We start from the raw sequence: 72089 nt of genomic DNA, 5'->3' as shown, positions 1-72089 counted from the left end.
AATTATGTCTCTGCCACTAATTGATAATGAATGTTATTGCTCACTAAAGATTAGGCATCCTGCTTTTACAGCTGATATACATGAATATACAAGTTCTAGCAAGCTTCAGTGCTTAAACATTTACTGCACACATCTATAATACTATATGAAGATGCACAAGCTTCCTACAAATTTATATGTCCATATTTAATTCATCCTGTCTGGGAGGAAAAGAAGACGAGAAATTTTTTAAACAAGAAGATTTTGAAAAAAGATGAAATATGTAATTATGAAAACAATGGACAAGCAGACCCCAGAGAAACAAAAATGTCATCCAAGAATTTGAATATAGACAATAGATTAGTCAGCCAAAACCAGAAAAGCCCATGATCAATGTGGCCACACTACCTAATACAGCCTCAAATTTCAATTGCCCCGAATGATAGTTGAGCTAGGCATGTCACAAAACCAACTTTTCCCATAAAAATATCTGCAGCACCTTGATTGTCGCCTTCCTAAATGACAATCAGCCCACGAAACCTTCTACAAGGAGCTAAAATTACATTATCTTGCAAGAACATGTTCTTTCATTCCCACTCTCAAACTCATCATCTGATTCACCATCATCGCTGCAATCACAAGTACATGAAAGTAAGCAAAAAAGACTTGCATGCTTGGAACAACGAAAGAATCAGTATAAAGGGTCACTTGGCTGATGACTGATGTAAAATGTATAATGCAAAATTAAGAAGCTGGCAACCTAAATATAAGAAAGCAAGTGACTTTTCACCAGACAAGGGATCAACATATAACACACAATATTTCAGGGAAAATTACACAGGCGCATGCCTGTACAAAGATGTAGAAGTGTTTGTTATGAAAATTACAGGCCTCAGACCAAAGTTTCTACTCTAAGAATTTGTAGGTACAATGAACACATTGAATATGTGCAAATTCAGATGATCCCCATATTTATAGACTAATATTCTATTTAGCTTTACCATGTCTTGAAAATTTATAAACTAATATTCTCTTTAGCTTTACCTTGTCTTGAAAATTTGCAAGCAACTGTACTAATCAAAAGAAGAAGAAAAAAGTTGAAATCAATTCAGATGTCCTAAAGAGATTCAAGATGCTAGGGGAGAATCAAACAATATTCTAATTCACGAAATATTTTTGTCAAACTGATAATACTATATGCTCCCCCTAATATGTTTGGGCTATTTACACACCACTTTTGAATTTTGACATGTAATTGGAACACTACGAGTCAAGCCCGTTGGAGTTGTTTCACACTGCATATTTGAGGGCATCAGCATAGTTCTTAATGGAACAAAAACACCAGATAGTTAACCCAAAACTGTGAGGATAAGGAGGAAAAGTAGTCTTCACCCCCAACCAAATAAGATATAAAATACCTAAAAATCTGACAAACCCAGACACTTGGAGTCTGGAGATACTACAATATATAGTAGTACAAATGAATAACTCTGATCTTATGCTTCAAATGAAGAAACCGGCTTGAAACTCCTTTTCTAACCACCTCACCTTCTGTTGAATACATCCTAACTTTTTTACTGTTCCAACTGAAAACTACATGTTTACCTCTTTCAGTATCTCCCCTTAATCTCAGGTTTTTCACATAGTTGACGACTAGATACAATTTTTTATTTCTCTTGCCAAAATCTCTTCTGTTCCATCACTTTGCTTTCAGAGGAATTTGAGTATCCATGGAAATAACAGAAACCAAGTCGATATCATGAAGGAATCTGTTCTCTTCTCTAGAAAGTTTCTCGCATATGTGAAATCTTAGATGATTAAAGGCAGCTTCATAACCCAATCAATCAACAACACCTCAATCTCAAATGAGGAACTCCAACTAATAATAAATTACATAACAAAATACTTACAAAAATGTCTTGCAAAAAAAAAAAGACAATTCAGGTGCTATCCTAAGCATTGATATGGTTACACCCTAAGGAAACATTGTTTTTCAGATGGAACACTCCTTAAGACTTTTAAGATACTAGCTTGAAAAGATGCAATAATCATAATTAGCAAAGGATATGGAAATTGCAGAAAAGCAATTTCGAGTTGCTAAACTGCAAATATGGCATCTAGATATTTAAGGGCATATACTCTGCATGTTCACATAAAAATTATTATCTCTAGCACCTCATGTTTCTACCACAAACTGTTTAGAGAAATTTTAAGTATGGAAATAGATAATGTAAGGGAAAGAAGAAGACTTCTGGGAAATGATAAGCAGTTTGCAGCATTATGGGCTATTATACTTCATAAAGCAACAAATGGAAGGACCTACAACAGTCTTATCAAATGTATCTTGTGCCTTGAAGCAGTGGTTCACAAGAACAATACAAAGACATGTTGCCACCTGCGGAAGATGTCAGAGACATTAACGAAAACCTTTGATTCTACCATCAAAATACATGCCTATCAGTCAAGGCACACAACATTAAGTTGAAAAACCATGGAACTAAGCATGCAAGCCTTAATCAAGACATTTCGAGAATTTTTAAGGGAGCTATTTGTTTCAGGATATGACTAAATCCCCATCTAACATGAATAGTCTAGTTCTTTTAACAGACACAACGATATTATTTTGAACTGAAATCACTAAAACCATTTAAGTTGGATGTAATTAGTAATTGGTAAAAAAGTTTACAATGCCTAGAATGCGAAACAGCAAGAAACAAACACCAGATTAAAGATGAAGAAATGGAGCTCATACCTAGGCTCAAATTCCCGTATCTCAAAAAGTTCTCCTCCGGTTGTGTCGGTCCACTGCACTTTCCTTTTCTCCACAGGGTTGGGGGCATCATCAACCTTTTCAGAAATTGTATCATGTTCATTACCACCAGAAATGGAAACACTATTTACTGGTTTTTTTAGGCTACTCTTAAGAGCAAGCTTTGGTGAAATATAACTGTCTTCAACAATATTAACACATTGCGGCTGATTGTTGCCCTTGTCTGAAGCGGGACAGCTGGGCAAGACTTCTGGCAGTTGGGTAGGACCGACTTTAAGGGGAGCTGGGCTCTCAAGTCCAGCGGCAGCGCGACCAAAGCATACAAAGGAGCCGCACCCGCGGACAAGCCTGTTCTTCCCGGAAGCCAGCTGGAGATCAGAATCAGTTTCTTGGTCCACCAACTGGTACTGGTTCCACGGTGCAACTCTCATGGGCTTCTCTTCGTTCTTCTGACCCAAGAGTAGAAGGGTCAGGCCCTTGCTATATCCAGAAGCTGAAGACGAGAAGAAACCTCCTCCTTCTACTGCAAATAACATCAGTTCTGCTCATCTGGTCGACATGCAAATGCTTTTGTCTAGAGCTACTTCGACCTTTAGGGGGAACTTCAAGCACCTGCCTCACATTGCCGATAACTGCTTGTCAGACTAGCAGCATATGAAATATTACAAACATGGAAAAAAAGGAAAACAGAGAACACAATTATTTTATTACAAAAACTCATTTCTGTAACACATATAAGGATCTAGTACTCCTTTTTCAGTTCATTTCACACTAGTTCCATTTTTGCAATGACTCAAAATGTTTGACGTCATACCATTTCTATACAACTTCTATAGCCATCAAGAATTCGTTTAGACCAAGAAATATGTCCACAGCCAACCCTTACCAATTACAGCCTTCGAAACTCGGACAAAAGGGTACATCCTTCTCCACTTAAATACCAGCCTTAGATCACATGATGCAGAGCTAGAATGTGCAAACTAATAGCATGTTTAGCCAAGCTTCTAAAATCGACTTATTTTTTAACAGAGTTTATTTTAAATGTGCTTTTCAAAAAAATACTTTTGGTGAGAAGCATTTTGTGTTTGACCAATAAATTTAAAAAGCACTTTTGAGCAACAATTAGTATTTGACGAAACTTTTTAAAAGTGCTTCTTGAGTGCATTTTTCAAAAAAAGTGTTTTTGGGGAAAAACTACTTTCTAGCTAGCTTCTGAAAAACAGCTTGTGCTACTCCTCAGAAACACTTATTTTCTCCTGAAAGTTTGGCCAAACACCTTACTTTTAAAAAATAAACACTTTTGACAAAAAAATAAGCTTGGCCAAACAGGTGACAACTCATAAGTCCCTCAGCCTCTGCTACTTGAACTAAGCCCTGAGCAAGAATTCATGTCCATACTATTTTATACTTTGAGGTGATATTTGACTTTTAAACTATCTTTCTTAACAATTACTTTATTTCTTCAAGATTCACTAATACAACACATGAGTCAAATTAACTTCTTAAGCCCCCTACTCGGTCAAATAGAATCATATAAAAGAAACAGGGCAGTAATTTTTTACTGCCAAATCGCCAAAGAAAAAATATATGCACAATAGACAAAAGGCTCTAGAGACTAGAATGAGTGCTCCTGGTTGTACGTACTACTTTTTTCTTTGACTAGTTTCCTTAATTAATTATTCCAGCCCCTATTCCACGCAGTAAGAATGCAGAATACTAGATACCTGTCAAAAGGATTATAATTAACTATTTTCAATCAAGTTAATTAATTTACATATGCTACAACCCATGTCAAATCGAAGTCAAAATAGGCGGACTCTATAGTCAACACTGCATTGAACACTATAGATCACTGGCAGAACACTCTAAAAAAGATCAACAATTAAAAAAAAAGTAAAAGGATTAACAAAAACATGAAACTAAACTCTGACCAAATGAAAACAGATTCAAACCGTCAATGAACCACCTATTTTGTGCTTCAATATGAATTAAAAAAAAAAACAAGTAAAAATAAAATTACACCAGTTATGCTTTAACAAAAATCTTCAATGCAAAACAAATCTATACAAAAACAAGTAACATTAAAGACTATCACTGTAAACCTCTCAGTCACATACTCAAAGATCTAAAAAAAAAAAAACTCTGAAATCACCACAGAGCAAAGCAAATACAACATTAACACTAATAAGTAAGAAATCAACTAAACGAAATCCAAAACCGAATACAAAAATCGCTCCGCAGCAGCATAGGAAAAGGTAGAAATACTCACAGATCTGAGAGCGATAACAAGGCAACGACAAGTTCACCGGACAGGCGAATGCATCGACGATCACTACTGATAGATTATACAAGAGTGTAAAACAGTACGGGAAGAGGAGAACGTCGGAATCGTGTGGCTGAGCAGAAAATCGCCGAGAAAATGAAGAGCTGAAAGAAGAAGAAACGGATTTATGCGGATATATATATATATATTGGGAGTACTTTTTGTATTGAAGATTAGTGAATAGTACTGGATTTATATTAGGAAAATAAAATTGTTACTAATATAGTATTTTAAGTAAAAAAAATTAATGGTAAATAAAAAAACAAATGGAGATTGGGGATAGTGACTCTGTGGCGCATGATAGCGATGGGTCCCTTTTTGATTGCCTTCTATTTGTTTATTTTTTATTATTTTATTTTACTTCTTTTTGTTGACAAAGGAATTTGTGGCCACGCCATTATCCTTTTTGATAAATCTAGTTTTTTTAATGTAATAGTCGCAAATTCTAAAAGTAAAATAAGAATAAAATTGGTATATATTTTATTCTTTTCATTAAATTGTTATTGTTGTTAATAATTAAATGGGTAGATAATATAAATTTCATTAGTTTAGGATTTAATTATATGTTTTTTCTTGAGTTTTTTGAAATTAACTTGAATTTTTAGGATCAAAATTAGTTATAATTTATTTCAAATATATTATATCAAAATGAATTCGCATGTGGCTACCGTGGCTCTCCTCTCTCCTCTCTTACTCACTCACCTATATTTCAAAATGTATTTGATTTCCTAATTAATGTGTTATACCACTTAATATGACTTACTTTCCTATATCTACTATGAAATTCATTTTCCTCGATTTTACAACTAAAAAAATATTTTCAAAATTTACCAACCAAAAAATTGGAAAACATTTTTTTTCCTCCTTAGTAAAAGGAAATGAAATCCCATAATTTGGAATATAATTTTTTCTCTCTATTAATTTTTACTTGTTAATTTTGAATCTTACGTCCCCCTTAAAAAATTATGATTGATATTTTATTATAATACTTATATTAATTAGTATTTAACTTTTGATCTTTAAAAATTATTTAATTAATACTAAAAAAAATCATTAATATACTAAAATTGGCAAGTAAAATAAATGGAAATATTTTCTTTTTGAATGGAAGAGGACTTAAAGAACTTAACTAGAATATGTCAAATAAGTAGTGCCATCTCCCATTAATGAGGAATTAATTTTCACATTGACCTAACTCCCAATTGAGACTAACTTGCCCTTGTTTTGATCAAATGGCATACCAAAAAAAAATAAAAAAATTGGTGTGCACAAAATATACGACCAAAAAAATGGCATACTTTATATTGATTGACCATAAAAATCAATCAAATAAACTATATAATAAAATCAATTTGTTAGTGAAATTTCACGAATTTGATTAGTTTAAGCTCCTGTTCGTCTATTAAAAAGACTGTGATTTTTTAAATTTGAAATTGAGTTTGTTTAAGCATTTTTTTTATTGAGTAGGTAATTAAGAATTCAAGAGGTTTTTACGAGTAATATTAATTTTATTAATAAATAAACTAGATAAATCAATTAGTTAATTCAATTGAAGAATACAGATTGAATGGCAGATAACCCATCGCCCTCTAAATCGATTTCAATCTTATTAATCTGTTTTTTTCTTGGTAAAGTTCCTTTATTTATTTTCTTTTCATTTTAATAATTAGTTTATAATTATTATAACTTTGCATTTTATTTCTTATCTAGATAGTTAGGATAGTTAAATTTTATTAATGATTAATACAAGTCTTTATGTATTCCGACAAAGTTTAAATCTTATCATTTTTTTTATTATTTGTACAACCATATATATTTGTGTATGCGTGGAAGAAAATAGAATGTATTCAAAAACTATATTATATATGAGATGAATTATTTCAGTGGTGTTTTAATTATTTAGAGGGAGGGGGTGGGGGTGGGGGGGAGTACCTTATACTTAAAAGTTGGAAGGGGATAATTTTAACTCATTAATCTACATTAACAATAATATCTCCAAGTAACAACTTGAAATATAATAAATTTATGTTATAATATAGTATGAACATGTAACTAAAACAGAATATATACTTGTTGACTCTAAATATAAACTGTATTTGTATATAAGCAACTTCTAATTTTCTTTAAAATTATTACCTAAACTAAGTTATTTTAATCCGTTGTTTTTTTTATTTTTAAATTTAGTTACTTAAAGCCATTGACTTTTAAAAGTACTCTCGTCATTCACTTTTACTTGTTCATTATTTCAAAAATAAATTCTCATTTGACTTATCACTTTTAACATATTTTTTCTTACTTTACCCTCAAGATGAATTAATATTCTCCAAATCATTTTTTCAAGACCTAAGATTATATATTATAATTAATATCAATTTTGAGAAAATATTTATATTAATTATTATTTCTTAAATGTTTTGTAAAATTTTAAATGGAATGACTTTCTTATTCGGTGTCCAATATTTACATTGAAGTTCGATCATTTTGAATTCACACAACGTAAGGTCTCATTCGAGAAAAATATTTTTTCATATTCAAAACTCAAATTCGAAACTTCTATCCAAGAGACAACAACCATATGCACCACATTGTTTTGGTGGTTGGTATTGCTGACTAGGTCACTAGGATATGTAGAAAGTAAGCTCAATGACAAAGACAAGAGAAGGTTAATACTATGGGTGGAGTTGGGAAGGTGGATATTATCTACCATTTCCTTTAGAATTAATTCATATGTACTTAAAAGATTAAAAAAATATTTTAATTAGAAAAAATATGATTCATTAGAATTCAGAAGACCCTATCATAATTAAAGGGGGAAATGAGTTATAACTTTATGTACTTTTAAGTTACAATGTATATAGCTTTTTCACATCATTATGTCAATGAAGTCTTTTAATCAAAATTACTAATTTTCAATGGGTTTACAATCAATAGTAAGTAAAATTTAATAACTTATAATAATAACAATAAACTACGTGTAATCTCGAAATTTAAAAAGAATAGTGAAATTTACTATGATACATTCAAGAGCCATCGTAATAGCAATATCTAAATCTATTGAGAGCAATAATTTTTATCATTAGAGTATATATGTAGTGTAGTAGATGAGATTATTCTTCTCTTAATCAGAGATTTCGATTTTAAGCTCTGGATATAGAAAAATCTTTGATAGAGAGTGTTACCTCTCCAAATAGGGTCCTATCTGACGCAAATCCAAATTAATTGAACTCCAATATAAGAATCGAATATGGGGCGAAAACCCAAAAAAGGAAAACAATATCTTTTGCCTCTTCTTTTGTGGTTTTGCCTTTGTCAAAGTCAACATTATCTTTTCCTTTTTCTCCTAATAAATATGAGAAAATCAACTGTACCATAAGTTATTCTAGTAGTCTAGTACAAAAGTACCAAACCTAATGGAGTATTAATTAAAATATACTAAAGCATTAGATCTAATTAATTATTATTCTAGTAGTCTATGGTTGCCTTTCCTTCTCTTTTTTTTTTTCTTTTTCTTCTTGAGTCATCTTTAATTAAAGTCCCTTTTATTGCGGGCTATATTATATTAATTATTCATCGATTAGGAATATTTAAAGGTGTTCAAAATTTACATAAAGTAATATTCTTATATATATAATATAATTTACTAATATTTACTCCCTTCATCCACTTCTAATTGTTATGCTACAATTTTCAAAAGTCAATTTGACTAATTTTCAAAGTTAAATTAGATTACATTAATTTGATATTTTAAACAAAATATTTAGATATTCAAAAACTATACAAAAAGTACTACAAATTGTAATTTTTTACATATTAATAAATAATCGTAAAATGCTAGTCAAAATTCTTATAATTTGACTCTAAAAAAAGAAATCATGACAATTAAAAATAGCCGAATGTAGTAATAATTTGTAGATTGTAGCTCTATATCCCTTGTTATTTTTCTGGCCAGAATTCATTTCTCTCGTGTTATAAATTTTACTTGCTAATCGGCAGGACCTTTTTATGTGTTTTTTTAGTAAGAAAATATTTTATAAAATCGTATTAGTTTTTTTTTTTTTAACCCAGGATAACTCGCATCTGCTATAACTCTGCAACAGCCTTTGCCTTTCAAGTGAGCACTTTCTTTGTTATAGTAGGTAGTCTAAACAAAAGAATCATGTATTTGGCTATGTCAGACTCATGAGGCTAAATTAAAAGTGTTTTCTAATATAAATTTTCGTCAGTTATCTCTGAAATAATTATTTATATGTGTTGATCTTTTTATTTCTCTGAAAAATTATAGACCTCTTAGACTATGATCTAAAAAATTTATTTGAGCAGACTAAAAATCTCAAGATAGTAGATAACGATCTAAGTTACTATAAACGTGAAACAACAATTCAATATGATCTTCTTCTTTTTTTTTTTGCAATTTTATTATTTGTTGTTTGTTATTTGTGCCGATTCTAATATGGTCTCATTGAATGTCCTAAAAAGACATTACATATCCTTAATTGTAGATTGCATGCAGTACTCCAAGGGCTCTAACTTATAAAAAGATTTAATACACTTAACTTTACTATTATTAATTCACTAAGACATGCTTGTATCATTACGTGCAGCCCAAAAGTGGGTCAACTAAATTTATTTATCTTATACTAAAGTAATATAAAAGGATAATCAAACACAAACATAATTTTATTCCAAAATTGCACTTTAATGAATAAAAGTAGTAACTAATATAAAGTCTCAATTTAGAATTATTGTCCCTACCCTACTTGAGCCTACTACCTACTTTAGGCTTCAAATAATACCTCTTTTTTTTAATTACGAGACACGATATTCAATTGAAAAATATTTTTATAATACTAAACGGGACTTATTTTTAAGTCACACGATAGAGAGAAGAAACTTTATTTCCTTGGTACATTTTTTTAGATTATCAAATCATCTTTATATTTGTGATCTTCATTCGCTAAAAAATATTCGTATATTGGCTTGCCCTGTCCAAAATATGTTTGATAATGACATATTTACTTCCCACAAATATTTACAATATTCTAGAAGAGAGTGATATACATTATGTCCTCTTATTTGATAAATTTGACAATAAATAAAAGTAATTTATTTTCATTATTAATTTATGCGTCCCAATTTTTTTGTGCTAATTTAGCCTTTATTAAATGTTTCACAATTCCATAGCTATGCTTATCAGTTACTGAATATTCTAACATTCATTTTTCTTAATCATCTCTAATTCCCCAAAATTATTACAAGAATAATTGTAAAAAAAAAAAAAAATTAAAAAACTTTGGATCCTAAAAAGCTTGTTGGCCCACCCCCATTATAAATCACATGTAAGACACTGGTGAGTTCAGATAGTTTTGTATTGTAGTATATTTAGATTGGGTTTCTTTAGATGTGTTTTATTCTTAGTTTGTGGATATAATTAAGGGAATTTTACATAAATCACGTATTGTTAGGAGCTAATTATATTTTATTTTTATTCTTTTTCATATTATAAAAATCTCTTAAAATTGGTGAAATCCAAATACATCTCAAAACGTCGATACATTGCGTCCCGGTTTTGGATACATCGTTCAACATTCTGATAAATTGCATCTCGATTTCGGATACATCACTCAACGTTTTGATACATCTTGATACATCGCGTACGTCCCGATACATCAAGTAAAAGTGATGTATCAAACCGATATATCGCGTAAAGTGATGTATTCGAGAGAATAGGAGAGAGTAGAGGTTTTTATAATTTTTTCAAATGACAAAGAATATTAGAGAATATGATCAATTATAAGTCTTTGTATTTTAATATTTTTTTCTTATAATTAACTATCTTTTTATAGTAGTTTAACAAATTTTAACGTTGGATCTTGAAAGTTTGTCCGTAAAATAAATAAACCCAAAAAATCAAAATTAATCATTTTTAACATCTAAGGTCATTGGATATTGTTATTTCCTGCATTATCAAAAAAAAAAAAGATTAATACGCTTTTGGCCTATGAAAAAGAAATCGACATGTGAAAAATCATGTTGAAGATGTAATTAAATAAATAAAAATATATTTTCTAATAATTACATAAATATTAAGTTTTAAGATAAAAGGTCATATAACCAATATGATTGAACTCTATTTGTCACCATTTGAGCATAGTAGGGGGAGTAGAGTTGGATCTACTATTTGAACTTTATGGATGCTAGATCCAAATTCTACTTGATTTACTTGGTTCAAATCAATTTTTATTTCTTTTGGCTAAGTTTTTGATAAATATATAAGATTTAAGCTAAAACTGCTATATTCAAATGAATCCATAACTTGCAAAATACATCCATCTTAGAGGGGAGGTCGGGATGAGAGTTGCTGAAGGAAAAACTTACGGATAAGTATTAATTTACATAAAACTAATAAATATTTAGCATGTGTAGATACAAATTAATTTTATAATCGTGATCAAATATATTAACTAAAATATAGTTTATTGTAGACAGTGGCGGAGCCAGGATTTAGATTGAGGGGTGTCAAAATATAAAGTAGTATGCACACAAGTTGTCTAAAAAGTTAAAAACAAAAACGCTGAAAGCCTTTAAAAAAAAATTGGCTTCAGCAAGGTTCGAACTCCCAACGCCTAGGTCAATGACAAGGCGGAACTTTGTAGCTCCTGAACCGCTGAACCAACACTTCAACTTGGTTCAGGAGTGTCAATTCTAATATATATAGGTATAAAATCAGAATTTGACTTACCTATACAACGTAATTTTCTGATGAAGGGGTGTCGCTTGACCCCCCTGGGGCAAGGGTAGCTCCGCCCCTGATTGTAGACACAAATGTGGCGCCTGTTAAAATATAGGCTTAAGTCATCGACAATTTTTAAAGTTTTTCGTATAATTCACTTAGACACTTTAACTTAAACATCTTAACTTGAACTTGTACCTATTGAACACCTAAATTATTCAAAACATGTACCTATTAAACACAAAACATACTATATTTTTAATTGAAATGTTTAAGTAAATTATGCGAATAATTTTAATAAATCGTCGATGACTTAAGCCTAAAAATATATGTTTCAAAGTGATACTAACATAATGGACACGTAGTAGTAATAATTATGACAGTATTATAGGGAAAATAGAAAGGATAAGGTGAGTTTGAATGAGAGGAACATATTAAATGAGATTGAGTAGGAAGTACGTATAGAAAAACAATTCTTGGATGAAGCAATCAATGTATATATCGTGTGAGTTTTCCCACACACAACCTCTTATGCTTCCTTATAGCTATAGCAACTATACTTCCAAAATATTTGTCGTTTTTATATAAAAATAAAAAAAATTAAAATAATTATTTTTTATCTAGAAAAAATATTATTTGTGGTAGAGGAAGAGAAAATCGGAGAGAGAATTACAAGATGGAGTATTAAATCCTCCACCAATAAGAAAATTTCAAAGAGTCCTATTAAGATTTGTATTTTAGAAGTTGACAGATTAAATTTATTGTATTTTTTCATTTTACCCGTAGAGTAATTGTTTTTGAAGAGTACAACCATCTCAATTATCACTTATAAATGAAGTCAATATTCAATGAAAAAAGATTACTTTTTTGTTTAATATTAGATAAACATCTTACCAAAAATATTTGTCTCATATAACTTGATTACTTATTAAATTGGGATAAAATAAATTATTTTTTCTCATTTTTACCCCTACAATTAACATGACCTTTGAAGATTCATTTTAAAGATCCAAAATTTATTTTTTCAAGAGGATAATTAATACTCTATCCATTCACTTTTATTTGTCACTTATTCTCAAAATAAATTTTTATTTTTACTTGTCTCTTTTGACATATCTAGAAAAAAAACTATTATTTTTTTCATGTTTTACCTTCAACATTAAAAACTTATTCTCCAAATCATTTCATAAGACATAATACTCCCTCTATCCCTAATTACTTGTCCATTTTTGAAATGACATCCCTATTACCTCATAATTGATAGGGGTAAAATGACACACCAATTAAGAAAACAATGAATGACATAGTGAGTTTACCATTTTACCCCTATCAATTATGAAGTTGGTGAATTAAAAACTTAAGATTTTCAAGAAGTTCTACCTTTTTCCAAGTAATTAATTGAGGGTATAATAGGCAAAAATATTTTGTCATTTTTTGTTTTGTCAAAATGGATAAGTAATTAGGGACAATTAAAAAAAAAAAGTGGATAAGTAATTAAGGACATAGGGAGTACTAAACATCATTTAATAGGGATGAACAAGTAAAAATGAATGGGGGAGAATGAACAAAGGACCAAATAGTAAAGTTGATTAATCTATTTATGATTTCTTAATCACCATGTAAAATAGAAAGTGTCCATCTAATATAAGACAAACAAAGAATAAAATACTCATTAAATACCCCATAAATTTTTAAGGGCATATAAATAAAAAATACGATAAGTATTTTGAGACTTAGAAATTAGTTATATGTTGAAGTGCACGTCTGGGAAATCTCAACAGTAGATTGAGAACAACGTTTTATATGCTTTGAAGTAAACTTGCAGAGAGCAAAAAAGAAAGGTTCAAACCATTGTAGTCCCTCTGTCCAATAATAGTTGTCTACTGATTTGACATATTTTTTAAGAAAATTATAAATAGAATGATAATTTTACTATATCATTCTTGAATATAATAAATATAATGTTTTAAAAAATGTAATAAAAAAAATAACTATAATTAATAATAAGGGTAAATTAAAAATTAAGTGTAAAATTATTCATTGATTTTTAAAGTGGACAGATATTAATGGACAACTATTACTCCCTATATCCCTAATTACTTGTCCATTTTTCCTTTTATAGTTGTCCCTAATTACTAGGGGTGCGCATCGGTCGGTTTGGTTCGATTTTATGTGTTATTGGTTCGGTTTATCGATTTGTAAATACGTCAAACCGATAACCAAACAAATAACATATTTATTATCGGTCTTTGGTTAATCGGTTTATGGTACTTAATGGTTCGGTTTTCGGTTTAACCAATAAAAAAATACTCATATATATTATATACACGATAATTTTTTTTTCATATAAACCATATGATTTTTTCAACATTTGGCATGAAAGTAATAATCATAAAGTAACAATAATTTTTCTTGCAAGTTTAGACACTAGACACATTCAAAGGAAAAAGTGTGAAAGTAACAATCGTTTAACCATTAACAAAAAATGTGAAAGTAACAATCGTTTAATCATTAACAATAAGACTAGTAAATTTAGTATAGTCTTATTGGGTTATCGGTTTAACCATTAACAAAAATCATAAAATCGGAAACTGAACCAATAACGCAATAAATTTTTTTGCAAAACCGTTTGCCCAATAACCCAATATCAATAAATCAATAGTGTTTTTTCTATTCGGTTTATTGGTTAAATCGGTTTTTGCACACCCCTACTAATTACTTGTCCATTTTGACAAATCAAGAAAGGACAAATTCTTTTTACCTATTATATCCTCAATTAAATGGCTAATTATTTTGAAAAATGTAGAACTTTTCTTCCACTTCATAATTAATAGGGGTAAAATAATAAACTTACTATGTCATTAATTATTTTTTTAATAGATATATTAATTTAAAAGTGGACAAATAATTAGGGACAAAAGGAGTATTAAACAGAGAAAATAGTTTTGCAGTAGATTTTGAGGACATTTGGAAAACGAAACAGGAAAAAAGGAATAATTGTGGGGAAAACTTAACCAGTAGGCAACAAGCAAATTGTAGCAAACCTTGAGCATTAAATGTTCTTTTATCGGAACAAGCAAATTGTAGCAAACCTTGAGCATTAAATGTTCTTTTATCGGACAAAATATACAATTCAAAAGGTTTAACTTTAAAAATAAAGCAAATCCTATTAAAGACGATTAGCAATTTTGGGTCATTAATGCAGTGGAGAATTTCTGTAGTGTTTTATGTTGGTTGAAAAGAGTAATTCATGTATTAAAAAAATAGCATAACTTTATAATATAAATGTAATTTTAGAATTTAATCAGGTAAAATAATTTATGAGGTTCTCTAAATATTAGAGATCTTATTGGAAATTAAAGTCAAAGTATGAGTCTCGAGAACTAAGCTTTGACCAAAGCTGACTTCTTGACAACATCAATTCTCCAACTTGCAAAATTCAATGCATCACACAAGAATCACTAAATTTTCAAAAGCAATTATTTCCTCCGCTTATTTTTACTTGTTTATTATATTAAAAATAAATTTATTTTTAAGTTTAAAAGATTAAGAGGTAACTAATTATTGAGTTTCTAAATTTAGAGCCCTTTTAGATTGATTTTAAAAAAATAGCTTTAAATAGGAAAAATATTATAATTTATGTATTGATTTTATGAAATGACAAATATTATGGATCAACTATTTATTGTAAGGATGACATATAAAAATGAACGAAGGGAGTATTGTTGGACATCCCAAAACAGTATTGTGGACAACTATTGTTGGACGGAGGGAGTAGTAATTATCTCTTGATTTTTTAATCTGGACAAGTAAAAATTGTCATTATTTTAATATTTATAGTGAATAAGTAAAAGTGAACAATAGAGGGAGTATTTTCAATCCGTATTTCAATGAGTAAAATAACTTAGTATATTATTTAGGGGTGATATAATAATTTTTTTTTATTACTTAGAGTGTGTCAAGTCAAGTAGAAGTAATCCTCAATAATCATGCAACAACCATATGAAAAAATTATATATACTCCCTCCAATCTATTTTAAATGTCTTTCTAAGGTGTGTGACACATCATTTAAAAATTTGATTAATTACATTAATTAAAGTGGCCATTTTGAGTATATATATCATCCTTTTGTCTTTGTTTTCGAGAAGTGTAGTTGAAAGGCTTTTTCATGAAGTTGCTCACACAATTTATTATAGCAAATTTCAAAACGAGAAAAGAAACATTTTAATTTTAAAAAATGACATAGGAGTATTATTTTGAATTATTTTAAACAGACTACAAAATCATTTAAAAAAGGGAGGAGGGAGCAATATTTTTTTTTATTATCTTAGAGTAGTTGGTAAGGATGGATGAAGTCCTAGGAAAAAGTTGAAAACAATTTTGGATCAATCAAATCATTAATAATATTGACCATCTAATTAGTAATTTAGATTTTTTTATCAATAACCTAGTACTTGTAGATATTTTTTCTTCTTCTTCTTGACTAATTTGGCAATTAGTAGTACAAAGTTTATTAATTAATGAATAACATGAAGTACATGATACTGTTAACTTTTAGGAGACAAATGTTGTACTCCCTCCGTTTCACAAAGAGTGACCTGGTTTGACTTGACACAAAGTTTTAGAAAATAAAGAAGACTTTTGAATCTTGTTGTTCTAAATTAAAGTTATGTCAAATGCACTAAGTTGCCCTTCAATCTTGTGGCTTTAAACATGCTATGTGGAAAACTGAAATTAAAATATTACCAAAAAAGGAATTCTTTTTGAAATTGACTAAAAAAGAAAGGAGATCATTAGTTTTTAAACGAAGGAAGTATATCAATAGGTCAAAAGCTAGATAAAGCCCTACTCTTTGTTTAATTGACAGCTAAATGGGGACACATAAATTCCATATACTAAAGTTGTAAAACATATTTTGTAAAAAATAGAAAAACCATATATATATTGTGGTGCTATCCTTAAGAGGAGGTATTGAGTTTTATTTTTGGATATGGAATCGTTTTTGTTAAGGAGTGTTAACACCCTAAAGTGGAATTTCTCTGCAACAAATCTAAATTAGTCGGACTTCAAAGCGAATATCAAACACTGAATGAAAGTAGAAGAAAAAAAAGTTTTTGTAATTTGCCATAGACGAGACAATCTATTTAATTACTAACCAGAAATCTAGCACGCATGTTACTCAAAATCCATTTTCACAGAATTATCAAACATTATTTGAAATCACATTTGTTTAAACTTATATAAATAGTTGATTGATCAAGCCCACCTTTTCTTCCGTCTCTTAAGATCCGCTATCGTTATTTAATTCGTATATCTACTTCATATTTCTTTGATCTCCCTTTCTCATAACGTAACAAATAAGTTTCCATAAATTTGATGGTCAAGTTCTCTATTAATTACGTCGTAAATACGTCTTGAATAATTCTAATAATTGTATACTTGGAAGCACTTTATTTTCAATCATCAGATGGTAAAAGAAGGTGGCATCCCTACTTTCTCTCTCCATCACAAATCACAATAGTCATACAATCAAATAATTGAGTTAGACGAGAGATAATGGACAAACTATCAAAGAGGTCGGCATGACAAATAATTAGGAGTTAATTATAACATTCATAAAAGAAAGAAAAAATCAATATAGAAACTTCAACTAAGAAATAATAAGAATTTGGTGGAGTGTGGGTGTCTTCGTCTCTTTACCTAATCATGAGCTAGTTTTTGTGGTTGAATTGAAATCATAGTTTATTTTTTTCTAACATATGGTATAGCGTCAGAACCACTCTAATATTCTAATTCATTATTTACCCAACATATGTCGGCGTTTGAGGATGTTGTGTCCCACATCAGTGATGTGAAGTATAATCAAGTGTCTTGACCTTGTTATATGATCTTAGATACTCCTCTCACCACATGAGTTAACTTTCGCCTTTTGAAGTTGAATTAGATTCAAGATCCGTTTCTTTCAAAGCAATAATGTGAGTTACAATAGGTTCTATAATCTAACAATTTTAAAGTATATGAATAATAGAACTAAACAAAGACAAATACAAGATTTATATGGTTGATCTCACCTAACCAAAAACATCATTAATATATATATCTTTTAATATTACGTAGCATATATATTGTATACTACATATTATGAAATGTTAACATAAGCATAATTAAGAATGAAATTAACATTATAATGGCCATATATCACTTTCCACTACAAGTATCTTAGGCTTATGCTTCATGTCACATGCCTAATTATCCTATGTGTGAACAACTTTTTAACTCTTAAAATTATCATTTGAACACCAACTCCACTTTAAGTTCATGGATGTTAGAGAAAGGAAAGGCAAAGAGAAGCATATTCTCAAGAAGTATTACAAATATTTTTAGTTGTAATCGAAAAGAGGCTTCAATTACCTTTAGAAATGGAAGAAAATTTTATTTGTTTAAAGTGTAAAAAGTTTGTCAAAAAAGAAAAGGTTTAGGAGTAAATTAATTAAAAAGCCACATCTCTTTCAGTTTGTCTCCATTTACACTTTTTCAAGATTGAGAATTTTGATCTTTCTAAGCTAAATAGTAGCAGTGGGGGCAATACAGCATGTGACAAATGTTATTAAGTAAAAAGGTTCCAAGAAAATTCAACATCAAGAAGACCAAATTGGCATACATCAATCAATTTTTCATATATAGACTCATAAAAGTGCAAACAAGTTGCATGGGATTCCACCTTGTAATTTGTATATAGCACCAACTTAATTTATTTTTTTTGGGTTTTCCGCACGGCGTTTGATATTCACACTGAAGTCCAACTAATTCGAATTCGCATCGGGTATAATTTCATTTGGGAGGTAGCGTTCACTGCCAAAGATTTTTTCATATCCATGATTGGTGCTCTGATAAAAAAAGGAACAACCTCATTCACTGATCACCTCCTTTGGTGGTGCACCAACTTGATTATGTGGTTTACTCTTAGACCCTACTTGTTTTTGCAAATAGCACCTACATAGAAATTTGGAATTTGGACCCCCACTCTTTTATTTCCCTTTTTTATCTTCATTTCTAGCTTAGCTTTGTATAATTGTGATTTGTGCCGACATGTCCATGTCAAGCCTTGTTCATCGACCAACCATTGTGATAGACTGGCATACTGATAGTGTGGATCGAAATAACAGAACCTCATCCGTAAGCTAATAATTGCAGATATGATAAGAAAATCAAGACAAAACGTCTAACAGATAGTAATTTCTACTCATACCGCTGATGGAAGTTATGTATTTGCGTTGCTGCCGACTTAATAAAAATAATTTTGAATCGTGATGAGAGGAAATGTAAGATTTTGCTTTGAATAAGAGCTCACAACATCTGAATTTGGTGTGTTAAAATCATCCTCTTTCAAAAACTGGATTATTAATATTAAAAAAAGTTCAGTTAAGTAAACATTTTGGTATAAATCATTCTAGTTCCTTTTTTCTTCTTCTTTATATGTCATGCCATTTGATACGTGAGGAAGAAATTTGTGTACAACCATCCTTTGTCTTCATATATCACTCGTTCAATTTCCTCTTTAACGAGTATTTGATTGATAAAAGACATTAAGGGGGGTCATATATAACAAAAATAGAACACTGTGAGTTGATGGAACTTAAAATTTTGTATTATACACGGGGAAGATAAATGAGGAGAAAATTACAAGGTGGGGAATCAAAATCCAACCGACTACCAATAAGGTGCTTTGCATTCATTTGCTTGGTGTGAACACCAAGAAAATGACACTGGGGAAGGAATGGGAGAAAACTTGTAACATTTATATATCATCTAACAAAACACTATGAAAATGGGATAGGGTGGGGATTCGGGGGTGGTGGACGTGTGATGATCAAGGGGCGAGGGTTGGAGGGGGATTGAGTGGGTGGAAAGGAGACAATGAACTTGGAAGGTTTACTCATGAAACTTAATTCCCCTACTTCGATAAGGAAAATCATTTTTCTCATTTTTAGGTTCAGGAACTTGTGTTCTTGAAGAATTTTTTCTCTAAAACATATTGACCAACCAAACATGAGAAAATAGAAACACATTCCATACCAGACACACCCTAAATGAACCTTCAAGCGTGGAAAAGAGTGTAAGGGTCTGAGCATGCAAAGATGCAGAGTATGTCAATTTGAAAAAAAGAACATATGCAATCGAACGTCACAAGTCACAACAAATGAGCGCAATCATATATCTATATATATTTATACCCTACTAAAGTAATACTCCATAAACATCATAGAAGACCGAAAAGAACCAACTAGTTCAACAGATACAACAGTGTATTCAGCAAGTATTGTGCCCATCACGTTACATTTTACGTAAGAGCACATGTGCATGTCAACAGAATGATGATTTACGAGCCAACACGAACGCACCTTTTAATCTCTGAATCAAACAGCCAATTCAATAACGGCATTTTCTCCCTGACAACAGCTGCTACACACGACAATCAATCAACCTGAACTTGCTGCTTGAATACCACGGCATGACAAGAAGCAACTCCAGAAACATTCTATTTACAGACTACTTTAGTAAGTAAAATCATGACCAGGGCTATCAGAATGCATATCCATGGACGCATCAGCTGAGTTATAGCTATTGGACTCCCTATTTTGGTGGTGGAGGTTCGTTTCGTTGTTTCTTGCTCCATTTGAAGGCTGAACGTTGTTTGAAAAGTAACCTCCTTGATAATTCTGCAGGCTTTGCCGAACAGGGCTTGAAAGAGCATTTGAGAAAACATAATTCTTTGATTGTGGATCATGATCTGATCGTACACCATGTCCTGGAGCTGCTACACCAATTGAGCCTGAAGAGACTGGGAAGCCTGAATTTGCAAAATGCATTGGTTGAGAATGTTGGTTCTGCGGTGGTCTAGGCGACATTGAATGGTCCTCTCCACTATAGTCCAGTTCCGACTGACAAGTTAAATGCACTTTCAGATAAGATCAGTAAATGCACATTCGGACAAACAACATACAGATCAAATGTAGAAAAAGTAGGAGGATGTCTCAGATTATTATGACCAATCATTCACTGAAGATAGAAACCAGAAAAGGATGAAAACCGGAAAAATAAGAAAAAAATGTTTGCAACTTCCACATAATTTTCAATTCAGTATCAGCACAGTATGAAATCAGCTTCTCACACACAGAATACAGGAAACTATCATCAACTAGGGCACTATTTCTCCATTATAACAAGGATTCAAAGATGCATGATCTCACGAACTACATTTTTTTAAAACTGGCAACTTATGATCTCCCGAATTACTTGCAAAAAGATTTTAATAGTATTATAAAAAGACTATCTTTTCAGTACCTGATAAATTTTGTGCTAAATTTAAATAAGACATGCACATGTACTCTTCAACTAAAAATAGGCAAATGGAGAGAATTAGAAGGTAAGCACGAGAAGCACTTATACAAATCATTTTTCTTATAAATAACACAAGTCTATAAATTGTAACTGAAGAAAATCAGATTTTAATCATAAGTAGCTTGAATGGTAGCCGTCTCAAATCTTCTTCTGGTCCAAATTTCCATACCATATCAATTACTACATGAATAGTAGAATGCCTGGCATTTGTCATTGGCCGCACGACGCAGGTTTTTCGTAGACAAATGCCTGGTATTTAAGTGATGAATAGTAGAAGGCCGGACCATTTACCTCCCAGTATCTAATTGTGCATCGTGCCCTCGGAGATTTCTCGATTATCAAGAAAAGTGTAATTTCTTTGATAAAGGAAAGCACCATAATACAAGAGGTATTCTCAATTTAGAACACACAATAGTACAAAACGTAGTGTTGATCATCATTTGGTGGAATTTCACGACGAGGAATGTTAAGATTAAGAAGAACTACATTCCTTATCAGAAAAGAATTACCACAAAAGAATTCAATTTGGATGCTAAGCATATTATATATGCCCTACTATCTGGTAGGTAAAGGTCACAGAATTGTGAATAAAAGTGTAAGTTGGGAACTTTCCAGTGAATATATGAATTCTGTTACTTCTAGTGGAGGAATAGAAATAACTGGGATAAGGTGGGAGCATAAAACTGATGCATTTCAAGCATACAAACTCTGAAAGGAGGATAGCTAAGAGGCCACACCCTGGTGAGCAACGGTGAAACAGTGAGTCACCAGATTGGCAGATTCTATGAACTGAGTAGTTTGTGCGCCGAATGAAAGTTCAGGTCAGTTTCTATCTCTTCTCTATTTCATCAAGAATTTTTCCACTATTCTTATTCCCTTTGGGCGTGGTCCCTCCTGAACCCTTGAACGTGGGATGCTTCATGCATCAGGCCTCCCTTTCTTATTCTAATAATAATCAGTCATTTTAGTTTTGAATCCCCAAAGAAGATCAAATCCTGGGTCTACCCACTTTCCAGTGGAAAAGGGATGAGTTTTCTCTATGAAAGGAAACTGAGCTTAAATAGATATCGATGGACTACAACACCTCAAACATCTCGCTATCATGGATCATACTGCTCCTAACCAAAGAACAAATCTCACGAGCTATTTTCTTAGCAGATAAAAGAACTCCACAGAATATAACATGAAAGATAAATCAAAGAAATCAACTTAAAAGTTAGCCAAGAGAACCTGAAGGTAGTTCATCATGTCAGCAGTTGTTACTCTGGATCCTCCCTCTTGTTGCCTCAAGATCCATTGATACATTTTCTCCTATAAAGACATGTCGTATAAGGTCAAAAATAAATCTCACAATTCATTGGAAACTAAACCTCCACAACCTAACTAGATCATTCACTTTAAAACATAACAAAGCAAAATGTCTAACAGCAAAAACATCATAAAACCTTAATAAGCACAAGGCATAATAAAAGCTTAGAAATCAGTTAAAAATAAAAAAATAATGAAAGCTTAGAAACAATATGTACTTGCACGTTCGTAGCTAGATTAAAGGCATAACTATATTGTAACTTTGGGAAATAATTATCAGTTATCACCAAGTCCAATCTAAAACAAAAAAAAAACTGAGGTATTAATGTTTTGAATCCTAATTTTGTTGATGCATCCTAAGATGCTATTCGACCCAAACAGATTTTCAAACTGAATTTGTTATGATTATATGTATTTCGCTACAATCAAGTTCTATCACTTAAATGAGCTAAAGTTCTGTTCCAGATGATGGGGTTGAAGAAAAATGTACTGGCTAGCACAGCGATTAGCATCCAAGGACCTACACAAGCATCGTTTAACATTTAAAGTTTTCCCCCTTTCTTCTTTCTTCTTCTAACACTCTTTACTCTGTACCATATTTCTTTCCACACTACCCTTTCCTGGGAGCTAAAGATTCCTTTAGCATTTTCGGGTCTTTTGGTTGGAAGTCTTAAGAAAATAATCTCAACATAAAATTTTGCATAAAATAATATTGTGTTTGATTTGAGGGATTATCCCAGCTAAGGGCATCCCATGCATGTTTTTTTTGATAAAGCATCCCATGCATGTTTTTCCCTACCATACTCCTCCAACTTCTCTAAGCCTCAGCTTCTTCGCACAATACATAACCTTCATGTATATCACATGAATGGATTATCACTTGTTTATCTAAAAGCTATTAAAGTTGATGAATACTCTCTTATGTCAAACTAGCGACAAGGACAATGACATATAACCTTAGCATTTAGGGCTTTTCCCAACTTACACGCTTCCAATCTCCTGTCTCCCACTTGTCAGTGCATTCAGTAACTAGTCCTAAGTATTTAGTGCTTTTTCATCATTCTTCTTTTTCCTGTTATCCATCCTTATCCTTTACCTTTGCTTCTTAGATGCTTCTATTTGGCTCTTCTCTTCTCTTTCTTTTTTGGGGTGGGGGGTGGGGGGTAAGGACTTATATTTTGGTTCTTCTCTAGCCTTTTCTTTCAAGGGAATCATTCCACTTGAGCGCATCATGTGCATGCTTTCCACTTCTACTCCTCCCCCAACTTCTCTAAAACCTCTGCCTGTTTCTGCACAAACATACCTCTTCATGTATATCAATCACCCACTGCTTCTTTCCTTCTATTAGCTGTCTACCAATTACCTTCTACCTTTTATCCTTCTCTTGTTGGTTCACATTTAGAACTGCCTATCCAAATTCTATAGATGTTCCATTTTTGATCGGTAAAATTCAATTGATGTCTAGTTATTATTTTCATTCTTCACATCAAAACCAATCAATGACCTCTTATTATATGCTATGGCCAAGGCAATCTGATGTACAAATTTAGCATTTAGGGATTTTCCAACAACTTCTTCCATCTCCAGTCGCCCATTACTTGGTGTCTTCAACAAAAAGCTATCCTTAGCATGTAGAAATTGTTCACCTCCAGCCATCCATTACTTAGAGTCAACAAAAAGCGATCCTAAGCATTTAGAAATTGTTCACCTTTCTTCTTTTCCCTGCTACCTATAATATCCGGCTTTGCTTCTTCAAGCTACTTTTGTTTTGTTCTTTTTAATCCCTTTCTTGCAAGCATTCCAACTGAGTGCATCAGGTGCATGCTTTTCCCTTCCATACTCCTCCCCACGTGTCTTCACGTATATATTAGCCAGACACTCCTTCCTTCCTTCTCTTGTAGTTTGTCCTCTTGTTTAATCAAGGAATAATTTCATCAATTACAGGGGGAAAACCCCACGTACAAGTAGTTCTTGTGGTTTGGTCTTCTCAAGTACCTATCTAAAAGTACTCACAACAATGATTAGTACTCTCGTTGTTTGCCTTAAGCCAATCAATGAACTCTTACTTCATGCAACTGGCAAAGGCGAGGCTATACAAGCCTGCAATATGGGTTCCGAAAGAGATCAAATCAATAAACATAGTTTTCACAATGTCGAGCTCAATCATTCTAATATTTGGATACAAACTGTAATCACTGAGCGTGACAAAACTTCAAAAGTTTGAGAATTTGGTGTTGGAAGAAGAAAAATCTGCAAAGAGAACAACAAACCAATTTGAAAACTCTTGAACCAACAGAAGCAACCAATTTCTTGTCACTTTCTATTCAGTGTTCTATAGATACTCCAGAAAACAGATAACTTTTGGTTGCCAGTAGAAACTGCAAAATTAGACCAAATGTACCTTATAAAGCCCCACAACAAAGACTCAAAGAATCTTTTTTAAGCCAGAAAATGAAGAAGAATGAGTTGGCATAGACATGACACATACAACTCAAGCTAAGAACAAGCATTTGTCTAACCTAAAATGACACCATACTTTTTAAGACAACCTTGGACTGGACCAGATGATATTATTGTCCAAAAAATAATAAATATCTAAATGTGACCAAGGGGCATTAGCTATCATCAAGAAATGAGGCTATTAGTCACTGTCTCAAAAAAGGAAGTGAGGCTATTAGTGCAAGATTTTTACATGACAGTTGTCTAATTGTGCTTATCCATATAACAATTGCAGACATCAATAGAATTCCTATAGAGAAGAGAAGACACACCGAAAACAACTAAACAAAGAACTTAGCCCCATCATTCATACCACACATAAGCTCTCCCATATTAGCAAGGGTTCAAAACATTTAGAGCTGAATCATTCAGATACAAACCAGTTCCTACTCTTAAATACCAGAATGAAGAGAAATTGAGTCCCTCTTAGGCTATTATTCACTTATTAACCGCATATTCAAACAACATGATTAAAGTTAAAGTTAATTGAACCCTTCGGGGTGGCCCAGTGGTTTGGGCTTGGGACTTCCATGTTGGAGGTCTCAAGTTCGAAACCCCTTGCCAACGAAAGCAAGGGGTTTGCCTTCTGGATCGAGCTCGTCGCACCGGGCTTGCCTAGTGCGGGTTACCTCTCCTATGTGGTTTGCGAGCTATTGCATAGGAGCGGGGGTTTTACCCTGTGCGCACCCAAAGGGTAGCGGCTGCGAGTTTCCCTTGTCATAAAAAAAAACATTATTAAAGTTAATTGAAATGCACATTTCTCGACAAGTGAGGTGTCCTAGGGGCTCCTGTTCAGGTTAATGACAAGTAGACTGGTATTTAAGTGGGCAGGTAAAGGGGCAGACTCATACTTCCCTGAATTCCAAACCTGTGGGCCGATTGGGGTTAGGCCAGTTCACTCGGATTTATTATCCAAAAATAAACAATCATGACAACTGGGAATAGCATAGTGAATCATCTGATAGGGACCTCCACCTTCAACCATGAGGTTAAGGGTTCGAAAAGCTGAAAACCCCACTGTTACACTCTGGATAGAGATGGGTTCGGTATTGAGGTTTACACAATATACATATATCATAAATTCTTCACACTAAATCCTCAAGTCTCAAAAATACACAGAAACAACAATTCCATAATATCAGCATTAATAAAACAACACTTTTGCTTAATCAATCAAATGTAAACATAAAGGGCTACAAAAACAAAGAAAATTCAACATATATTTACAACTAATTACTTAATTAAACAAAAACATATAAATAAATACCAATCCATGTCGTTCACCGGCCTGAAATGAAAGCTTCTGTTGATTCAAAGCCTGACTATAAAGCTGTGAAAGCGAATTCGCTGCGCTACAAAACGTTGAGTACATGGTTCGATCCACCTCATCGATACTCGATGCCAAAGACTTCCTCTTCTTCGCCATCTAAACCCCCAACCAAAAAAACAAAAAACAACTGACTCTACGGTTGGATAACTTAAGGTTGGATGAATCTCCGGCGATCGGACGGCGAGTATAAGCGGCGGCGATAGGCCAATGAAGCGAAGAGGCGTGAAAACTGTAATTGGAAGCTAATGTGTATAGCTTTCTTATAACAGCTGCAAAATGTTTTTGTTTTGTTTTGTTTTGATTCCACTTGTGAAAGAGAGAGGGTGCATGCTAAGTTATCTTGTGCTAGCACTTACTTTCTCATTTTCCACGTGGATGCTTATAAGTATTAGTATTAATTAAATACATTTTCGTGCCAATTGGGCATGTCGGTAATATGGATTTGGCAAATCCCACTTGTTTAAGGTTTAATTACGTGTTTCACTTTAGTTTTCGAAATTATATTCCCTACTATATTTACTTCATCCTATATACTTATATATTTAATGTATTCACTTTAATTTTCGAAATTATCTTCCCTACTATATTTAATCCATCGTATACATATATTTAATGTATTCAGTTATAGACGGATTATTAATGTAATCTGTTTCATATACATTGTATTCAAACGTGATTCACATGTATATTAGATATACTGATTCTCTCTCACCTTTTTCCTTATGTATTTGTATTTTTAGAATGTATTTGGTACTATATATATATATGACTTGAAATCTGAATGAATGGTGTATCTGCCTTGAAATTTAAATTAATTAGTGAGAAAAATATAATTATTTCAACTATATATAGAGTGATTGACATATGTTTGTGTAATTAGATAGATTTTTTTCTTATAAAAATGTCCCTTTTTCTAGGGTATTATTTCAGACTTTATTCTTACTTTAAAATATGATCCTTCCAAAATGACATTAGACTCAGATTTTTAAGGTATATTCATGTGTTTCTTAATTTCATAGGAAAAAAATATTAGATTATTTTCTAATATTCAAATTCCTTATAAAAATTTGAGAAAAGATATCAAATACACTTTAAAATTGTTTGAATAAATCAAATACACAGTCCAATTAATCGGGTGATCTTTTAAGCCCTCATCATGTATATCATACATATTCAATTATATATATACTAATAAAATTATCCGCGCTTCGCTTCGCGCGGAAATTTAATATCACGAAATTTATAAAATATTACTTAAAACCTATGAGACATTAAAACTAAAAAAGTATATTATCTTACATACAACAAGATTACGTAGTAACAAACATTAATAATGTAAAGGAAAATAAAAATCATTACATCTTATCATTTATCCTTAATAACATAAGCATAAATTAATGATTGTAATAATACATATCAAGATCTGTAACATAAGCAATGGTGTCAGTGAGCCACTCAATAGGAGCAAAGTACACAAATATTTAATTATGAAGAAGAAGAGGAGAAGGACGAGGACGAGGACGAGGAAGAAGACGAGGAAGAAGAAGAAGAGGAAGAGGAAGAGGAAGAGGAAGAGGAAGAGGAAGAAGACGAAGAGGAGAGGAGGAAGAAGACGAGGAATAAAAGGAGGAAGAGGAAGAGGGGGAAGAGGAGGAAGAGGAGGAAGAAGAAGAAGAGGAAGAGGGGGAAGAGGAGGAAGAAGAAGAGGAAGAGGAAGAAGAGGAAGAGGAGGAAGAGGAAGAAGAAGAGGTTCCGAATTTTCGTTGTTTTAAAATGAGAGCAATCCCTCTATTTATAGACAACAAAAGGTAGTGTGAACAAATATTTATTGTGCCTTATCAGAAATGTTACAACTATTTGAAAAAGTTGCAACCTTTCGGAAAGGTCGTAACCACAAATTTTCATAAAAGTCGCAACTCTTCATTAAAGTCGCAACGTTTCATAATAGTCACAACTTTTCATAAAAGTCGCAACTCTTCATTAAAGTCACAACTTTTCATTAAAACCACAACTTTTCATAAAAGGGGAATGTTAGTTTTGGAAATAAATAAACTAAAAGGGAATCCTGGTTTGTAATGGCGCCACGAAGGTGGGCCTAAGGTTCTCTTTTATATATATACTAGGTAATTTACACGCGCTTCGCACTGACATAAATAATCTTTCTAAGCTTTTGAACAACAATCGACTGTTATAAGAAAAAAAGAAGTAAATTTTAGTAGGTTTTTAGAACATTTCAACAGAAATTAAATATTTGACATTATCACATATCTCAAGAATTGTAAATATATAATTAATGATTAAAAATATCTTGANAAGTAAATTTTAGTAGGTTTTTAGAACATTTCAACAGAAATTAAATAATTTGACATTATCACATATCTCAAGAATTGTAAATATATAATTAATGATTAAAAATATCTTGATATCTAATCATTTTTATCTTTTACATAATTTATCATAATATATGTTTGCTGATATAATTGTCTTGTTAAAATTGAGTGATGTTTTTATGTAGCGATTAAACATCATTTTTTCTATTTTTTTTTACATGAAAAATATAGAATCTGATAATTTTATGGTTAGAATAACTCCTTGTGAAAAAAAAATTATGTGAAAGTTTTCGATAACCAATATTAGTTATAAATAAGTTAAGATCGTTAAAAAAGGTACACCACAAAAATATAGATAAATTTTTTTAGAGACAATCTACTTGTCTGAGGTCAAAAGTTCACCACTTTTCGTTATTGTTACTTTGTTACTCTACCAAAATTTATAGAAGGAGAAAAATAAATTTGAAACAACATCGAAATAATATTGTTGACCCTTTTAGAAACTCATTCTTCATTAAACTGCTTCTCTGAAGACTCTTCTAGATGCTTCATCAATGCAACTTTACAACTTTTTTCAGAAATATGTATGTAGAATTGTTGCATTATGAAAGTACAAGTAGATCAAAATGTTGGATTCTAGACTCATGTTAAAGAAAAATTCTCGAACATTAAAAAATTAAAAATGAGTCTAACCTAGATAACTAAAATGCTCAGCGATGACTTGGGACATGAAGGACAACAAATCTATTTTAATAGACATATCTTTTGTAGTTTAAGATATTACTTTTATTTAGAGTAGGTTTTGTTTCATATTATTCAAATTAAGCTTGCCGAAAATAATCATAACTCACATAAAAAATATTTAGATGAGCCGAATGAGAAGGAAAAAAAGAAAAAAACATTAAAGGACGAAAAACTTTGTCCAAGTGAGATCATATACATACCAAACAAAAAATAATCAATACAATTTTAAGGAAACAACAAAACAGCGAGAAAAAAACATACATTAAAGGGAGTAAACTATGAGATATCCAATGATGATAACAAATCATTTTAACCAAAAAAGTTCCTATGTTTTGAAATAACATACCTCAAAAAATTGACTAACACTTCAATCAATTTTCAATCCTTAAAGTACTCATAATATCCACTGATAAAATTCAGTAAAAATAGATAACAACAACATAAAAACCAAAATATATGGGCATGCAAAGTTATTAACTCTTAGAGGATTTCCTAAAGAACACAAAATCACATCCTTGTATGTGAAGGAATGACGTTGTTGATGAAGAAATTAGAGATTTGTAAGGGCTTTTTTTAGTGTACCTTCAACAATTTCAGTAGAGAAAACTTGATTGACTACTCAAATAACGTTTGTTATTTAATCTATACTAACAAATACCTATAACAATAACTTTGCATAAACATAAACAACAAATTTTAAAGCATGTACTCAAAAACAACAATTAATAATATAAGCATAAATTAATGATAAAAAACATACCAGGATCTTCAAAAATAGAATGAAACAGAATGGAAAAAATCGAGCCCATTGAATGCACAGTGTCCCCTTAAGGAAATTGTTCCCCTCTAGTACCCGATGTTTAAAGGAATAAATCCTCTCAAGATAAAACAATTCTATTCACCAGTGTATTGATACAAAATCAATAGTGTCAGTGAGTGTGAGTCATTCAACAGGAGCAAAGTACACAAATATTTAATTGTCAAGAAGAAGAAGAAGTTCAAAATTTTCGTTGTTTTAAAATGAGAGGAAAGTCCTTTATTTATAGACAACAAAGGGTAGTGTGAACAAAAATTATTCCCCTCTAGTACCCGATGTTTAAAAGAATAGATCCTCTCAAGATAGAATGACTATTCACCAGTGTATTGATACAAAAACAATGGTGTCAGTGATCCATTCAACATGAACAAAGTACACAAATATTTAATTGTCCAGAAGAAAAAGAAGAAGTTCAAAATATTCGTTGTTTTAAAATGAGGGGAAAGTTCTCTATTTATAGACAGCAAAGGGTAGTGTGAACAAATGATTGTTGTGTCTCTTCAAAAAAGTTACAACTCTTTGGAAAAATTACAACCCTTCGTAAAAGTCACAACCTTTCATAAAAATCACAATTTTTCATAAAAGTGACAACTCTTCATAAAAGTCACAACTTTTCATAAAACTTGCAAATTTTTATTAAAGAGGGAGACTAGTTTTGGAAATAAAATAAATTCAAAGGAAATCATGGTTTGTGGTGGCGTCACATAGGCGGGCCTAGGGTTCTCTTTTATATATATATATATGTGATATAAAAAGAGTGGCATTTTCCATGATAATTTCAAATTTTGGGTTTTCTATTTTTGAAACGTTGGTGCCTCTTTTTAGATAATTTTTAGAAAATACTTTCTCCATGCACTTTTACTTGTCACTTATTCTTAAAATAGATTTTCACTTTTACTTGTCACTTATTTCTAAAGTAGATTTTCATTTTTACTTATTTTTTACATATCAAGAGAAGACAATTGTTTTTTTCCCCATGTTTTACCCTCAACATTAAATACTTATTCTCCAAATCATTTTTCAAGAACTAATACTAAACATTATTTAATAGGGATAGTACGGTAAAATACCTATATCAATATTGTTTTCCTAATAAGTGTGTCAAATCAAACAATGACAAGTAAAAATGAACGGAGAGAGTAATACTTTTGTGTTGGGTCACAAGCCTTGTTGGCTAATTTGATGTCAATAATTGCTATGATTGAATATATAGAAAAGGGCCAAAAATACCCCTAGATTATTCAAAAAGGTTTAAAAATTCTCCTCATTCACCTATTGGGATAAAGATACCCTTCAGTCCACCTTTTTGATCCACAATTACCCTTAAAACTAACAACCTTTTAATTTTTAAATTTTTATTATTATTAACTATTACGTGGCATCTTTCTATTGGATAAATTTAAATTTCAATCCACAAATTTTTTTTCTACCCACCCAACCCATATCCACATTCTTTGACCCAAATCCAATTAAAATTTTTATCAAAAATAATAGATTTGATCATCTCTTCTCTCCCCCTTAAACCTAATAATCTATTTTCTTTTTTCCGTTGTTCTTATTCAACAATTTCAAGATAAAATTAATGATTGGATCAATTAGTATTTAAATTTGAAATGGACATATTGATATTTGAATTTGGTCATATCAATTAGGACTATAAAGCTCTTCTTGATTGTGTTTGAATTTGGTCTTTCTTGTTTCTTCCTTTTGGTTCACACTCATGTGTAAAGATTCAATTTTTCAAGGGGAAGTTGCACTAAATAGCTCTTCTTGATTGTGTTTTTATGGTGGCATTGAGGTAACCTAACTTTAGTCTTGTTTCTTTCTTCCTTTTGGTTCACACCCTTTTCAAATGATTCAATTTTTCATGGTGGAGTTGCACTAAAAAAACTATTCTTGATTGGATCTTCTTATTTCTTCCTTTTGGTTCACACCATTGTAAAGCGATTCAATTTTTCATAGTGGGATTACACTAATATGTTTTATTAGACTGTATTTTAATGGTGGTATTGACCAAATTTAAACACAATCAGGAAGAGCTTTTTAGTTCTAATTGATATTAAATTCGCTAGTTCTTGCCTGACCACTGATATGAACATATGCATTATTTTAATTACCTTTGATTGAGGTTGTATGTGGTGATGAGAAAGAAAATAGGTTATTAGGTTTGAAGGGGAGAGAAGAGATGATCAAATCTTTTAATTTTAACGAATCTTTTAACTAGGTTTGGGTTAAAGAATGTGGATATGGGTAGAAAAAAATTTAGTGGGTTGAAATTTAAATTTATCCAATAGAATGATGCCATGTAATAATTAATAATAATAAAAATTAAAAAACAAAAGGTTGTTAGTTTTAAGGGTAATCGTGGACCAAAAAGGTGGACTGAGGGGGAATTTTTAAGGAAAAATTGGTGAATGAAGGGTATTTTTAAACCTTTTCGAATAGTTGAAGGGTATTTTTGGCACTTTTCCGTTGAATATATGCCCCACAATTCCTCCAAGGAAATAGCATACAGACCAATTTTTAGATTAACTTATTTGTACCACATCCTAATCCATCACAAAAACACTTATACTAAAATTCATCAAATGTCTTGTACTAATCTAACCTCAGCCAGTTCATCTGCACTGGCAGATTAACAGCTGTTTCGTTCCAAGTGCTTGGTCATATGAAAACTATCATTGTTTTGATACTGGCATTTGTAATCAATTTAATCATACAGCAAAGAGTTGATTTTACTCAAACTAAACCTGGTGCACACATTGAGTAGTTGAAACACCACAGAGAGGTGGAGTGAGGGAAGGAGGCAGTTCGTATGGTTAGATTGACCATCGACTTGGGGGTTTCGTATCAAGTGTCATTGGTTTACAGCAAATTGTTTTTTTCTATTATAGAAATAGACAGGGAGAAGGTTGGAATGAAAAACAGACCAACTTTCTGAAGAAACTGGCAAATAAATCAGACATGGTTATTACATAAGAGCCACCCTTTTTGTTGGTCACACTCGCACTGAATATTAATAAATCATATTTTCACAATCATGTTCATATTCAGGTGTACATCAAACATAAACTGAACCAAAAAAAAAAAAAAAAATACAACCAGAGAAGGACTACCTATATTTCCATGATCATGGATGTGTCAAAAGGACACTAATCTCATTTCCTGACTGTGTAACTAAAGCTCTTTCTCCTTTCTCCATCCTCATGCCAATAGATGGTCACTTTCTAATCTTGTGAATTTCATGTGGCAAATCATGGGAAGAAAACTAATATACTGCCCCCATTAATTTAAGTTAGATCAAATGGATATAGTACACCCTAATTCCTTAGCAGCCATATCAAGAAACTCTGTACACATTCCATTTTCAATTCGGCTGTTAGCTTCCCACGTCAAACACTTCTCGATATCCCTTTGCCAGTTAATAGTGCCCATGTTTAAGTACTTATAAGCAGGACCATGGATACCATTTACATCAGCTCGTTTAGCTCTAGTTTTTATTGAACCAGTATGCATAATGGCACGGAGAAGTGATATGCTGAGAGCACGTACGATAGCACTTGGATGAGAAATACAACGAACTGTGGCCGGTAAGCGGCACTGCAATGTATTAACAAGAAGTATATATCATCTTAAAGTGATGAAGAAAAATTTTCACTGGCAACAAATCCTTTAACTTCGTTAAAGAGATATTACCTTCAACAAGTTTGACAGACCATCAACGATTGCTAATCCAGATTCTCCCCACTCAAGCACTGGTTGTACAGCTCTAGCTGTCACTTCCAGGAGCTGTTCAGACAATGGTCAATTACAAACAAACAATTTTATTAGAATCGAAAAAGAAATAGAATATGATCAATCAATTGCCATTCAGACACATCATATTACTCAGAACTCCAGAGCATATAGAAAGTCCTAGCTTGCTAAATCAAAGATATACTTCAATGAGAAGTGGTTTAACAGAAGTTGTTATTACCTCCAGCTGTGGTAAGGTGCATGCTTCTCCATCTACAAGCATCCCATCTGTTGCCCGTAAGAGGAGGTCTGGTGCACTAGCAAGAATAACCAAAGATTCTGGTGTATCATGATTCCTCATTACTTCTGCAATCAATTTCACAATTCGTTGGTTTATCCTCCACATCTTCTGACCAAGATCATCATCTTTGGCAATCCATGGTTGCAATTCCTTGTCCGCCTGACAAGTAAACAAAGCAAGGAAAGTGACTAAACAGATATGGTGATGAAGACCCAAATGACTAGGCGCAAAGTTACAAAATGATCAAAGATGGAAGTCAAAAAAGCTTCATGAGGCAGACAAGTACCCCATACCACAAAAAATCTAAGATGTAATCTTTTATAGATATGCGGCCACAAATTATTATGGACAAAATTGCATTATTTGAAAGCATGTAAATCTGTGAAAGCTTAATGGATCCACCAACAGAAATTGAACTTAAAATCAGATGCTTGAAAAAAAATATCATAATTCTCTCTTTTTTTCTAGAGAAATGGTGAAGAATATATGTTATCTTTCAAGAAAAAAAAGTGTCCATATTCATGTTATCATCAAATTCCGAAAAGCGAAATCAGGACCTGAAGAACAATGGCTGTAGCAGCTTTTGAAGGCAATGCTGATACGACGTTGCATAGTGCGTCAATGACCTGTAAAACAAGTAAAAGCTAATAAGCATCCAATATTTTAAAAGGTAGTGGTGCAAAAGCTGCTTGTTGGTTGTGAAGAAATGGATTTTGAGACAAACTCAACCCAAAAAGTTAGTTCATACGGTGAGGATTGCCCAAAGACTTTAAGGAAATCACAACCTATTTCCTGAACAGGACTTAACACCCCTCCTACGCACATGAAGGTACAACTAGAGCATGGATAACATAACGAGGAGGCCCAACACAAAACAGGAATAAATGGATTGGCTCTAAAACCATGTGAAGAAATAAACCTAGGGCCTAACTCAACCCCAAAAGCCAACTCATGAGGGGAGGATTTCCCAAGACCATATAACGAGACTATAACTCATTTCCTCACCAATCTGAACACTGGTGAAAGCTAATAGGTATCTCATGTTTTCTACGGTAATCCTGCAAAAGCTTCATGTTAGTAAAAGCTAATTAAGTATTTTATGCTTTTTAAGGTACTATTGACAAGTACCTGCATGTTGTCTAGGTTGATTAGTCATATTTTTCTAGTAATCATAATGCAACTGATGATAATCAAAACCATTAATTGCATCTATTTTAACCATTTCACATTCTAGCATGAAGTTGTATTTTACTGATTCCCTTGTTATGCTGTTTGTGCCATGTAAATATACTAATGTTGATTGAGTGGGAATAATATTTGGCCAACTTATCATCGAGGTGTGTTTTAATACAAAGGGTGTGATAGTTTAGGTAGGTAAAGGGAACAACCGATAGCTGAGGTATGAAACTCACAAAAAAGTAATAAAATAAGTGTGTTTTTGACCATTAACTCTTTTATATATTTAGATATGAAATAAACTGTCTTAACTATTTAGTATTCAAATCTTAATACAACAAGTTAATATTTAGATCTGTGTTCAGATTCAAATGTATTTGATCTTAATGTACATCTTAATGTTCAGATTCACCGTCTTAATTTTAATAAACAAAAGAGGAGTTAGAGGCCTACAGACTAATATATAGAATATGTATACTACACCTCAAAGCAAACAGAACCAAACTCTATTGGCTTCATTAGATGCTTGAGGTATACTCGCATAATTTTCTCTGCAAATCAAAGATTGTTAGGAAGGGGAAGTTCAGCCTTAAGGATAGAGAGAACATTAGAAGTCTTGAAACCATTGTTCATTCCTTGAGTATTTCAGAACTCCATATTTTTTTCCTTACTACTTTGCCCTACACTAGAGGTGGAGTTCATGCTCTACTATTCTCCATCTTCCTTGACATGATATTTCTTATGATTGAAAACTAGGGAAAGGAAGGAAAACTACGAGAGTAAAATAGGTGCGAACAGGGATAAAAAATTGGTGGCCAAGTAAGTTCTCTCTCTGCACATTCTTCTTCCTTTTGTCAAACCATAAGAGTGGGAAGAGCTCAAACTGAAATATTTGTCCCGTTTATAAACCCTAGTAATAAACAAAATATGCTTGATTGCTGACTGTTTTGTAGATACTGGAAAGGTATACTTTTAATGATTGGGAGGTTGATAAAATATGTGAACTGATGAATCTATTGAAGCCAATTACTCTGGATGATAGCAAAAGGGGTAAGCAGATCTGGTTGGCATATGAAAGTGGGCAGTTTTAATGTGAAAAGCTGCTATAATAAGATGCAGAAGCAGGCTGGAAACTAGGAGACTGATTAGCCATGGAAAGTGATATAGAAAACAAAAGCCTCTCCCGAGGTTGCATTTTTGGATGGACAGCTGCAAATAGGCTTGAAGAACACATGCCACCATATAGAAGAGAGCAATTTCAATGTGCAGCAGATGTTTCTTTTGTGAAAATGTTGTGAAAACAACTAACAACCTAATACACTGTGTTTGGACCTGGCAGATTTGGAGTTCATTTTTGTGTGTGTTTTGGGGTGCAATGGGTGATGCCAAAGGATATTTGAGCTTAATCTCATGCCAGCAGGGACAAAGGACTGGAAGACCACTCCATTGTGCAACAAGTAGACTATTTGGCGAGAAAGAAATAAGGATGCTTTGAAGAGAAGAAACAACACACTTCTATTGTTAAGTACAAGAGCATACAGAAAGTTATGTATCTGGTGTAAGGAACACAGAATGGAAGATTTGAACTATCTTTTGATGGAATTGCATTCTACGAAGATCTGATGTAATGGAGTCTCTGTAATACCTTTTTATACATAAGTTCTTGGTACTTGATTTAATAAAATTACCTTAACATCAAAAGAAAGAACTCCTCAAAGCATTAACAAGTTCTAAGGGAGGTAAAGTTGCAATTGCCTGTCAAAATTGTTCAATTTTTCAGCCAATAGAATAGAGTGTTATCAAATATAATCTCTTCATATCAAGAAAGCTCTATGCGGAAAGAGGTTCAGGAGGGGAAAGATGCAGCATTGAAGCGCATGAAAAAGGAAAGTCAAACATATTTTCCGAACTTTAAAGGTTAGTGATCTCCTAAATTTTAGAACTGATGGTTGCCTATATTCTAAATGTCACACAGTCTTCAAATCTTTGATGTCAAAACTACGGACCAACCAAAAATTTGAAACTTCAAGTGAGAATGGTCATGGGATTGTCAAGCTAAAAAACGTCATATAACAAGCCATAGCATTGCAGTAACCATCTATATGCTTTCAGAATTTAGATGTACATTATTTTATTTCAAAATAAACACTCTACAATTAATATCATGAAGTAATGTGGTGGATACCTGTCTCCATCCCTGCTGAGCGGAAGTGCTTTCTTCACTTGGTTGTATTTCAGGTGATGCAATTAACTTGTGCCACAGCAACGAGACAACAGAAAAACATAATTTCTCATTCTCCGCGAGTACCGACTTTATAAGATCTTCAGCATTGCAATTGAATCCTATGTGCCTGTCCATTGTCAGAAAGTTGGCCAAATCTGAAGCATCTAAAGGGAAACTTGCGATCCCTTTACCACTGGTGTACTGTGCAGCTTCGCTTGAGTGTAAAACTTTCTCACTCATAGTTAATGTTTTACAATCAGTTGAGTGTTTGCACTCAAGCAATGATGACTGTTCTGCAGTTAAGCAGGTGCAATTGCTATATTTATTATGTTTTTTCCCATTCAAGCACGAGCTTCTTTTCTTAACAGGAACAGGTATTAGGTGTGCTTCCAATGGTTCGGCCTTGTCAACAATTGATGCAACAACTTTACTATGGATATCAATGAGGTTATACAGTGAAGATGCCCTGGAGAGAATTTCATTATCCCACTTACACCGTATTAAGGCCGAAAGAGCATGCATGCAAGCCTTGGAGTGTCTAAACAGATCAGAAATATGAGCAGCTACCATAGCTGCAGCAACTATCTCATTTGAGCTGTAGCTCCATGAAGTTCCTATAGATGATGGTTTCAAAGAGAAAAGAGCCTCCAGAATTGTCAATATCCTCCGAGTGTGACAGACAGCAGAATGAATCCCATTTTTAAACTCCATAGACGAATCATTTGCATGCTTTGCAGCAACCAGGATGGATTTTGGATCCGAATAATTACTCCCTCTTGAAAGCAAAGGAAAGAGTTGAAGTTCACATGAAAGAGCACAGACAGCAGCAAGAACATAAGAATCAAATGCTGAAACAGGTCCTTGTTTTTTCACTTTCTTGGGATTTTTTTCTTTCTGCTTTCCACCAGCTTCCAGCGAGTCTGAACCCATTTCACTAGGATGGTGAGGATCTTCACCTACAGGTTTTCTGCTCCCATTTGTTTTTGCTTCATGGGTGACACATACAGTTAATACAACAAAAAGAAGCCGAGAAGCAAGCTCTACAGAAGCACACGACTCCAAGAACAATGAATGAACCATTGTTCGCAATTCTGCCACAGCAAGGTTTTTGGAGGCAGATCCAAACATGTTGTATCTGTTTCTTCTGATTTCATCTCTAGAGGACTCAGATGGGAATGTTCTCTGAAGAATTGCTTCTACCGTTGCCACAAATATTTTCATGAGGCAAGTTTCAGATGGACTCCCACGAGGAAGATACTCAAGAACCTTTAGTAGTGGTATATACAGGTTCCATGATAAAACAGGTGGTTGCAGAGGGGTGGCAACTATAATTTCAGGTAGATCAACAGCTGATGAACTCAAAGGAATCAAGCCATAAGCAGCTTCCCATATGGTACATATTCTCCATTCAACCTCAGGGCCATGTGCACAAAGCATTGATGCAATCCCTTGCGCAGTGGCTTCAACTGTGGCTTCTGCTAAAGGCACTTGTCTCTGAAAAAAAATTCATGATTGATAATCACTATCAAAAACAACTACTTGATAGATTTGGAAGGATTCTGCAGAAAGTCCAGATATACCACAAACATAGCATTCAATTTTCAAACTAATGGATATACCTGCTTTTTATCGCATGAAATATAGCCGCCACCCAGTGGTTCGTGTTGAACTTCAATTCCTTCAACTTGCCTTAATGGAGGAAAGAGCAGAGCAGGCTGTGAAAGTACTCGGAAAAGTAAAGCAGCTGCAGCATCTGCAGCAATGCCTGCTCTCATGGACATGGCAATTCCAATTGCACGCAAGAAATGCAAATGCATCCAATTCCTAGGAAGCTTCAGCAATAATGAAAGGTTAGAAATGCTACATGTAAAATGAAAACAAATACAATTAAGACAAGACAAATACAATTAGTGGAGTATTAAATCAGGTATACTACAATTTGATATGGTAGCATTTCCATACTTAATGAAATACTTCTTGGTGGCGAACATACAAGAGTTCATAATTTCTGCAAAGGATTCATAGAAAGCTGAGAACAAAATTGAGAATCCGGCAATGTGAAAGAAGACCAGCCATTACAGTATGGCTTTATTGAAGGTGGGCAAGATTAATTCAGTTTCTGAAATTGAAATGAAAGCAAAATACAGATCAATTCTCACCTTATTAGCAAGTTACTTATGGTTTATATGATGCATCTAAAGAGCATAGGCATATTATGCAACGACTCGGGGAAACGAAAGCATGGAAACAGTATCATGTAATGTCTACACTTCATCGTACAGCCCACATTATAGATGTAGAGGGATGTGACATAATTTTATGACAAAAGTGGAGTCTGTTTGGTAAAATTAGGAGGCTAAGACCATCCTACATGGCAAGGACCTCAAGAAATTATGGTAGAAGAAAAGTCTGTCATATGATGGAGATAGGTTATGCACCTTGAAAACAGACTTAATATTCGACCAGTAAATAAAACAATAAAATATTTCTGATCCTCCAGGTTCAGCATTCAAATCAAATTGTTCATCACACTACTGAATTTGAGAAAATGACAAAAAATGGCCCTTATGTTTGGGAGTAGGTTTAAAATCTTCCCTAACGTTAACCTCAATCAAATTTTTAACGAACTTGGTCAGTTAGATTTGACAGGAACTGTGGAACAAAAAAAAAAAAGAAGTAGCGGTATCTAACATTTGGGGGTACAACTTTAGCAGTTTTTGCTATTTTTGATCTCTTTCTAGAGTTTGGTGCATTTTTTTCAATGTAATTTCTGCTATTTTTGGTCCATCTTTTGGTGTCTAATATAGTGTTTTGTGCTGTAGTTTCTAGGATATAATGAGACTTTCTCAGTGCTTTTGATTATATCTTCTTCTTTTCGCAGTCCCGTCAAATCTAATAGACAGAGTTCGTTAAATATTTCACGGAGACACTTTTGGCAAACTTGAAGGACTCAAAGCATACTTTAGGACTATTTTGAACCTACTCCCAAACATAAGAGACCATTTCTGCCATTTTCTCTATTTAATTGTGGATTCTATGTTTTCTCTAGCACCATGTTGACTTCCGATGCATAGAGATTAAATAGTCAGTCAGCTGTTGCTTTCTTTGAAATCAAATACAACGAACAGAGTAGTTTCATGTTCTTTGAGCTTGGTTATTATCCGTTGTTATTTTGTACTTCGTTTATCGTTTCATCCTGTTATGACTATTGTTCATTTGTTAGGTTGTCTATAGTATTTTACCATGACTTCTTTATTTCCGTTATTTATTTCTCTATACTACATTGTTCAGTTTTTTCCTTGAGTCAAGGGTCTATCAGAAATAGCTTCTCTACCTCCAAAGCAGGGGTAAGGTATGCGTACAATTGACCCTCCTCCCCAAACTCCACTTTCTGTGATTACACTGGGTATGTTGTTGCTATTGTTGAATCTTTATTCTTAGGTTATTCTTGGGATACTGAGATCATCCAAAAGTGAAAGATTGTTAAAGGTACATATTGGTCTACAAGAAGAGCCTAATGCCACGAAGTCATCAGATCTTCTGACCCTTTACGAGTTGAACCACAAATTTAAAATTTCATGACACTCCAATTTTACAAAGATGACCTACTAGCTGAAGTTGATATCAATCCAGATATTGCAGATATTCATATCTGACATAGGGCATTACTGGAATAGCGAGAGATGTTGTACACTTGAGAAATAGCCTCTTTTCCTTTTGATCCACCCATGAAGTTACTTTTTGTATAGATGATTGGGTGGCTTTCGTAGAAAATCATTTATTATTTTGAAATTGAATAAAAAAATCATTTATTTTTGTAAGATTTTCTACTTTCTGGTGTACCTTTTGTATATGGGCTACTTAACGCTCTTTTGTTTATAATGTTCTTTTGTTTATAATGTTCTTACTTCATCTAAAAACTTATATGGGGAACCAAGGAGGTAAGGAACAGAGGATGGGCACTTCAGTGATGCAAGGAGATAAAACAATATTCTGAAAGGTTATGAAAGAAAGATGGAGCGTCATAAAGGATAGATAGGAAACTAGTTCACCCCGCTTATTTTGTTTTTCAGTCCCTACTCCCTACACCACCAGATCGTGCATTTTTATGGAGAGAATAAATGAGAATGCTGTAATAACTTTCTCTCGCTGAGTATCCAAACCTGCAGTTCCTTTTTGACCCTTGCCTTTATCTCATCAATTATAGGTTCTTCTCAAGACCAGCTCATACCATCATTAATAAACTTAGGAATCTCCATGTAGAAGCTAAAACACAGACAAGTTAGGCGAGCCTAAAGTGTTTACGCTATTGGGAAATAGAATAAAAGATCAACTAGGATGTATTTATGTACTTCTTGCAAACCTAGAAAGTTAAGAATCCTTCGCAGAATCCATTCAACGCTGAAATTGTCTCCACTGTTATTGGAGTTAGTGAAGCTAAGAAAACTCTGGATTTGCTTCAAGTGTATAAACCTCCACTAAAATGGGTAACATGCATATAAGATTAATGATGTTGGTAGAAACATCAGCTAGAACTTATGATGTAAGACCACATGGTGGAGGACTAATCCCTTTCCTAAAAACTAGCTTAAAGGAAAAGAAGAAGGAAAATTTTACTCCCCTCTTGTTCATACTCAACTTAACTCTTTCTTCTGTATCTTTTTTTTAAATTTTTTTTGGATCAAGTAAGGTTTTCATTGATAATAGCAAGGCCAACTTGGTCGTAAAGAAGAGATTTACCAAAAAGGAGAGACCTACAAAATATGGTTCTCTCCAAAAGACACCCAGTCCTCTATACAAACAGGAACTACATGGGTGCACCAAAAGAAAATATGGGATAAGAGACTACCCCTCAATTGAGCAAAGCTCATCTTCACTCCTTCAAAAGCTCTCCTATATCTCTCTTTCCAAATGACCCATATTAGAGCTAGAGGAGTAACATTCCACGTCTAGTACCTTCCTCTCCTAGTTCCACTCTTCCAGCTGAACATCAACTCCTTCACGGATCTTGGGATTACTCAAGTGACACCAAATCATGTAAACATCAACTCTTCCTTTTCTATCTTTCAGATATCCTGCTTCAGATCGTAATTTAGCTGTGTTTTCCTCCACATGAAGGCCAAAACCAACCAAACTACCTTCTCCACTCGCCCAGCCCCTCGCCCCAAAAGAAAAAGATATAGAAGATAAAGGAAGTTGGCCGAGAATGGATCATTTAATGCCTAGGTAGATGAGACCAAAGGTGTTGAAAACTAGCATTGGACATATACTGATGCTGCAGCCATGGGACTCTCTGTCCAAATATATTATCAGAATCATAGCAAACTAGTTGTGGACAAGCTTTTATGCAAACCATACTGTAAACAATTCAATCGTGTCCCCAACTGATTGTTACAGTTCAAAAGTATCAGCATGTTGTATATAGAAACCCCAAAAGAAAAGATGGGAAAATGACAAAAATGAGGCATTCAAATATATGGCGTTGGCCTCTACAAGAACTTGTTCAAACTATTTCAATTGAAACTTTTGTAACTTACCCGCAAGCCAGAAGTATAATCTTCAGCTGCTCGAAGAAGTTCCACTAGCTGAACAGCAGCATCAAGTGCATCTGGAGCCCAGGATGGTGGAGCTTCTAGAAGTCCAAGAAGAAGCCTCTGGGTGGCACTTGGAGTAGCAATTGCATAGTATCTAATCCAGAAGCAGATGTCAAAAATCCCTTTCCTTTCTTAAAAGCTCTAAAAATAACCTAACTGATGCTCTTACCGATGAAACAATCGTGCATACGGCTCAAGTGCTGGTAGCCCTGCAACAAGATGCTCATCCATAGGTGTTGTAGGAGGTGGAAGCAGAAGAGCAGGAACGGCAGCTGCAGTCAAGGTAGCAGTCTCATAACGAGCAACTTCTTCATCACAAACACTTAAAATAACACCAGCACCATTGGCAACTGCCCACCTCGGAGTTGAAGGGATTAACTGAGGATGCTTTCCAGAGCCACGAGAAGAAGCTAAGATAAAATGCTGAGTCAATAAAGTATATCACAATTCTAAAGTATGAACATTCTCTCAAAATACTATCTCATACTTCCACACAAAAGAAAACTTATTGGTGTAATAGGAAGGCCATAAAACAAAAGAAGAAATGAAAAGAAAGAACACAGAAGTATTATCAAAGATATAAAACAGCTCTGTACAGCCTCCACTGCAAACTTTCATATATGTGAAGACCTTAGATTTTCCACCAAGAAATTGGTAGCCCACTTCTCTCTATGAGGTACCTAAAATCTTGTCACAAGGAGAAAGGAAGCCAGCATGGTTTCCAGTAAATTGGAAGGAGATAATTTTTTTGTACATGCCCCATTATCGAAGTGAGCTGTTTTAAATAGCTAAAATGTGAACAGTTGCACTCAAGTGTTACGCAGAGTTGTGTGTGTAAGTTTCCCATATCAAACAAATGTAAATCTACAAAATGAAAAATGTGACTATTGAAGAATTCATGCGTAAGACACTTCTGTCATGTATTTTTTCAGTTCTCTCATAATTCTCAAATGGTATCAGAAAAAATCCAGAATCAGGTTCCACCTCTATTTTCTTTTCTATCTCATGTATTTGAGAGTACTTGCTTTGTTCATCACCCTACCCCTGGATGATACAAAATAGTCCCTAGAGCTTTCAAGTGTGTGTTTCTTGATTACTCTTACATTCAAAAGGGATATGGTTGCTATTCCTCCGACCTCCGTCAATCCTTATTTGAAACTCAACCTATTCAAACATTTTTCTTCTATCCATCTTGACGCTCTATGTTCTTAATTCTTATCCACTCTTTTTCCACTTCAGGAACCTATCGGCACCTCTACTGCATCTCCTCCATGGCATCACTGCTCTTCTTACCATTGTAACCAACATTTGACACCAGATCAAGATGATTTACACCGTCCACCATGAGCTTTTTTTGTGGAACTGCTTCTTACATAGTCCTCTGATGACTGTTTGATATGGTATTTGTTTTTCTCATACTCATAATTTATCAATACTTTTTTGACTAGTCTTGATAATCATCACGTTTTGTTCTCATATTGTCCTTGTCTTGTGTCTTTGTTCCAGAGTCCATAGGTAAAGCTCTTTCAATTGAAGTTGGCAACATGTTATGACTGTGAAAATAACTTCTTTACAATTTAGTAGCACTTGAAAACTGGTTCGTTTGCCTCCAGGTAAATTTCAATGTTCATTCTTCGTGCAGTACTCAACGAATGATGGTCCAGACTATCAGTTGACCAGCATAATGATCGTTTGGTTGCTAAAGGTTATGTACAAACATTTCAACTTGACTATGGTGATACGTTCTCTCTCTTGGTTAAGACTTAAGATTCCTTCCATCCTCATCATTACTTGGATATCAAGAATATATTTTCTTTGATGAAATAAGTGTTATATTAATAGCAAAGCATCCAAAGGATGCAAAGGTTACACAGATATAAAAAAGGATATTTCTTCACATGGATCCTGAGGATGAAGTATATATCTTTCAGCTTCTTTAACTGTATTGCAGACCATCCTAGGTTTCTTCAAATAGTTAAACAAGCTTGGCAAGGACATAGAAAAGGAGACATGAAGACAGTCTGGTGGAAGCTCAAAAAGATGAAAAATGTACTGAAAGGGATTAACAATTCTGAGTTCAGAGGGGTGAAGGACAAAATCCAGCAAATCAGAGAGCAGCTTCACCTAGTACAGACTGATATGCTAGACCATAATATAATGCATGCTAATAGGGAGCAAGAAAAGGAACCGAGGAAACAACTGGAGAAGTGGAATTTGGTTGAGGAAAGTGCTATGAGACAAAAGTCCAGGGTGCAATGGTTGAACCCAGGTGATGCTAATACATGATACTTCTTTGCTCATATGAAAAATAGAGTGGCCCAGAATACAATCACAAGCCTCACTACTGTTGCACGTATAATTGTGCATTCTCAAGAAGATATTGAGGAAGAGGCACTGAATTTCTATCAAGGATTACTTGGACAGGCTGCAAATTATTTGCCAAATGTAGATACCACTGTAATGAGGAGGGGAGGAATGCTAAATAGAGCCCAACAAATTCAGATAGCAGCTCCAGGAACAAGGAAGGAAGTGGAAACAGCTCTGAAGGGTATCAGCGACCAAAAAGCTCCAGGTCGAGATGGATTAAATGCTGAGTTTTTCAAAAGAGCATGGGCAATAGTGGGGGAGGAGATAACACAAGCAGTCCTAAACTTCTTTGACACTGATGAGATGTTCGAATCTATTAATTGTACTGCTGTAACACTTATACCTAAGGTAGAAAACCCAGCTAGAATAAGTGAATACATGCCAATTTCATGTTGCTCAACAATATACAAAGTTATATCTAAAGTAATCACTGCTAGGTTGAAACTAGTCATGGAGAGTCTTGTGGATCCTAATCAATCAGCATTTGTACCAGGAAGGGCTTTGAATGACAATGCGATACTGAGTCATGAAATTGTAAAAGGATATGGGAGACAGGGGATTTCTAAAAGGTGTATGGTGAAAATTGACATGAAAAAAACCTATGATTCTCTGGAATGGACATTTTTGGAGCAGAGGAGGAACTCAAAATGCCACCTAGAGTCACAAAGTGGATAATGCAATGTGTTACAACAGTCACATACTCCATTCAGATTAATGGACATAGTACAACACCTTTTAAAGCAAGGAGAGGGGTAAGACAAGGGGATCCACTGTCCCCCTATTTACTCGTACAAGCAATGGATTACTTGACAAGAATTCTGAAGAGTTTACAGATGGACCCTAATTTCCACTACCATCCTAGATGCAAAGCTCAAAAGATAGTACAATTGAGTTTTGTTGATGACCTGTTGCTGTTTTGCAGAGGAGATATAAAATCAGTCAAGTGTATGAATCAGTGTTTTATGCAGTTTTCTCAGGCCTCAGGTCTGGTTGCAAACATAAAGAAAAGTAGTGTGTACTTTGGTGGAGTTAAGCAAAAACTACAAAGGGAGATACTGGAAGAACTGCATTTTGTCAAGGAACACTGCCATTCAGATACCTTGGCGTACCTTTGAGAGCTAAAAGGGTGACTTTAGTCCAATGCAAACCCCTACTGGAGAAGATGCTAGATAGAATCACAAACTGGACCACCAAATTCTTGTCATATGCAAGTAGAGCTCAGCTCATCAAGCGTGTACTATATGCTATTCAAATGTTCTGGTCCCAAATTTTTGCCCTTCCTAAGAAGATTATTCAAGAAGTGGAGGCTATGTGTAGAAGATTCTTATGGACTGGCAATTTAGAGACCTCAGAGAAGGCTTTGATTGCAGGGACAAATTGTGCTGGCCCAAGTCAAATGGAGGTTTGCAATTTCTTGATATTTACACATGGAATAAAGCTGCAATTGGGAAGCTGCTATGGAATGTATGTCAGAAAAAAGATAAGCTATGGGTTGCTTGGATACACAGCTATTATGGGCAGAATGGTGTGTGGAACATACCGGAAAAACAAGCTTCTTGGGTGGTACAAAGAATCCTTAAAGCAGCTCAACATCTCCAAGAGGCTGGCAATACTGAGGCATATATAAGAGATACGGAAAAATACTCCATAGGCAAAGTATACCTGCAGATGAGGGGTACAATGGAGAAGGTAGAGTGGAGATCATTGGTCTGGACAAATGTGGGAGCTCCTAAATGGTTGTTCATCATTTACCTAGCAGTAAATGGAAGGCTTGCGACTAAAGATGGGTTGGCTAAATGGGGTATGATACAGTCCCCATTATGCCCTCTATGTCAGCGGATGAATGAGGATCATGACCACCTATTCTTTCAATGCTCATATTCTGCAGACGTGTGGAGCAAAATACTGAATTGGCAAGGGATCAATAGAGGCACAATGCACTGGACAGCTGAGGTTCAATGGGCAATTAAACATACGAAGGCTAAAGGCAGCACAGCACTTGTGTATAAAATGGCAATGGCAAGTTCCTTATATTACATATGGTTGGAGTGTATATAGCAGGGTGTTTACACAGAAGAAGCAAGTAGCAAGCACAATTATTAGGCATGTTATTCAGGAGACGCATGGAAGAGGGAGTAGATATCCTAAGTTAGCTACTAGATTACATGCTCTAAATATGTATCCGTAAAGGGTAGCCAGTTAGATTTGAAGATTGAGTCTTAGCAAGGATGGAGCTGATGTCCATACCTGCTGTTCTTTCTGTTTTGTAACGTATCACTTGGTAAATAAAATTTTACTTACCAAAATAAAACATTATACAATAGCATAGACAGTGATCAAGATGGTATTGCTAACTTGAAAGGTCATTACATACCAAGCTGAGAACCAGGTATGATGGAGTACTTCTTAGGTATTGAGGCAGCTCAATCCATCAGAAATTGACATTTCATAGCATAAAAATTCTCCCCACATTCTTGAGGAGAAACCATGAATGATTTTAAACCTATGTACACTCTTATGGATCCAAGTGTTAATTTTCTACTAGGTTAGGAGATGCCTTTTACTGATCCAGAGAAATACAAGAGGTTAGTTGGCAAGTAGATGCTCTCACAAGTGTCCCAACCTGATATTACCTTCCAAATGAATATTGTGAGTCAATTTTAGGATTCACAATGTGATTTGTAATGTAAAATATTTTTATAGGTAATGGGAAGAAAACTCCCTTATACAAGTGATATATCAAAAAGTAGAGAATACAAAACAATATGATTATCTAGGAAAGATATCCAAACTTTTATAAGAATTAGAATCTCATGGGTACAATAAAAATAAATAATGGACAAGAGGCTATTTCTCAAATATACAAAATCATTTTCTATCCCTTCAAAAGCTATCCTGAAGATCCGTAATGTGATAATCATTGGGATGCAATGAGTTGTCCTTCATTAAGAAATATGCTTCAGGAAAAGGAATACTCTTTTTGAGGAAGGTAACAATTGTATTTATATTAAACAAAACTTAGACACCCCAGAAAAAGTGCTAAGTTGAGATCTTTACAAAAAAGCCAATAGGTACAAAAGACCACGGTCCAAAAACCTTTGTTCTTATACATTGCCAATTAAATCAACTAAGTCATCTACTTCCCCCAATACACTTTGTTTACACCAAAAAAAGAACAGACTAAGAAAGAACTGCTAGTGCCTTCAGAAAATCTGAAATTCCTTTCTTTCCACACACTCCACCAGATGCAAGCAGGGATGATCTTCCACCAATCATCCTCCCCTCCTCTGTAACCTACACTCCACCAGCTGCTCAGAAGCCCCAGAGTAGAGCTAGGTATTACCCATTGAATCCCCGAAATACAAAAGAACATATGCCACAGATTTATAGTTGTCTTGCAGTGAAAAAGAGGTGTTCATTGCTCTCAACCTCCTGTCACATAAAAGACATCTTAAACAAATCTAAAAACCTCTTCTTTGTAAGTTGACTTGAGTTAGGCATGCTTTCCTAATCACCAACCAAACAAAACAAGACACCTTCATTGGAATTTTTACTTTCCAAACTTGTTTCCAGGGTCAATTCACCTTAATAGGACTGCTATGATTCAGATTCCAATGAACAGATTTTACTGAAAAAATCCCTTTGTTATTCATTTCCCATCTAAGTCTTTCAAGGCAATCAGATGTACCACCAAATGATCCCAATAACTATAACATTCTGATAAAACTCTCAATTTCCCAATCATTTAGAGCTACTCCAAAAATCAGATCCCAACCTTGTAGACTCCACAATGATTGATCATGTCATGTTATTGTAGACTTATTGAATAAAGGACAAGGAAAGTAGACTTCAAATTGTTCTGCCTAATCCAATGGTCAGCCCAAAAGTCTGTCTTTACACCATTGCCCACAATAATCTCCACATTATTCAAGTTAGGAAAGGGTGACATTCTAATAGATGCTTTGCTTCTGGAATGCTTGTTCGAGTTAGAGGCAATTTGGTGTTCCTAGAATAATAACCAAAATATGCTTGCAAGATCTAATATAGAAGCAGAATATCATTACATGACTATGACAACTTGTGAACTCTTATAAAAACTGTTGTATCAATAACCCTATACTGAATCCAAAATGATGGGATATTATTAGAACTTACAAATTTGACTATAGCTCGTGTTTGGCCATAGATTTTGGAAGTAGATTTTAAAATTTGATCTTCAAACTCTGATCACTTTTTGGGGGTTCCACTCAAAAAACTTCAAACTTTTTCCAAGTAAAACGCATGTCCAAACACAACTTCAAATTCCGAAAATCACAACAAAACTCAAATTTTCAAATTTGAAGTTTCAACTTCAAAATCTATGGTCAAACGGAAGCATATATTATTTTGGTTCCGTGTTAACCAATGGAGAAGTGCCATGTGTATTTTTATGAAGTCCTAACAAGTCAGCCATTAGGTCTTAAGGGTAGTTTTAAGCTAGAAAAGAATGATGGGCATTTTAGGGTCAATAGGTGGGAGGAGGATAATTTTAAGAGAAAGTTAATAGGTTTGGGGTAGTTTTGACCCTTCTCCAAAACAACAATAAAGTTTTCAGAAAATTCTAATGCATGTGCCCCAAAAGAGTATGGAGATGACCTGCCATCTCTGAACCCAATATTGTAAACAATTGAGGGAATTGGAGCGAGCTACTCTTGAAAACCCTACCCCTTATACATAGTTCAAAAACACTCACAGAAAAAGTTATAGTTACTTTACACAATTCAAATAAGTATAGACTCATATAAGTAATCTTACTCAATTTTAAATTCCTAAATATTAGTTCCTATATAGTTCAACCAAGGAAAAATTTAATAACTAAAGCTTTAGTTAGTTTCAAGGTCCTATATGTTAGAAAATTAATTAAATGACAATTTTGTCTAGTGTGAAATCTATTTTTAAAGGACAAAAAAGTGGCAAATACTTCGTATTGGGGTTTCATGCTTTATAACAGGAAATACATAGTGGATTTCCTAGGTTCTCTGAAATTAGCTATCTATGTAATCATACTTTTGGAGGTGGCCAGCATACCCTTGCTGATGAATACATGTTACCAGTTTCAAAAAAAAAATACTAGTATATACTAGGCTATGACAATAGATGTGGTAACTAGAAGGATGTCAACAAGCTATCCTCAGATTTTATTAGCAAGGTCTGAGAAGACTTTCAGCATACAACAGATACATTCATTCAAACAAACTCAACAGCAAGAATTTCACGCGAGCGATTTAGTTTTGAAAACTGAATGTGCAGTTCTTGAACCATAAAACAGACACATATTCAACCAATGAAAGTTCACATACCAGTTGATGGTGGCTTTAGTTCTCCAGCAGCATACTTTCCCATAACACCACCACACCTACATACATGAATCACTTTGCTACATCAATAGCATGACAATGTAGTTCTAACTTCCTATTACTCAACGACCTCTAACTGCCTATGAATTAGAGTAAGAACATAATTTAATGAGAAAAAATTCAGGTCAATAAAATGACATAAAGTTCTTTGACTTGAGAAGCACCAAAAACAGATTAAACAAAGTTAGCATCGGTACAAGGATAAAAGAAATAGATGGACCAAAGAAGCGAGCCTTGTGTTTGTGGTGCTATACATATGTACTATCCATGAAAGCTTTTTCAGTATGGGCACAAGCATAAAATAGACTTGTATTTCTGTATGACAGGCCTAGCAATAAATGGAAGTATTTGTGAAAGGTATTTAAAAATATGAAAGCTTCAGAAAGCATGTCATGTGAGACTTTGGAGATGATCCTCATGCACTAGTATAGACAAATTAATAGACCAACCTTGGAAAAGTCTCTTTGATTAAAGGGAAGAAAGCAAAGCTCTACCTTCTCTGAGGAAGAGTTATTACGGATGTTTTTCAAATAAATACTGGTCTAAAACTACAATTGTAGATCGGAAAATTGAAAATATTTTCAAGAACTCAAGACAGAAAATTCTGCTGAACAAGAATACCAGTTTTGGACAGGACAGTGCAAAGAGATTTGGGACCAGTGGTTTAAGATTAAGGAGGATATTACAGCAGCCTAACTAAAGCAATTGTGAGTGCGTTACATAACCTGAGTTACTGTTATACTAATGTAGACAGCCAAACTGTATATAATTACTATAGCATGTTGATTTTCTGTAGCAGAATTATTTTAGTTACGGCTTCAGCAACAAGACCGATTAAATGGCCAGATCTGACTCTTGAAGGAGACTACTGCCACATGAAATACTAATGTAGACAGCCCAAACTGTATATAATTACTATAGCATGTTGATTTTCTGTAGCAGAATTATTTTATAGCTTCCATTATCGTTTGGAATCAAAAATGTCCTTGACGTTATTTTATTGGCTCACAATTGTCCTCACTAACAGACTTCTAGCTTGGACAACAAACAACTTTAAAAAATAAGTTTTCTTTCTCCTTTCTCAAAGTCAAAGAACTTTATGTCAAGTTCTTTCTCTTAGGTGAACAAACAGACTTCCTTTTGTCTTTCTCTTTAGGTGAACAAACAAATTAAACTTGGCAAGATTTCTCAAAATTTAATTTTCTTTCTCCTTTCTCTCTCTCTCTCTCTTCTTATTCATTCTTTCTTCTAATCCATTCTTCCTGCTTTTCTACTTCTCTTCCCTGTAAGAGAGTCCAAGCTAGAAATGGCTTCCATCTCTTCACAAGCAAAATTTATATATCAATGAGAGAGAGAGAGAGAGAGAGAGAAAGAGAGAATTCTTCAAATTAAGTATCAATTCAAAATTTCCATTCATTCAACCAATTAACAGCAAACTAGAAAGTGCAAAGATTAAGTTTCAATAGAGGAGTCAGTAATGGCGGCTTGCCAGTTATTGTTCAAATGGGTTGTGGTCAGTCAATGGTGTTTGGCTTGTTTACATTGCAAAGTAGAAATCTTTTGGTCAATTAATGGTGTTAAGCCCATTTACGTTGTGATATTGATTTTTGTCAAAATAGGCTATTTTTCATGTGGGTCTTAATCAACAAACACCATCAAAAAACCCACTTGCGGCAGAACCCGACAAAGTCGACAAACTTGCTCCATCAACACCACTCCTTCCTCTCTGCCTTTCACGACCAAGAAACCTCAATAGCCACCACTACGCTTGGTGAACTTAATATCTGTTCCCTTGTCACTTTCTCCGCTGGCTAACCGAATTTTACTAAAATGGTGAGCTTAATCTCAGCCATGAAATTTTGATGATGATTCTGGACTTCAGTTTGGAGTGTAAAAAAAAGAAGCAAATGGGTTTTTGTTAATGAACTTGGAATGTTTCCCGTATGGTTCTTTTTTAGAAAATTTCATAAATGGCATTATTTGCGCCAGAATTACGAAAGATAGAGAGATTTTGCTTAATTATGAAACGTTACAGCATTTTGGTTTCAAAACATAGCAGAATACATTGTTTTCGTGCACATAATAAAAGTGAAATACATTGTATCCGCGCACATAATAAGTGTATCTGCACGTGAACAATATCTCTGTAGCGGAATACACTGTATCTGTGTGTAACAATATTAAAATATATATTGTATCCGCACACTTAATAAGTGTATCCGTGGCAACGTCTCTGCCTAACTGTATCAGCACGGATAATAAGTGTATACGCGCGTATTTGCTATAAAATCCCAAATTATCGCTATATTATGTAAATTTTTTAAACAACCGCTATTTCGGGTAAATATAGGGCCTTAGTTTGTTGTGTCACGTAATTTTTCCTTCTTTTTCTGGGAGAGGATGGGCAGTTTTGAATGGGTTTCTGGTATTTTTCTCAGGTGGATGAGGGATAATTTTATTACACCCCTTTATTTTAGATGGGTCATGGTTATAAAGCGGGTTAATGGGTAAGTGGGACAAGTTAATGGTTTTTTATCCATGTCAAATGCTCAGTTGGACAACTGATATATTTGAGGGTAAATCTGGCCCTTGTTTCAGAAGGTGAAGACATTTTTATGCCAAAAGTTAATGGAGGGTAAAAGTGCTATATTTTCAATAGTGTAAAGGTTATTTTGGTCCTTTATTCTTTTTTCATGAAACACAACTACAAAATATTCTCAGTTTCATGAAAAGATGTTGAGAGGAGAAGATTCATAATAACACACCTAAGAACTGGTAAATCTGGTAGAACACAAAAAAGTGAGAAAAAACATCTCAAACAACCTTCCCTCATTTTAATCATCTATGTGTACTATTTTGTACTTTCTGTTGAATTAGACAACTTTTTGTGTCCGGGTTAGCTTACGCATTGAATGGGTCGTTAATAATCTTGTCTAATCTTATAAGTTATATGAGAGCACATCTATCCGAACATCCGCATTTTTGTGGCACTCATCTTGGAGCTAGGCTGGACTTTGGGGGCCCAATATTCATTTCCATAAAAACATCACTTCTCATAAAACATCACTGATCTTACAATATCACTTTCCGTTGAATGTAGTCATTTCTTTCGTATGAAAGTAGTGTCTTGGTTAGATTATGCGTTGAATGTGGTCATTTTTAGTCTTGTTTGTTCTTATATGAGTGCACATCACTCCTAACATCTGGTTTTTTGCGGCCATCATCTTTCCCATAAAACATCACTTCCCATAAAATATCAGTGGTCTTACAACCGGTCTAGAAACCTTGCCTTTCCCTTTGGTGAGTGTCATTCTATCACTTAACGCTCCAGCAGTAGTTCCATTTCAACCATGCTATCGTGATTCCATGAGTAGCATCTTCATTTATCATGCCATTCTCCTAGACATTATTTTTTATCAGGTAAAGTATTTCAGTAATAATAACAAAACCATCTTGGCTGTATTCAAGAGGTATACCTAGAAAAGGAGAAACCTACAACATACGGTTCTCTCCAAAAGACACCAATCTTCTATATAAACAGGAACTACATGGGTGCACCAAAAAAAAATAACCGATCGGAGACTACTCCTCAAATGAGTAAAGCTCATCTCCACCCCTTCAAAAGCTCTCCTATTTCTCTCCTTCCAAAGGACCCACATCAAAGCTAAAGGAATAACATTCCAAGCCTTGTGTCTTCTTTTCCTACCCCCCCCCCCCGCCCTCTTCCATTTGAGCATCAACTCCTTCATGAATCTTGGCCTACATGCCATTCTCCTAGACACTGTGCCTACATTTCTGAATTGTTTGCATTTAGACATCACAATCCCATCAAATCTCACTTCAACTTCACTTCTCTTATACTGGCTAAATTATTTATTATAATCGTGGTGTTAGGGTCAGCTTGCGCGAATTTCAATTAATTATACAGGGTGCTGCTACCTCTCACCAGCACAGATATCGGGTAATTTAATCCATCAAAACCTGCGCAAATGAGAAAAAATCACCTAGAGTTTCTTCCTCCATTGGGATTTGGACCCAAGACCTCATGATTCTCATTCCACTTCATTGACCACTAGGCCACAACCTTGGGTGCTTTATGCTAGCTAAACTTCCAGTGTGTATATTCAGTCTTCTTCTACAATTCTACTTATCCTAGAACTCTTACTCTAGGGTGCTTCTCTATAGTCATGCTTTTGATTGACAACATTGCTAGTTTCGTCAATTTGGGTAATATCATATGCAAAAGCATAGGCCATGAGACATCATCCTATATAATGTTAGTTCGCTCATCCATAACTTGGGTAAACAAGTACAGGCTCAATGTCTTCACAAAAAACTTCTAGAGCAAGTGTCAGGAAGCATGCAACACTAGAAATGATTAGAATAGGAAAGTTATATATGGTTTTAACTATTGTTCACGATTAGTCCTTCATCTTGATGAAATTGAAATATGATGAAAAAGTTAAAGTGTATGTAGACAAACTGCACACTTACCAACGGAAGTAATCACTTCTAATACCTAGAGGTGCGGCGAGCAGTATATCAGTAATCCATGGAGACAACGGCCTCAGCGTTTTCCTCTCATGATGCTCTGAAGGCATACTAGGTTCACTATCAGCAGATTTACTTGTTGAAGCATGGATTCCTCGGCTGCTTCTGTCTGCTTCGCCACCCTGTTGCACAACTTTGTAGATCGGACGGTTGTAATGTGTCAAAATTCGTAGAATCTCTCCACATGCAAGAGCCCACTGTTCTGAATATTCCTTCTGCATTTAAGAGCAAAGAATTAGTATGAAAGCCTCTTCTTTTGCAAGAACTAGAATGTTTGCCAGAAAGATCATTGTATTCACTCAATTATTCAAATTGATAGTTCAAGATTCTGAATACCTCACTGCTTGGGCAAACCAATGATATAAAAGAAGTGAAAGGTGGACAACTTTTATCATAGTCCAGTGTGCCATCGATGATGCATGAAATAATTGGAAGAATTACAGTATGCCCATGCTCTGGGTGGTGAAGAACAAAAGTCGCTGGAAATCAAAAGCAATCAATCAAAAGACAGATAAAATCAATCAACCTCACAAATAGATGGGAGGAATAATCTTAATGCTGAACTTAAATCAAGGTTATCATCTGGATCAAGGCTTATGATACCTAAAACATCATCAAAAAGTCGGTTTTCCTTGGATGGATACCGGTTCCGTATCAGCTGCCGACAAAATACACATTCTATTACTTTTCCAGAATATTGGAAAGATTCAATTAGATAGAGAAATTATGAAGAAAGAGAGAGTTGTTGGGAGGATAGTTTCTGATGTAACTACATACCTCAGCTATATCTTCAGGAAATTGTTCTGATGTGAACTGACCAAAGTACTCAACATAGGCAGTAATTTGAGCCTACAAAGAGAATGAAGAAGGTTGATATGACTGAAGATACAAATATCAAAAGATAGAAAACAAAAGGAAAAACAAATATCCTTCTTTAGGCGTTTAAATGTTCAAGAATATAATGCAATAACCAAATCTATGACCTATTCAAATCTAAACAAAAAAAATGCAAGGTCATAATGCTATGGGAAGGAGAGATAGAATGCTCTGAGGGATTTATCATTAAATCTAACAGTGGTTTAATCCCCTGGCTTTACACCCTTCAGAAGGAAGGACATGTCAGGTGATGGCCCTTTTTCCATCTGCCATCAGTGAGCGTGTACATTCCTCTTTTTGGACTCACCTTTATTGGTCAGGCAGTGCATATTTACAGAATGTTTTGCTTTTCTTTCATGTTATCCTGGCAGATATTACGCAGCAAAGACATCCTCAAAAAAATGAACAAGAAAATAGACAGAGAGAGAAATTTGAATGGTCACATATTCAGAGTGCAATAGAATCCCAAGGCCACAAACATAAGATTAGAGGCCTTCATAGAACAGAAAAGGTAAAGAGATCCGTAAGTCCAAATGCTCCACTTGCCAAACATCTCAGGCTGTAGTAGGAAATATTCAAGCAGCTGCAGTGCTTTTCTAATAGTATTAAATTTATTATTCATGAAAATCAGCAGTAACCATCGACATATATCAAAGATTTTTTTATGGATAAGGTAATAAATTTCATTAAAAGAAAGAGCCGAAACAAAGTTACCTTACTCAAAAAATTAAAGAAGAGCCGAAACATGCCTATGTACAAGTGTACCAAAAAAAAAACCCAAAAAGCTTACAAAAAAGACATGGTTTTCTACTGAAGTTACAATGGATTGCTCTTACTTTTAAATACGTACGGAGTCAATGAAGTCCTACAAAGTACCAAATTTATGCACATTGTGAAAAAAGAGCTGTAGACTTTATGTTTTATACCATGTACAACATCAAGTTTTCCTTCAAAAGATGTATAATTCATTTTGGGAAGATGCAGATGCAGGATTGGAAATAGATGGAGTATTGTCCCAGCTTGCATTTGGTGGACAATCTGAGAGAAATTCCAGATGTTTCGAAGACATTAGCAGTTCAGTTCAGAGGATTAAGTTGAATTCCTTAAGACTTTTCTGCTTTTTGGTCTAGCCTGAGATACATAGAAGATATTGCTTACACCCTAGTTTTTTGTTAAGACTTCTGGAGCAGTTTTTCTTCTTTTTTCACTTGTAAATATGGTAAGCACTAAGCACAGCCTAGGTGCTGTTTTGATAAATATATAAAATATGTTACCTTCTCAAAAAAATGACTTATAATTCATTTCCCTCCAAAAATTGCAAGGATGCAAAAAGGAACTGTCTACCAGATTGACTTCTTTATCCTCCATCCAGCTTTATAAAGTAATTTGGTATAATCAATTGCACATTGGCTCTACAGAACAAGCACTACACTGACAGCTAAATGAGCACAAAAGCAGGCGTTTAAGCCTTTAAGGGCTTCTTTATAGCTTTTGCACTTCGAATATCTGGTGCAAAACCCTTTTTTAAGTAGGTTAACTTGTGTATGACATGCCTTGTAAGTAGTACCTCCAAGTAAAGCAATCAACTTTTGAAGGCATTTTGATTCTCCAGATTATTTTCAACAACATCTTGCTTCTTCTGTTCTCTATGGACTAGAAAATTTTAGCACAAGTTCACATAAAACTTGCTTTCCTTTCCTGACTCTCAGATCATAGAGCATTCAATTCCTTTAAATAATCAATCTGATCAAAGAACTAGGTAACCATCTCAACTTCCAAATCTTGTAGGTATTTTCAGTGAAACGGAAGAGAAATGAGAGGAACTCGTCTTGATTATTCCCTCAGGCTATTGGGGTATAAATAACTATGTTTACATGTACTAAAAAGAAAAGGAAATCAATACTCAATTAGAATAGGAGGAAAATAAGCTACCTACTACATTTATATACATTCTAGAATATTCACCAGGATTCTAATAGCTTGTTTGGCCAAGCTTTTGGGAGGCCAAAAGTGCTTCTTTTTCCAAAAAGTACTTATTTTTTAAATAAAAGTGAGGTGTTTGGCTAAAGCTTTTGAGAGAAAATAAGTGTCTTTGAGGAGTAGTGGAACATGTTTTTCAAAAGCTAAAAAAGTAGATTTTCTCTAAAAGCATTTTTATTAAAAGAACTTCTGAGAAAAATACACTTTAGAAGCACTTTCAAAAAGTTTAGCCAAACACTAATTGTTGCTCAAAAATGTTTTTAAAATTTATTGGTCAAACACAAACTGCTTCTCGCCAAAAGTACTTTTTTAAATTGCACTTTTGAAAACAACACTTTCCAAAATAAGTTCATTTTATGAGTTTGGCCAAAAAAGCTATAACACTCTCCCTCAAGTTGGTGCATACAAATTATATGTACAAGGCTTGCTACATATACATATAACTTGTTCTTGCACCGGCTAGGAACTTGGTGAAAATGTCCGCTAGTTGATCATTTGACCGCAGAAGAACCTTGTGAGAGTGTCGCCTAAGAGTAGCTACTCTAACAGAATAATCAATCTATATGTGTTTGGTCCTCTCGTGAAATACTGGATTAGGTGCAATGTGAAGTGCAGCTTCATCCCACACGAGTTCCATTTTTTAATCTCATCACACTGTCGTATCCGGAAATTCTGCTTTTATCCATGATCTAGAAATCATATTTTGTTTCCTACTTTTTCAAGACACCAAATCTTTCCCAACTAGAACACAATATCCAAAAGTGGATCGTCTGTCACAGAGTAACCCCGCGTTGTATACATCTGAATATCCAACAATTTTCTCATGTCATTAATCTTTGCGAAGTAGTCTTTTCCCTGAAACAACTTTTATGTATCGAAGGATGTAAATAACTACGTTACAATGACAGAAAATCCAAGAACTGACTTACAACACTAACCGAAAAGGTATTGTTGAGTCGAGTCATAATGAGATAATTCAACTTTCCTACCAGCATCCTATATCTTCTAGTCTAGGATTACTAAGAGGCTCCCCTTGGCCTGGTGTGAGACATGTGTCATGGGCCAACAACCACATAAAACAGTTAACTTTGTAAGGGGCTTTAGGCTTCTAGCCATGGAAAAGCCTCCCCTATCCACCCACCCCGCCCCAAACTAAGTATCCTGCCAAAATCTTATTTTCATCTCATTTCCTAACTTGATATTTGTATTGGCTTCAAAGGTGGGCCATAAGCTGCGGATATGTTTCCAAACTCATTGTCCATGAGGGAGAGCACATAACCTATGTACCAAGGACTTGATTCCCATACTTGTAGAAAATTACCCTCATAAACAATTGTCTTCCTTTCGGTACCTCCATAGCCACTTTATAAGAAAACTATTATTGTGCATCCGTAGATTTCTAATGCCAACCCTTTTTTTCTCCATAACTACCTTATCCCACTTCACAAAATATACACCTCCTAACTTTGTTCTTATCCCATTAAAAGTATCTCCGGGTTGTATCTAACTTTTTTGTCGCACTTATAGATATAGGAAATAGAGATATGAGATCAGTGAGTAGCGAGTTAAGGACACTATTAAAGAGAATCAGTCCACTAGATATTGTCTTGTCCCAAATAGCAAGCCTCATGCGGCACTTCTCCTCTATTTTTTGCCACACTTGTTTTGATTGTATCTCGTTGCTAAAAGGCATACCCAAATAATAGGGAATTTTCCAATTTAACATCCCAGAACCTCCCCTAACCTATCAATGTCTTGAACATCATTGACAACATACCCAAAGCTTTTTCCCCAATTTATCTAGAGTCGCAGTCCTACTTCAAACACTACTAAGATAGCCCTTAAGTATCTTATTGGTGATTCTTCAACTCCACAAAACAAAAGAGTGTCATGTTCGAAAAAAAGAGAAATTTCAACTCCAATGTTCCTTGAAGTGCCTGGCCGGAATTTCTAATCCATACTAGAGACATAGGTGGTCATCCAAGTCTCTTGGAATTGCAAAAGATAGTCCCCAGTTTATCTAGTTTATCTTTGTTAGTATGTGAGTCGTGTCAGCTTAGTAAGCACACTCATGCCTCTTCCCAAAGCACGTCAATAATAGGGCCACCTCTATGCTTAATATCATTCATTTGGATATATGGGGTTCAAGTCGTGTTAGCTCTTCCTTAAACTTTCATTATTTTGTTACTTTTATTGATTACTATTCTCGGTGCGCGTGGTTATTTTTAATGAAAAATAGATCTGAGCTATTCTCCATCTTTCAAAAATTTCATGCTGAAATTCGCAATCAATTTGGTATTTCCATTAAGAAGTTAATCACTGATAATGCCCGATAATACTTCTCTACTTCTCTCTCTTCTTTTATGTCATCCCAGGGTGTATTGCACTTCTCTTCTTGTGCACATACTCCTCAACAAAACGGAGTTGTTAAGCGAAAGAACAAACATCTTATTGAAACAGCTCGAACATTGCTTATTCATAATCATGTCCCTTTACATTTTTGGGGTGATGTCGTTATTACTGCTTGTTATTTAATCAATCGCATGCCTTCATCTGTTTTGTAGTACCAGAGTCCTTACTCATTCCTCTATCCGGACCAAAATTTATTCCCCCTTCATCCGTGTGTGTTTGGTTGCCCCTGTTTTGTTCATAACCTTACCCCCCGAAAAGATAACTTCACCATAAGGTTTTTAAATGTGTCTTTCTCGAGTATTCTCATCTACAAAAAGGTTACAAACGTTTTGATCCCTCTACCAATAAGTACTTCATCTCGATGATACTTTTTCCAAAACTTCTCTGTATTTTTCTCCTAGTACGGAAAATCAGAAGGCCATAGCAGTCCTTCCCATTCAAACTATTCTAACCTCAGCTCCACCTCCAACTCTTAATGTCTATTCCCGGCGACCTCAACCTCGTTCTGAAATTGCTATCTAGTTGGTATTTCTAACTCTAAGGGCATCTCCAACCCCATCCTCTATTTTACTTTCCAAATATAGAGTTCTCTATTTTTTCAGACAACCAACTCCAACCCAATTCTCTATTTTACTCTCTAAAAAAGAATATTTTTCTCTCTCCTCAATATTATATTATTATTATATTTTATTTTTATTTTCTTATTTCATAATATAATTCATTTCTTTTTTTTGCAAATAATCATTCTATAATCTTTATGTAATACATAATTTTATTTTTTTCAAATTCTTCATTTAATTATAAAATTATATTATAATCTAAATTTCTAAATAACATAAATTGCAATAAATGCTATATATAATACATATTAACGAACAATTCAAATATAAGAGAAATCATTGATGAAATATAATTACATCATAAACATTGTATCATCGTAAAATTTATTTTGTAAAATAAATTTTACATAAATACTCAACTTTCAAGTCTGTTACGTTACTCTCATAAATGTTCTATTAATGTACCAGGGAGTTCAAAATGAGCAATTTTTTGTCTTTCTTTTTTTAGGTGTAGCTAAAAATTGTATAAATTAACAATTTCATCTTGTATCCAATTATTTCGTGTACTAACTTACTTCACCTATTCCATTTTGAACTATTGCATCAAATATTTTCATGCTCATTAAAAAGTGTAGTTTAATAATTTATCACTATAACATAAAAGTAGATTGTTTGAATTATCATGTAAATTTTGTGCATACTTCATAATGAAAAATAATTATAATTTAAATTACATATTTCAAATGACAAAAAAATTAAAAAATTAAATTAGAAAAATTGTTAATTCGGGATGGAAGTAGTATACTTATCAATAATATGTTTTAGATGTTATATTACTTAGAAAATAATTACAAATAGTAGAGACTTAATTAATAATCTTATATAATATAAATAATATTAAAATAACTTTAAATTACATATTTAAAGTGACGATTATTTTAAAAAAATAAAATAAAATAATTATTAATTTGGGTGGAAGTAGTAACTTGTTAATAATATATTTTTAAATGTTTTATTACATTAGAAAATAATAACAAATGATAAAGACTTAATTAGTAATATAATAGAAATAATATTAAAATAATCAAAAAGTAAAATAGAGAGGTGAATAGTAGTTCTCCAAATTTGGAGAACTACTATGCACCTCTCTATAATTGAAGAATAGAGAGTGAAATAGAGAGTGCTTGGAGAACCCATTCTCTATTTTACTTTCCAAATATAGATAATAGAGAGTAAAATAGAGATGGGTTGGAGATGGTCTAATATAGGTGCACAAAGCAATCTTGGTGACTGCTCCAACAATGCCTTTTGCTTCGGTCGAGAACTTATCAGATGATCTTCCTATTGCTCTTCACAAAGGTACTGGAATTACTGCCATCCAAACTCCCGTTTATACTTATTTAAGTTATCATCATCTATCACTTTCATATCATGCCTTCCTTGCTAATTTATCATCACTCAAAGTTCCTAAGATTGTGGTAGAAGCACGGGTTCATCCAGGTTGGCATCAAACTATGATTGAGGAGATGAGTGTTTTGCATGATAATGGTACTTGAGAGCTTGTTCCTTTACCTGAAGGTAAAACCATAGTTGGTTGTCGTTGGGTATTCGCCGTTAAGGTAGGTTCGGATGGAGCTACTGATCATCTCAAAGCAAGACTGGTTGCTAAGGGATAAACTCAAATTTATGGCATCGATTATGGAGATAATTTCTCCCTAGTTGCCAAGATGGCTTTTGTCTGTCTTCTCATCTCTACGGGAGTAATGAATCATAGGCCTTTTTTTCAACTGGACATCAAAAATGCATTCCTACATAGAGAACTTGCTGAAGAGGTATATATGGAGCAACCACCCGGGTTTGTTGCTCAGAGAGAGTCTAGACTAGTTTGTTAACTTTGGCAATCCCTCTATGGTCTTAAACAGTCTCCTAGAGCATGGTTTGGTTGTTTTCGAGTTGTTGTCCAGCAGTTTGGAATGATCCGAATAGAAGCTAATCACTCTGTATTCTATAGGCATTCATCTCAAGGCAAACATATTTTTTTAATTATTTATGTTGATGATATTGTTATCACTAGAGATGATCATGAAGGTGTTACTAAACTCAATCAACACCTCTCAAGTCACTTTCAGACTAAGAATTTGGGCAATCTAAAAGTAATTTTCTAGACATTGACGTGGCACAGTTTGGGCATGGTATTGCTATTGCTCAAAGGAAATATGCCTTAGACATTTCGCAAAATGCCGGTATGTTGGATTGAAAACATGTGGACAGTCCAATGGATCCAAATACTAAGCTTATTTCAGGACAGGGGGAGCCTCTAAAAGATCCTAGTAGATATCAGAGACTTGTTCACAAACTCAACTATCTTACGATCACGCGACCAGACATCTCATTTGTTGTTAGTGTAGTTAGCTAGTTTTTGCAATCACCTTGTGATAGTCACTGGAATGTAGTGATTCGCATACTGCAACACATCAAAAGCTCTCAAGGACAAGGTTTATTGTACGAAGAAAAGAGACACACCAACATTGTTGGATATTTTGATGCAGATTGGTAGGATCTCCTTCTGACAAGCGGTTCACTTCAGGTTATTGTGTTCTAATTGGAGGCAGTCTAATATCTTGGAAAAGTAAAAAGCAAACTGTCGTAGCTAGATCAAGCGTAGAGGCAGAATATCGAGCTATGGCACTAGATATGTGAGAGTTTATATGGTTGAGACAATTTCTCCGAGAATTGAAGATGGGAGGAGTTGAACCGATAACATTGATTTGTGATAACCAAGTTGCACTACATATCGCTTCTAATGCAATATTCCATGAAAGAACGAAGCACATTGAGATAGATTGTCACTTCATTTAAGAGAAGATTGAGTTTGTATACATCATCACAAGTTTTGTCAACTCAAAAGATCAATTGGTGGATATTTTTACAAAATCACTCTTGAGGATCCAAAATTGACTATATTTGTGGCAAACTAGGAGCATATGACTTATACGCTCCAGTTTGCGGGGGAGTGTTAATTATGGTCTATTTAGATAGTGTAGATATGAGAATTTTTAAAAAAGGTATGATTGAATAGTCTAGATATGAGAATATTCTTTTATCCCTTTAATTAGGCATTTAGGAGATTGTGTAATATTTTATTATCTTCTTTCCTTATTTGCACTGTCTCTACCAGCTATTAATCTCATCAACTTGAGGGAATGATCAATCAATTTAATTCACAATATCTCTTTTTCTTCTTCTAATTTCAGCTTGGTATCAGAGTAGGCAGAGGCCTAGGATCAAATCTCACTGCCACCCATATCAAAAAGAATTACCATGTGTTTGGCCCATGAAAAAAAATCAGACCCGCACATGAGGGGGCGTGTTGAGAATATAATTAACTAATAAAAGTGTACTCTCTCTAACAGCTTAAGCTTGTAGATGAAATAGTCACACACTTCAACAGGAAGCATTGAACTTAAATCGTCCATTACCAAGATAAAGAGAAAGGGAGATAGGGTAACCCCTTGTCTTAAACCCTCAAAAGTCGGGAAGAAGCCTTCTACGGACCCATTGATGATGACTGAAAATCTGACAAAAGAAATGCAGCTTTCAATCCAACCAATCCACTTATTCCCAAACCCCATGTGATGCAAGTTTGGGAAGTGCAAAATCAAGAACCAATACAAGAAAAGATTAACATTATGTTTTAGGGTCCTTTTGATTAAGTATGGTCTAAATGAAATTAAGGGCATTTATGTCTTTTCTTATCTTAGTTAACCCTAGTAGTATAAATAAAATTGAATAGAGATTAGTAGGATAGACAATATTATTAGGTGAATACTCTTGGTGAGTTGTGTGGGTTTATCTCTTTATCTCTACGTTGAATATCTTTTGAATATCTTTTGGTAAGATTATTCATGTATGAGTTCACTCCTCCCTTCCCTTGAATTTAATCTTGTAATTGTTTGTTCAAATTAGAGAATTGCAAATCTACATTTGTTGGGTCTCTAATTTACTTCAATTGTGGATTGCTCTTTCTTTCTTCTCTATCTCCCTTCGATTTCTTAATTATCTCTTGAATCTCTCTATCTTGTATTCATCTTACATCACTTCCCCATGACGCCTTATTATTTGACCCCAACAAGAACGACATCTAGGCATGGCGAAGCGCCCATCTTGTGTTGCAAGTAGCTTTTGACTTGAGCACATGTGAAGTGCATCTTAAATAACACTATAAATAGGCAATAGGCAAAATATTTCACGTAAATCCAGTTGGAGTACTAGACATTATTAGAACTAGAAAACAAAGACGTAGTTGAAACATTCAAATCAAACTACACCAATTTCGATTTGGTTATCAATTTGCCTCTTAAAATTCAAAAACTAAAAGCAAGGTCAATTAGCAAAAACCAATCAAACTGAATGAGTGGCCAACTGAAGAGGAATTTATTTAGACTTTTAAAATTTAAAATCATTAAGCATACAAAAAAGAACTACTACCTAAATTTGTGTAATTCTTGAGACTACTTCACTAATATATGGCATGGGTAGGTCCGTTGTAACTTAAAGCACTCTAAGATACGTTATTTTCAATATATCATGTTTGGGATAGAGTACTTTTTCTTTCTATGTAGTGCAAAAGCAATAGCACTTTTTATTATCCCTCCAACTCAGGCATTGATGTTTGGGCGGAGAAATCCTCTAGTTATTCTTCTACCTAATCATTATATTTTCTTTTCTTAGAACTGAGCAAATAAATCAGTGGTTAAGAAACTCAAACTAAACATAGATGATAAAGTTTTCAAAGATCCCTCCGTTATTCTCTTTTCGTTTGTTTTTAATTATGTTCAAGAGGGTGCGTCTCTACATGCATTACAGTTGAGAGTAATGACATCAGTAATGCATGGCAAACCCATAGTGCAGCTACATTCATCCACATGAATAAAAAATAGAAACAATCAAAGAACTGGTCTCCAAAAATATGATAAAATGTACTTAAACCCAACCTAACAATGAAAAATAAATAAATTATTGTAATGTTAAGAAAATGATATCACCTTCCGTTGTTGTGCATCTTGAGGGGGAGGCCAAAATATTGAGGAGTATTGAAGGCCATCAATCCACCTCTCGCATGTAGCGGCCATATAACTGCTGTCAATCCAAGAATTTTATCAATATGAGAGGATGCTACAAATTAGGCCATCAAGTACCACTTCCAATCTAGGATCCACAGATTGTAATTTCAACATCTAGGATCCTAGCAAAGGATGGTCCAGAACTTCTAACGAGCAAAACCACCTCAGAGCTTCAAGGTATCTCTGAAATAATATGCAGGTTACGGGAATGTAAATTCCCTGATTAAATAGTAAGCAGATACTAACTACAACATATGACTATTTGTCCTGCAAAACAGAAAAACACAATGATAGTCAAAACTATTAGACAGATGCATAAAGAAATAAGCATCCTCCAAGAGATAAAAAAAGAAGGTTAATTAGTTTGATCAAACCAAGCACCAAAAGTTGTGTGAAAGAAGTATTGGAAGATTTCCATAGGAAATCTAGAGGGAAAACACGCTGTTTCATATATCAAGTTTTTCATTCAATGACGGCATCCTTGCTGACACAGCGAAATATAAAACCAAAACTCTATGAAAATTAAAACATCAGAGAGAAATGATGATGAAACTGGCAAAATAGGGGAATATGGTAATTCACTTAACAGCCCATTAAATTGGCACAAACAAAAATCATATGACTACAAGGAAAATTGATTTTCAAGCTCAACAAAGAATTATACAACAACTACGCCTCCATTCCAAACTAGTTGGGTTGGATGTATGAATCCTCAATATCATAAATATATTTTGCTTGGGTCCGTATTATTTCAATACTCCATAATTATGGATTATCTAACACTAGGGGTTCCTAATACAGATGCGGAGCCACCATTGTAGCTACAGGCTTTAGCTTAAACCTTGTATTTCATATGTATAAATAATATGTAAAGCTGCAAACCTTTTGTTTTTAGTTAATGTTTAGTGTTCCTACAGATGATTGGTTTCATTCATAGAGAAACATATTTTTTTGTGGGTTCTCTACTTATGGTATACGGCTTTTCCCCCTTTATTTATAAAATCATTTATCTGATCAAAAAAATAATATATCCAAAACCCAGTAAGCAAAATGGATTGTGATTCAAAATCCATAAACTAAAAATCCTCGACTTCGCCTTTGCTCTAATAATACTCTAGTGGTTATATCTTTAACTAATATACTAAGAGTTTTCAAGTAAGCACCAGTCCGTAACGAGTTATATTCAAAGTAAACTTGGACAGTATGAAAATCAATATAGGAAGACATTTGCAAGTAAAAAAACAAATGTATAATTAGGCATAAGGAATACAATGGAAGGAATCTATTCAACTGTAAAACTAGCAACGTGAATTGTGTGGCATGGTTGAGATCCCTCCACCCTTAATAAGAGTTTTGTATTCGAACCCTCAGGAATAGAAAAAAATCTTTTGGCAGAGTCTCCCAAAAAAATGGAACCTACTGATTTAGTCGGCTTCCAATGTGATTACCAGACACCAAGTGGAAATCCAAAAAAAAGTTTGGTAAAGCTCAACAATTCTATAAATTCCAAATTACCGGAATAACATTTTAGTTCCAATAAATATTTGTAATAACCTTATTAACAACATATATTTTCTCTTGATCAACAAAAAGTGAATCTCCACACTTCCTAACCAATTTCATTATGAAATGAGGCAAAAGCAAGAAAGTTATAACAAATCAACAACAGCAGAGATATTAATTACAAATCCCATAGAGAAACGGAGCTTTAAAAAACTAGAAAAAAAATTCAGAGTTATAACAGAAAATTAAAGAAAAAAATGGTACCTGAAATTGGAAGGCGAAATTTGAAGAAGATTGTTTAACAGGTTTTGGTGGAGGAAAAAAGTAGAGAGAGAAAAGAAATGAATGTGAAGAGAGAGAAGAAGAGGAGAGATCTTTAGCTGAGCTCTCCTTCTTCCTTCAGATTTGCAGACGTGGCATTGAGATATTTTTCTTAGGCACTTAATGGCCATGTGTCATGTGATTCAACAGCATCTAGAATCATCATGACATGCACCCATGACAAACACCCATACCACTTCATTTTGGCCAAATAGATAAATATAGGGCCAAACACATAGACAGCCCCTTAAACTTGGCCCCATTTTTCATTTTGGCACTCCAACTTAGCCTTGTTTCATTTTAACCCTTGAACTCCATTTTTTTTGTTCCATTTTAACACAAAATACTATTTTTATGATTTCTTTATTTTATATATATTCTTCAAATGCAACTTCTTATTTTAAATCGATACGTGTCCGTTAATTTTAGTTAAAAACATTAAAAATTAACAAAAAATAATTCTTTTTAAAGAATAATAATTTCTTTTTAAGAGTGTTATGTATTTTTGTGTGAAAAATAACCGACGAAATTGTGTTGGTTTTCTTTCTTAAAAATCACCGACAACCTAATAAAGTCAGTCGAGTTTTAACATTTTTTAGTAGTGTTATTAGCAATGAACAAGAGTGTTTTTACTCGTATTGAAGATGAGTTTTTTTATTCGTATTGATTTATATTAAAAATTAAAAGTGAATATTTGCGTTAAATTTAGATAGCCTAGATGATAAGAAAAAATAAATAAGCAGTGTTATTTAATTTAATTTAATGTTTAAGAAAGAAAATCAAAGAACTTTCGTCAATTTATTTTCATGCAAAAATACAGAGAAATCTCAAAAAATAATATTATTGTTTGAAAATTTTTATGTTCGTTCGCGAATGTTTAATTTTTTTTATGAAAATTAACAGGCACACGTCTATTTTTTTAAAATTTTTGTTAATTTTTAATTTTTTTAACTAAAATTAACTGACACGTGTCGATTTAAAATAAGAAGTTGCATTTGAAAAATATATATAAAATAAAGAAATCATAAAAATAGTATTTCGTGTTAAAATGGAACAAGGCTAAGTTGGAGTGCCAAAATGAAAAATAGGGCCAAGTTTGAGGGGCTGTGTATGTGTTTGGCCTAAATATAGAAACAATTGAAAATTTGGATCGAATCAAATTAAAGGAAAATTACGTGAGTTGGCAAAATTTTTAGTTAACTACTCCCTCTGTCCCAATTTATATGACTTACTTTTCTTTTTAATCAGTTCCAAAAAGAATAACACATTTCTATATTAAGTAACAATGTAACTATAAAATATCTATTTTACCCTTAATGAAATGATTTACATTCACACAAGTTTCTATCATTCATTTTGGATCACATGTTTTAAAAGTTTTCCTTACTTTCTTAAATTTCGTACCGAGTCAAACTACCTCACATAAAATGGGACGAAAGGAGTATTATTTAATGAGGGATTCGGCTCCTCTCCATTTCTCTTCTCTCCATTTTTCCCAAGTTCTAGCTTGGATTGGAGACACGTGTCATAGTTTAGAATTAATGGTTGAGATCTAATTGATTAAAGTAGAGTCTTAACCATAGTTATTTACTTCCATATATTTACTTCTTAAATATTTTTGCAAATCCATTATATTTTCCCTAAATATATGAAAAACTTTTTTTTACTGCCTTGCATACATATTTAAAACTTTTACTAAATATTTTTACTTTTTAAAAAGAAATTATAATACAGTTAAACGTTTTTATTATTCTAATAGAGTATTAAGAGCTACAGTGTCTATAGAGCAATATGGACTCCATTTAGGAAGTAAGAAAGAATTTAACGTTGAGTGGCAAATACTATTTGAGAAATGACAAACGTTAGGGAAGAAAAGTAAAAAATCAGCAAAAAAATTACTCAAGTAATTAAGAAAAGAAATTCTTTTAAATGTATTTAGGAAAAATATAATGTAAATCTAGAATTGTTGGATTGCAAAAATATTTAAGAAGCAAATATATGAAAGTAAATAATTATGGTTAGGATTTTGTTTTAATCAGTTAGATCTCAACCATTAATTCTAAATTATGGCATGTGTCTCCAATCCAAGCTAGAACTTGGGAAAAATGGAAAGGAGCCGGATCCTTTAATGAGGGTATAGTTTTATTTAATTGTTGTGCGTGATCAAAATTTAATATATTTTTCTATTAAATATGGGATCCATGCCTATTTTGTATACAGAAACAAAAATAGTCTTTCCAGCTTTTGTATACTCATTTGTACGAACAACAATTTTATTACTCCTCTCTCCATTCCCTAATTCACTCCTAAAATCAGTCATACACATCTAATTTGAATTCTAAAATTTACTCTCTCCCTCCTAATCGTGTTTTTACTATTGCATGTAGCCCTCCAAATTTTCGTTGGGTTTAAACACAAGATTTTGCAGGCAGCCATCCATCCAAATTTTCATTGGATTTAATACAAGATTTTGGAGTCAATGCATGGTCTATTGCAAAATCTAGAGAAATTGAAGAGGGAAAGTATATTCATGAGTTGAAATCCACAAAAAAGAACAACCTAATGGCATTGGAGCAAGTTATCAATAATGCTAAGGCAAGCGACAACAAAATAGTTGAAGGAGAAAACAAGATGTGGTTCATTAGATCTGGAGAGATCTGAAGAATCACAAGTATTTGTATAAACTCAAATTGTATATAACAATTTGTATATTTATTAGTTATGATATATACACAAACAAAATTGTGATTTAATTCCATATATACATAAATATATTGAGGTGTATTTTTATATTTGTATATTTAAGTCATATATTTATATACATATACAATTATAATTACATACAAAATACAAATTGCTCTATATTTATACAAACAGTTTTATATTTTATACAAATATTTGAATATTTATAGATATGCATATACTTGTATATAGTTCCAATTAATTTGTATAAATATTGGTGTTAGTATCATAGTAGAACTCATTTTGGACAAAATATTTTATTAAAAAGCGATTAGCGTGAATCATGGGATTCCGTAAATTTTCTGTTACCGTATTTAGCGTTCATGTATTCATTTATTGTATAAATTTAAAACAAAAAAATCGAGATATACAAATCTAAGGCTCCATAGCAAACTAAACTATAATCATGGGGCGTAATTAGCGAAACTATAGCTATGGAGCGTTATTTGCTTAAATTTGTTTTTGTCAATGTAGGTCATGTAATGTTATTCTTTTTCCTCCTTTTCCTCGAACAGTAGTTGAAGGCACAATGTTATTGACAAAGAAAAAATATGGTCTTATAAGCACAATAAGTGTTTCATAATGAGATACACCATCACTTAATGTTGTTTTACGTGTCTTATATTTTGATTTTGGCCCTCATTTTATTTTTATTCGCATCGAAAAATCATTTTAAAAGACATCAAATCAAACTGGATCGAAGTTGGAATAACTAAACCAAATCAATTTGGTTCAAAATTCGATGCACACTTTTCAAAATCGAACTAAAATTTGATAAAATCAAACCAAAGAATCGAGCGTGCACCCTACTCAATTGTCATATTGAAACTCATCTCAACGTTGTTTCATATTAATTTTGCAACCTCATTGTTTATGTACTATTTAAACACAAGAGCATTATTTTGTATAAATTATTCAACGTGTGTTGATAAATATAGAAAGATATAAAATATTCAATTAAAAATACCATATTTTTTTCATATCATTTAGATTTT

The 72089-nt window shown here is 33.6% G+C and overlaps 3 protein-coding genes across 4 annotated transcripts; all 3 read right to left on the bottom strand.

The window, feature by feature from the left end:
* Positions 1–241: 241 nt before the first annotated feature.
* Positions 242–5235, bottom strand: LOC125855572 (uncharacterized). Its single transcript, XM_049535308.1, has 3 exons — positions 5019–5235; positions 2732–3361; positions 242–608 (listed from the first exon to the last, which is right to left on the bottom strand). The coding sequence occupies exons 2-3, from the start codon at positions 3283–3285 to the stop codon at positions 539–541; spliced, it is 624 nt and encodes a 207-aa protein (XP_049391265.1). The 5' UTR covers positions 3286–3361; positions 5019–5235; the 3' UTR covers positions 242–538.
* Positions 5236–19994: 14759 nt separating this feature from the next.
* LOC125856747 (uncharacterized) lies at positions 19995–26610 on the bottom strand. Its single transcript, XM_049536372.1, has 3 exons — positions 26280–26610; positions 22436–22516; positions 19995–20745 (listed from the first exon to the last, which is right to left on the bottom strand). The coding sequence occupies exons 1-3, from the start codon at positions 26436–26438 to the stop codon at positions 20359–20361; spliced, it is 627 nt and encodes a 208-aa protein (XP_049392329.1). The 5' UTR covers positions 26439–26610; the 3' UTR covers positions 19995–20358.
* Positions 26611–33249: 6639 nt separating this feature from the next.
* On the bottom strand, positions 33250–68428 carry LOC125856516 (protein GIGANTEA-like). Of its 2 annotated transcripts, XM_049536077.1 has the most exons (15): positions 68296–68428; positions 66451–66795; positions 56355–56426; positions 56181–56235; positions 55914–56056; positions 55521–55792; positions 50970–51025; positions 43433–43673; positions 43207–43357; positions 39289–39501; positions 37631–39163; positions 34827–34895; positions 34210–34428; positions 33930–34022; positions 33250–33833 (listed from the first exon to the last, which is right to left on the bottom strand). In XM_049536077.1, exons 2-15 carry the CDS (start codon positions 66535–66537, stop codon positions 33534–33536), a joined length of 3504 nt encoding a protein of 1167 aa, XP_049392034.1. In that variant the 5' UTR covers positions 66538–66795; positions 68296–68428; the 3' UTR covers positions 33250–33533. The 2 variants fall into 2 exon arrangements, with proteins under 2 accessions (XP_049392034.1, XP_049392035.1); XM_049536078.1 differs by lacking the exon at positions 68296–68428 and having other exon boundaries at positions 66451–66798.
* Between the last annotated feature and the right edge of the window lie 3661 nt (positions 68429–72089).

Source organism: Solanum stenotomum, chromosome 2 (genome assembly GCF_019186545.1).
Source record: "Solanum stenotomum isolate F172 chromosome 2, ASM1918654v1, whole genome shotgun sequence".
NCBI lineage: Eukaryota > Viridiplantae > Streptophyta > Magnoliopsida > Solanales > Solanaceae > Solanum > Solanum stenotomum.
This window is presented reverse-complemented; position numbering and strand designations above follow the sequence as displayed.

Excerpts from the sequence above, each read along its gene's own strand:
- LOC125855572 (XM_049535308.1), bottom strand. The coding sequence starts at position 3,285 with ATGTTATTTGCAGTAGAAGGAGGAGGTTTCTTCTCGTCTTCAGCTTCT. Across the intron at positions 609-2,731 it reads ATACGGGAATTTGAGCCTAG|CGATGATGGTGAATCAGATG; the intron begins GTATGAGCTCCA and ends TTGTGATTGCAG.
- LOC125856747 (XM_049536372.1), bottom strand. The coding sequence starts at position 26,438 with ATGGCGAAGAAGAGGAAGTCTTTGGCATCGAGTATCGATGAGGTGGAT. Across the intron at positions 22,517-26,279 it reads CCGGTGAACGACATGGATTG|GAGAAAATGTATCAATGGAT; the intron begins GTATTTATTTAT and ends ATGTCTTTATAG. Across the intron at positions 20,746-22,435 it reads ACATGATGAACTACCTTCAG|TCGGAACTGGACTATAGTGG; the intron begins GTTCTCTTGGCT and ends TTAACTTGTCAG.
- LOC125856516 (XM_049536077.1), bottom strand. The coding sequence starts at position 66,537 with ATGGCCGCTACATGCGAGAGGTGGATTGATGGCCTTCAATACTCCTCA. Across the intron at positions 56,057-56,180 it reads ACTTTTTGATGATGTTTTAG|CGACTTTTGTTCTTCACCAC; the intron begins GTATCATAAGCC and ends TTTGATTTCCAG. Across the intron at positions 39,164-39,288 it reads TTTCATGCGATAAAAAGCAG|AGACAAGTGCCTTTAGCAGA; the intron begins GTATATCCATTA and ends ATTTTTTTTCAG.